General features: G+C 46.7%; 2 protein-coding genes across 4 annotated transcripts; both read right to left on the reverse strand.

Annotated features, from left to right (window-relative positions):
• Positions 1 to 7,438: 7,438 nt before the first annotated feature.
• Positions 7,439 to 17,468, reverse strand: nxpe3l.6 (Neurexophilin and PC-esterase domain family member 3 like gene 6). Of its 2 annotated transcripts, none has more exons than XM_002941869.5 (7): positions 17,004 to 17,468; positions 13,583 to 13,702; positions 12,426 to 12,977; positions 11,487 to 11,704; positions 10,462 to 10,532; positions 8,511 to 8,717; positions 7,439 to 8,293 (listed from the first exon to the last, which is right to left on the reverse strand). In XM_002941869.5, exons 1-7 carry the CDS (start codon positions 17,109 to 17,111, stop codon positions 7,755 to 7,757), a joined length of 1,815 nt encoding a protein of 604 aa, XP_002941915.3. In that variant the 5' UTR covers positions 17,112 to 17,468; the 3' UTR covers positions 7,439 to 7,754. The 2 variants fall into 2 exon arrangements, with proteins under 2 accessions (XP_002941915.3, XP_017950682.1); XM_018095193.2 differs by lacking the exon at positions 17,004 to 17,468 and adding an exon at positions 15,260 to 15,661.
• Positions 17,469 to 36,130: 18,662 nt separating this feature from the next.
• Positions 36,131 to 59,320, reverse strand: nxpe3l.5 (neurexophilin and PC-esterase domain family member 3 like gene 5). 2 transcript variants are annotated; one of them, XM_012953653.3, is made up of 8 exons: positions 59,233 to 59,320; positions 43,099 to 43,176; positions 42,093 to 42,212; positions 41,042 to 41,593; positions 39,945 to 40,159; positions 38,276 to 38,346; positions 37,277 to 37,483; positions 36,131 to 37,000 (listed from the first exon to the last, which is right to left on the reverse strand). In XM_012953653.3, exons 3-8 carry the CDS (start codon positions 42,210 to 42,212, stop codon positions 36,468 to 36,470), a joined length of 1,698 nt encoding a protein of 565 aa, XP_012809107.1. In that variant the 5' UTR covers positions 43,099 to 43,176; positions 59,233 to 59,320; the 3' UTR covers positions 36,131 to 36,467. The 2 variants fall into 2 exon arrangements, with proteins under 2 accessions (XP_012809107.1, XP_012809108.1); XM_012953654.1 differs by lacking the exons at positions 43,099 to 43,176; positions 59,233 to 59,320 and having other exon boundaries at positions 41,042 to 41,582; positions 42,093 to 42,178.
• Between the last annotated feature and the right edge of the window lie 319 nt (positions 59,321 to 59,639).

A 59,639-nucleotide genomic window follows, 5' to 3' on the forward strand; every position in this document is an offset into this window, starting at 1 on the left:
TATCCCGGCTTCTGCTTTAAAAACCCAGTGGGTGAGCTTTAGCCTAAAGAATAAACCCATGTAAATGGTATTTTTTTTAAGAGCCTTAAGGAATTTGTTCCCAGAATCCCTTTGATCTATTTGCGTACGTATGAGGCAGTCTCCTCAACCCATTGGACTTGTTTGTGAATCCCCACCCCTGACTCTCCCTAAGCTGATCAGAAAACCCTGCGCTACACTAATGAGCCCCAAGAAGGGCGAGACCAGTCTGTAGTTGGGAATCTGATCAGCTATTATCCCGGCTTCTGCTTTAAAAACCCAGTGGGTGAGCTTTAGCCTAAAGAATAAACCCATGTAAATGGTATTTTTTTTAAGAGCCTTAAGGAATTTGTTCCCAGAATCCCTTTGGTTCATTTTCTTACATATGAGGCAGTCTCCTCAACCCATTTGACTTGTTTGTGAATCCCCACTCCTGGCTCTCCCTAAGCTGATCAGAAAACCCTGCGCTACACTAATGAGCCCCAAGAAGGGTGAAATTGGTCTGTAGTTGGGAATCTGATCAGCTATTAGGCACCATGGAGCAGATTTTGGTTTTAATATATGACTATTTTTTACTACTGGAAAGCCAAATTGATACCTGAGGGTGTGTGGGGGCTGCTGGGGGGCTTAATTGAAAAAAAAGATGAGGCTTCAGCTGACCCGGCTTTTTAATTGTGATTCTTAAAACTCTTTCTCCTTAACATTTATCTTAACACTGTTTTCCCTCCATGCAAACAGGCACTTAGTGGGAAATAGCCTCCCCTGCTCTATTCCCATGTATGCACAGTATGCAAACAGGCGCTTAGTGGGAAATAGCCCCCCTGCTCTATTCCCATGTATGCACTGTATGCAAACAGGCGCTTAGTGGGAAATAGCCCCCCTGCTCTATTCCCATGTATGCACTGTATGCCAACAGGCGCTTAGTGGGAAATAGCCCCCCTGCTCTATTCCCATGTATGCACTGTATGCCAACAGGCACTTAGTGGGAAATAGCCCCCTGCTCTATTCCCATGTATGCACTGTATGCCAACAGGCGCTTAGTGGGAAATAGCCCCCTGCTCTATTCCCATGTATGCACTGTATGCAAACAGGCGCTTAGTGGGAAATAGCCCCCCTGCTCTATTCCCATGTATGCACTGTATGCAAACAGGCGCTTAGTGGGAAATAGCCCCCCTGCTCTATTCCCATGTATGCACTGTATGCCAACAGGCGCTTAGTGGGAAATAGCCCCCCTGCTCTATTCCCATGTATGCACTGTATGCCAACAGGCACTTAGTGGGAAATAGCCCCCCTGCTCTATTCCCATGTATGCACTGTATGCCAACAGGCGCTTAGTGGGAAATAGCCCCCCTGCTCTATTCCCATGTATGCACTGTATGCCAACAGGCGCTTAGTGGGAAATAGCCCCCCCTGCTCTATTCCCATGTATGCACTGTATGCCAACAGGCGCTTAGTGGGAAATAGCCCCCCTGCTCTATTCCCATGTATGCACTGTATGCAAACAGGCGCTTAGTGGGAAATAGCCCCCCTTGCTCTATTCCCATGTATGCACTGTATGCAAACAGGCGCTTAGTGGGAAATAGCCCCCCCTTGCTCTATTCCCATGTATGCACAGTATGCAAACAGGCGCTTAGTGGGAAATAGCCCCCCCCTGCTCTATTCCCATGTATGCACAGTATGCAAACAGGCGCTTAGTGGGAAATAGCCCCCCCTGCTCTATTCCCATGTATGCACTGTATGCCAACAGGCGCTTAGTGGGAAATAGCCCCCCCCTGCTCTATTCCCATGTATGCACAGTATGCAAACAGGCAACTTAGTGGGAAATAGCCCCCCTGCTCTATTCCCATGTATGCACTGTATGCCAACAGGCGCTTAGTGGGAAATAGCCCCCCCTGCTCTATTCCCATGTATGCACTGTATGCAAACAGGCGCTTAGTGGGAAATAGCCCCCCTGCTCTATTCCCATGTATGCACTGTATGCCAACAGGCGCTTAGTGGGAAATAGCCCCCCCTGCTCTATTCCCATGTATGCACTGTATGCAAACAGGCGCTTAGTGGGAAATAGCCCCCCTGCTCTATTCCCATGTATGCACTGTATGCCAACAGGCGCTTAGTGGGAAATAGCCCCCCTGCTCTATTCCCATGTATGCACTTATGCCAACAGGCACTTAGTGGGAAATAGCCCCCCTTCTCTATTCCCATGTATGCACTGTATGCAACAGGCGCTTAGTGGGAAATAGCCCCCCTGCTCTATTCCCATGTATGCACTGTAGAAAGGCAGTTTCCTATCAGACAGTAAATTGAGAGAACGTTTGCTCTTTTCACATGAATAGGAGTCCATCAAAATAGAAGTTCTTAGCTTTATAACCTGTAAGTAAGAAGTATAGCATTATAAAAAGCATTTGAGGCTAAAGGCTTCATTCATACCCAGTGGTTCAAGGGTTCCCATTATATGTATCCATTTTGCCTCATTTTGCAATAGTAGACGTGTTCTGTCTCCCCCTCTCTTTGGGGCGGCCACGTCTTCTAACCAACGTAATGAGGCCGGGCTGTGTTTGTGCAAATGAAAATGTTTTCCCACGGGTGTCTGTGTTTTCTTTTTCTCAGGATCATATGCCGTTATAGAGTATTTGTGTTCCCGTATTCGTGTTTTGACTGGTCTAGCAGTTTGACCTATATACATTTTCCCACATGGGCATTTTAATGCATATACCACAGAGTTGCAAGTATGGTAGCCCCTGATAGGTATTTTATGGCCCTTATAAGGATGTGTAATGGAATCCCCTTTAATAATAGAGTTGCAGTTACTGCCCCCTAAGCAGGAAAAGTCCCATATTTTGGAGGGCCAAGGAAACGGGTTCGTTTTCCAGTTCTCAGTAAGTCTGACTTAACCAATTTGTCTGCCAAATTACTGCCCCTTTTATACGAAAGCAATGGTGGTGACTTACAAAGTCTGCCCAGTGTTGGATCTTTTTGTAGAATAGACCAATGGTGTGTAATCATTTTTTCTAGTTGTTTGCTTAGAGGGCCAAATTGACTGATGAATGGGATTCTCGGTTCTACTTGGTACTTAGCAGTTTTTTTTCCCAGTAGACTCTTTCTGTCAATTTGCTGCACATCATCTCTCACTTTACATAGCATCCTCCTATCGTATCCTTTTTCAACAAATTTATTTATGAGTTTGTTAGCACTTTGTAAGTACCTTTGGTCATCAGATGCAATACGCCTAATGCATAAAAACTGACCCTTGGGTATACCTTTAATGGTGTTAGGAGTATGGTAACTGTCAGGTCTGAGGATGTTATTTCTTTCTGTGGGTTTAGAGAATAGGTCAGTCACAATGTGCCCTTCCTTATTAAACACCTGTACATCAAGGTAATGTATGGTGTTTTTACTGTGTTCTGCGGTGAATTTAATTGAACCGTGTTGGGAATTGATGTGCTAAAGAAATCCCTGCAGTTGCATTTCACTCGATTTCCAGATTATGAAGATATCATCGAGATATCTAAAATAGCAGTGTATATTCCGCATATAATGGATTCTGGAGTATAAGTTTACATTCCCGGTAATCCATAAAAATGTTGGCATAGCTAGGTGCCAAATTACTGCCCATCGCCGTGCCTTGTACTTGGACATAAAAGTCTTTTTCAAAGCGGAAGTAATTGTATTTCAAAACAAAAGTAAGTAATTCCATGAGGAAGAATACCATAGAGTGTGGAGTATTGGTATTAAGCAATGTTTCCTCAATGTAGTGCATGCCCTCCTCATGTGGTATTGATGTATATAACGACTGTACATCAATACTGCATAAAAACCAATCAGGGGAGATTTGTCCTATATTCTGCAATTTACAGAGAAAATCAGTTGTATAACGGCATATGATCCTGAGAAAAAGAAAACACAGACACCCGTGGGAAAACATTTTCATTTGCACAAACACAGCCCGGCCTCATTACGTTGGTTAGAAGACGTGGCCGCCCCAAAGAGAGGGGGAGACAGAACACGTCTACTATTGCAAAATGAGGCAAAATGGATACATATAATGGGAACCCTTGAAGCACTGGGTATGAATGAAGCCTTGAGCCTCAAATGCTTTTTATAATGCTATACTTCTTACTTACAGGTTATAAAGCTAAGAACTTCTATTTTGATGGACTCCTATTCATGTGAAAAGAGCAAACGTTCTCTCAATTTACTGTCTGGTAGGAAACTGCCTTTTCTACATTTGGAGCTAATCTGTATACAATGTATCTGTATATTGCTACTAAGGTGCCATTTAAAGGTAGGCCACTAGATGGCAGTACACTTTCTTTTCATGATAATCTATACACCTGGCCACACTATGGAGCTGGTGGAACTTGTTGGTGGGGTGTTAGGTATTTATTCTGTTTGCTAAAGTCACTCTTATATGCACCTGAGGAAGGCTGTTAGCCGAAACATGTAGTGCAGTGATATCTCAATAAATTACACTGTTGCACTGAAGAACATGTGTACTCTCCAGGTTATTTGGATTGAATTTGAAAGTTGTACAGCCAGCACGGGGCCTGTTACCTGTTGATGAGTACTTTCTTTGAATACTGGAACCTACGGTAGGACTCTGAATTTTCAATTGCGGATATGCACAGTATGCAAACAGGGAAATAGCCCCCCCCTGCTCTATTCCCATATATGAACTGGTTTGGCTGTAATAAGGGGTATATACCAAGCTAGTTGGACTTAGAGCATGAGTTACATGCAACCCCCTTTCCCAGGATGGGCCTCCGCTAAATGGGAGCTGAGTCTAAGGCTACATGGTGTAGTTGAACTACAACTCACACTGGTGTTGTGCAGTAGATTAAGGAATAGGACACCAGGAGCTCTTGCAGAATAACTGGATAAAGCTTTATTGTCCAAGACAAGATGTATCAATGCAGGGATCAGTAAATACTGACACAGAGCAATAGGTAGAATATGATACTTCCCTAGTAATCCCTTCTCACCAAGAGGTCGGGTAGGTACAACACCAACAGAAGGAAAGGTATAGGCAGCTCATCGGCGTAGTCCCTTCTCTTCAAGAGGTTGGGCAAGGCATGTTTGCTAACCTAATTCCCTAGCACTTCTGTGTCCCTACAATAAGGCAATAAAGGCCTAGTAGGAAGACTACCCCATTCCTAATATCCTGGATGGGGCTAAGGCTGCCCTTGCTAAATAAGTCTGACTGTTCTCACACCTCCTAGAGGGGCTATTACAAATACTGCTATGCTCTCTTTTCCTCATTCACGGGGCCCTGTCCCCGACAGATGAAATGCTACTGGGGCCTTAGTGCTCCAGGCTCAGTGACTGATGCCTGAAAGCAGTGGCAGCCAAAGAGGAAGCCACTCCCTCCTGCCAGACACTTTATCAGCCTGCAGGGGGAGTGGTCAACCTGTATAGACCTATAGGGCATAGTGTTAGAACTGTAACTTAAGTACAGGGGCTATTACCCAATAACACTAAAGGTGTGAAGAGGTAGGGGATAACACCATAGGGAGATTAACTCTATGGTTCCCTATAGAACCTTCAGTCTCACTGTGTGTATGAAATGCTCAGGGCACGGGGAAGCCTGCATACTAACAAGCTAATTATGTCCCTCAGCTGAAGGCTGTCTGGGTTCCTGTGGGAGTTGCCATGCTGCTGACTACTCACTGCTATTGGGTAAGGTGTATGTGCTCCTTTAGGGCACTTTGTTATTGATGATCTAAAGTGTTTTACTGTGAGCTTGAGTCCTCTGTACAGACACAGCAGGTATGGGTGCAGGTATGGGTGCAGGTATGGGTGCAGGAATGGGTGCAGGTATGGGAGCAGGTATGGGAGCAGGTATGGGTGCAGGTATGGGAGCAGGTATGGGAGCAGGTATGGGTGCAGGTATGGGTGCAGTTATGGGAGCAGGAATGGGAGCAGGAATGGGTACAGGTATGGCAGCAGGAATGGGAGCAGGTATGGGTGCAGGTATGGGAGCAGGTATGGGTGCAGGTATGGGAGCAGGAATGGGAGCAGGAATGGGTGCAGATATGGGTGCAGGTATGGGAGCAGGAATGGGAGCAGGAATGGGAGCAGGAATGGGAGCAGGTATGGGAGCAGGTATGGGAGCAGGAATGGGAGCTCATTATTACACCAGGTGCACCCAGACTGGCTGGGAGTTGCACTGCTGTAGCAGTATGGTATCTCCTTTTCTGCACCTTATAACCAGCCTTTCTCCAGGTTTCTGACTGGAGTTTGCTTTTTGCCTACAAGCCCATTTTATGTTGTTAGGTGCTTGTAGGGCTCATTGCTATTGCTGTTTCATATCTATAGATTTTCATTGTGAGCCAAATCTACCCTGCAGACTCGGCAGGTATCGGAGCTCATTATTTCACCAGGGGCTTCCTGGTTTAATTGGGGTTTCTGCTGTGGCAGTGTTGTACCTTTTCCTGCTTATTTTATTTGGAGAAGAGAATTTTGATGAATATTATAAATCTGTATACGTATCGAGGGGCAACAACATTTTGGGTTACTGCGAGCCACAAACACATTATAGTTAGTGATAAGCGAATCTGTCCTGTTTCGCTGCGCCGACAAGTTTGTGAAACTTCTGAAAAAATCCCGAAATGGCAGAAAATTCACCAAACTTTTGCAGCCATTTTGTGAAAAAATTCACTGATGGTGAAATGCGGGATTTCACTGCAAAGCCATGCCTGCCGGAAAAATATCTATTTACTAATTATAGTACAGGTACAGGATCTGTTATCCAGACTGCTCGGGACCTGGGGTTATCTGGGTAAGGGGTCTTTCCATAATTTGGATCTCCATGCCTTAAGTCTGCTAAAAATCATTTAAACATTAAATAAACCCAATAGGACTGTTCTGCCCCCAATAAGGGGTAATTATATCTTAGTTGGGATCAAGTACAGGTACTGTTTTATTATTACAGAGAAAAGGGAATCATTTAACCATTAAATAAACCCAATAGGACTGTTCTGCCCCAATAAGGGGTAATTATATCTTAGTTGGGATCAAGTACAGGTACTGTTTTATTATTACAGAGAAAAGGGAATCATTTAACCATGAAATAAACCCAATAGGGCTGTTCTGCCCCAATAAGGGGTAATTATATCTTAGTTGGGATCAAGTACAGGTACTGTTTTATTATTACAGAGAAAAGGGAATCATTTAACCATGAAATAAACCCAATAGGGCTGTTCTGCCCCAATAAGGGGTAATTATATCTTAGTTGGGATCAAGTACAGGTACTGTTTTATTATTACAGAGAAAAGGGAATCATTCTTAAAAATTTTAATTATTTGCTTATAATGGAGTCTATGGGTGATGACCTTCCCGTAATTTGGAACTTTCTGGATAATGGGTTTCTGGATAAGGGATCCCATGTGTGTGTTAAAACAAAAAAGTGTCGGCACTCACAGGATTTAAATTATTTGAAGAAAAAGGTAAATTTTATTACAAAATGTGAAAAAGGAACATTACAGACCTCAACATTTCAGTCCCCCAGAGGGACTTTCTTCAGGAGCAGAGAAAAGACAGTAAAAACATCTCTCACAACCTTTGAATATACTCACTGGGGGAACTTTTGGAACTCACATATTTGGAAATGTGTTTTATGATGGTCTTGGGCAACCCCGACCCACAGGTTGAGAATTGCTTCTTTAATGGAAGAATGAGATGGTCTTTAGTAGAATTCATGGATAATTCGATGGTGGCCAGATTGTGACTCGCCTTGTGTCTCACGTTGGGCAGATGAAGGACAACAATAAGTCAATCTCATTCTTGACAATAACTGGGCCAGGATGGAGGTCTTGGGGTAGGTAATGGCAGGAGGTCATTTGCCAGTTGTCCAGTATAGTAACAGGCAGCCCGGAGAACATGGCCCTCATTACCGTGTCCAACTGAAGGGACAGCCAATCACTGCCATAGGTGTACTTGTATCCAGTGTTACCAGACTTGATGAAGACCTTGGTTAACGGGCTGCGCTTCATTAGCCGGAGGACAGAGTCGCGAATGCTGCGGAGCCTGTGTACATAGCCTTTCACTGGGTTTAAGATAAAATGGGCCATGCAGTTTATAACAACCACCAGCCCTTCCCCACTCAACCGGTCCAATTCATTAGCTACAAAAGGGAGGGCTTGTTCATCACCAGTTGCCAAGGTTAGTGCCGTCTGGTGCCCTTGCCACTGCACCATAAACTTGTGCTCTGTGTCTACAGCCACACGTGGCCCCGCCAGGACCCCTGGGAGCTGCACAGAGAGGTTTATTTCCACAAGAGCTGAAATGACATCAAAAGAGGGAAAATTCAGTTGGGGGCCAAAATATTTGAGATACTGGAACTGGGGTGTAGGTGGGAGATACAGTAAAACACATGGGAAGGGGCCACACCCAGTGCAGTAATTATTACATGTTAATTTCCCATGATGTTTGTGGTGTCATTAATGCTTTAGAGCAAAGTGGGGTCTACTCCAACCAATAACATGATTAGCACTCACATGGTATGAACTCATTCAGATGTTTCCACCACTGATCAGTTGTTGAATCTCCAAACAAGTAGAGGGCCTTGCCTGCCAGGCACTGTGTAACCGCAGATGGACCGGGGAAAGCTCTGTTCTTGCAGGCGCGGGACTTCCAGAAGTCCTGGTAATAGAACCCAGAAGGGTCCGGGATCGGAAGGCCAGGAGAACAAACGCTTCTATTATCTGAAGGGGAAACAAGAACTTTATTAACCCATCAAAACCTTTCCAGCTGCAGGTCTGCATGGAACCCTATTAGCCTTGTAAGGGGCAGGTATACCTTCATAAATGGATTTAATGTAGTCACTGGGTGGGAAAATTGGGTGGCGCTCCCTGTAGATGGTGAGGGATAGATGTAGGCCAGTATCCCGGCAGTCAGGGAACCAAGGACTATGTAGGTTCTGTGGTTGAATAAAGGGCACCTTGTGCCAAAAACCTGGGAGCCGTAGAGCAGCGGGATAAGGCAAAGTGGCCTGGGAATCCTTATACTGTATGGGATCATATTATGATTGGTGGGAATTGTGAGAACTACTGATACTGGAGAAATTGTGCTCATGTAGGTTATTAAAGCTCTTACTGAAACCATCTGCAAATCCAAGGGGCTGTTTAGTCTAATTCACTTCCAGTTTTTCCATTAGAATTGTAGGGACCCATAGGGTTAAGCTCCCTATGGTGTTATCCCCTACCTCTTCACACCTTTATTGTTATTGGATAATAGCCCCTGTACTTAAGTTACAGTTCTAACACTATGCCCTATAGGTCTATACAGGTTGACCACTCCCCCCCGCAGGCTGATAAAGTGTCTGGCAGGAGGGAGTGGCTTCCTCTTTGGCTGCCACTGCTTTCAGGCATCAGTCACTGAGCCTGGAGCACTAAGGCCCCAGTAGCATTTCATCTGATAAGTCGGGGACAGGGCCCCGTGAATGAGGAAAAGAGAGCATAGCAGCATTTGTAATAGCCCCTCTAGGAGGTGTGAGATCAGTCAGACTTATTTAGCAAGGGCAGCCTTAGCCCCATCCAGGATACTAGGAAAGGAGTAGTCTTCCTACTAGGCCTTTATTGCCTTATTGTAGGGACACAGAAGTGCTAGGGAATTAGGTTAGCAAATATGCCTTGCCCAACCTCTTGAAGAGAAGGGACTATGCTGGTGAGCTGCCTATACCTTTCCTTCTGTTGGTGTTGTACCTACCCAACCTCTTGGTGAGAAGGGATTACTAGGGAAGTATCATATTCTACCTATTGCTCATCTGTATTATTGATTGTACTTCTGTATGCTGAACTACCTCAACGCCGTGTGAGTATTTGCTGATCTCTGCATTGATACATCTTTTCTTGGACAATAAAGCTTCATCTAGTTAATCTGCAAGAGCTCCTGGCATCCTATTCCTTTAATCTACTGCACAACACCAGTGTGAGTTGTAGTTCAACTACACCATATAGCCCTAGACTCAGCTCCCCTATAGTGGAAGCCCATCCTGGGAAAGGGGGTTGCATGTAACAAATGCTCTAAGTCCAACTAGCCTGGTATTTACCCCTTATTACAGCCAAACAAGTGTTACAGAATCAATAGTTTTTTTAATCTGACCCATTATCTAATAAATACCATTATCTGAAACCACTCACCCCATAAGGGAGAAGACACACGGAGCTACTAGTAGCAGCTACTTGTCACGGCTACTAAAACAGACAATGCTGATCATTTACTGATAATTGTCCCTACGTGTGTTTAGCAGAGGCAATTCTCAGTATTGTCTATGGCAGGGAATTTCTGGGGTTTAGTAGCCGTGACAAGTAGCTGCTACTAAGTAGCTCTGTGTGTCTTCACCCTTAGGATTCCAGTAAGAGAAAGCATTTCTGTTCTGTACACAGACAGCACCCTGGCATCCCCCATCCTGCACCTTGTCTGGGAGGAGGAGCAAAACCCACTTACCTGTTCTGTTGTTTGAAGGCAGGACTTGGAATGGGTTAACTTTGGATCTAATAAGTTTCTCCTTTACAGACCTGGGGATCCATAAAGGGACAGAATATAGAGTTAGGCACCATCAGGGCCACAAACGCACTCACACCCATAAACTTGCATTAGCACCGGGTATTCTACTGTGTCTGGGCAAGTTATTGCTTTCAGTGGCCCAGTCATGCAGTCTAATTTTTTTGCCAATGTGAGTGCTATGGGGCCCCGTGAGGAAGTGCAGCCATTTTAGGAGCATTGGCGCTCATTCTTGGAAAACACCAATGTGTTAAAGTTTCACTTCCCTTTAAAAACGTGTGGAATAGAAAACAATGAAGGGGTTAACTTCCCGTTGAAACTGGGTTAAACTGGAACAATGAGGGGGGATTAACTTTTCTGTAAAACTGAGTGAAACAGAAAACAATGAGGGGTATTGACTTCCCCTTGAAACTGGGTGAAAAAGGAAAACAATGAGGGGATTGACTTCCCCTCGAAACTGGGTGAAATGGAAAACAATGAGGGTATTGACTTCCCCTCGAAACTTGGTGAAATGGAAAACAATGAAGGTATTGACTTCCCCTCGAAACTGGGTGAAATGGAAAACAATGAAGGTATTGACTTCCCCTCGAAACTGGGTGAGCCAACACGGGACTCAGTGGTACTTGACCAATCAAACCTGTTGAATTTTTTTTACAAAAAAAAGTTAACCAAACATTATTTTCAAAAAATCCCAAAAATATCTAGAAGTAAAAAAAGAAATCGACATTTTCTCACAATGGCTAAGTAAATGTGCCCCTAGGTGTTACATAGGCATGTTGCTGCCCAGATACAGCTTTATACGGGTTATTGGTCCTTCCCCTAAATACGTCCCACAGAGGGGTTTCAATTTGGCTACTCTGGGGCCTGAGGGGCTGTAACCTGCTCTCTAGGTTGGGCCGGTGTGGAGCTGTTTGGGCCACTCATTGCCTGAATGTGATTCCAGACCCGGATGCAATGGGGAAACCTACGTATGTATGAGCCGTTGTTCCTCCGCCCTGAAGTTGTGGTTACTGGTCCCTTGTAACACCCCTTTGTATCCGCTGCAGGGATTATGGGTCTGACGCTTGCAGTACCATCTCTCCCCACTGTCTGGGTCATGGAATTTACACACATTGGGTCCAGGCTGGGGCCACTCGTGACACTCCATTGATTCTGTAGCTTCATCAATAGTCCCATAGAAGTAGATCTGTTTCGTTAAAAAAAAAAATCAAAAGTAAAAAACTTGAGATTTGAGCATAAAGCTTTAAACTATTCACATAAATAGGGGGATATGGTTTGTAAAAAAATATGTAGGTGGGGGGAGAATAGGGTAAGAATGCTAATTGGCTGGGGGTGAGTGGGAGGAACGGAGTTTGTGATTGGGGGAGAGATGGGACAGTGTGTGGGGGATGTGGGTAAGGACATTGATTAAAGGGTGGATTCACCTTTACATTGACTTTTAGTATGTTATAGAGTTCTATTCCTGGCAAGTTTGCAATTGGTCTTCATTTTTTTGTTATAGTTTTCACATTTTCTGCCGTCCACTTCTACATCTTCATTCAGCTTTCAAATGGGGGTCACTGACCCCGGCAGCCAAAATCTGTTGCTTTGTGATCTTCCAATTTTATTATTATTGTTACTTTTTATTACTTATCTTTCTATTCAGTTCCTCTCCTATTCATATTCCAGTCTCTCATTTAAACCACTGCCCGGTTGCTAAGGTAAACAAGATCCTAGCAACCAGATAGTGGCTGAAATTCCAAACTGGAAAGCCGATGAACAAAAAGCTAAATAACTGAAAAAGACCAATTTGCCAATTGTTTTCAGAATATCAATGTCTATGTCATACTAGAAGTTAATTTATTGGCAAATAACCCCCGTGTGTTTGGTTTTACAGACTGGAGATAAGTTGCAACTCTAGGATTAACCTTATCAAGACGTGTGTTCCTCAAGGTTTTATGGACGGCTATGGCCTCACAGGAATGGACAAGCCTTATGGAGATCTCCACTTGCCCCGGCCAGAGCAGCAGGAAGGAAGCCGTGTAGGTGCCGTTCCTATGGTCTGTGACTGAGCCGGTTACTCCTGCTTTCAGCGTTGGGGAGTGCAGTTTGGCCTGAAAGTAATCCCCTCCGTAGGCTTTTGGTCGGCCCCCGTGGTCCCGCGCTGTGATGAGAACTTCTACATATTCTCCAACATAATAGGCGCCACGTGGGAACAGCAGCTGGAACTCTGTGGTCAATGGACTGGTGGAGAAATTATACTCTGTGGGGCCCGGAGGCGCCGGCCACTCAATCACCTTCATCAGGGTCTGAAGTTCTTGCTCCGCTGCGGTGGGATAAGAAGACCCATTGCCTTGGGTGGTGTTTGGGGTCTGAGGTTCTTTCTCCAGTGCTAAAATCGAATTATTTTGTGGAGATATATGTAGCTTAAGAGGAGGATTTTCCCCCAATGGTTTCATCCACAGAAACCTATAGAGAAACTAGAGAAAATAATTCATTGATCACATGGTTTAGCAAAAGATTTAAACAAAAAATGCCCACAGGGATTGTAGTATCGCCCTGATATAATTATGGGAAATACATTATGGTGAGCTAGGCTTAGGGCTCCCCGGGCAGTCTTCAGTCAGACTTTTATGGCCTGTGTCTGCCATGACTTCCATAACTGTTGCTAGGGTCGGATTGGGGCAGAAGGACACCGGGAGAAAACCTGCTGGGCCCCGACCCTTGTGGGCCCCACTGGAACCGATCTCTGCTAGGGCCTGACCCTTGTGGGCCCCACTGGCCCAGAACCGATCCCTGCTGGCTGCTCTGGGGCCTGCAGGTTCCCCTCTGCCAACTCGGTATGTGCACTCGGGGGAGGAGGTTGGGTGGGCGGCCGTGGCCGGGGTGTGTGTGTGTTAATAACAGCAAAAAGACCAGAAAATATCCAAATACCAGAGAACTAAGAGTAATATATAGAGAATAATGTACCCCCTATGTTATTTTATAAGGATATTAAAAATTGCTGCAGAGTTATCATACCCCCATTATAGAATATAAAGATACTAAAAGCCACCAATGAGTAACATGAATATCATTCACTTACCCCAGAAATAAAAATCAGGCAGAAGAGAAATACAATGGAAACCTGATGTTTTCTTTGCCGGCCCAACATGGCGGAGTCCACTTTGCTGATCAGTTTCTTCTTTAGGGAGTTGTTATCCATCTGCAGAGTATTCAGCATGTCAGTCCCACACCGAGTAACCATTACTGCTCAGACACAGCGCTGGGTGGGGCCTCTGGCACGATACAGGGACTGTGTGGCCAGAAAGCGTTTGGGATGGTGATGCGGGGGGTGCAGGGGTGCATTTATGGCTGCAGGTAGGGGAGCGCCGAGGGGTAAGGTAGGGCAGCGCAGAGGGGTAAGGTAGGGGAGTGCCGAGGGGTAAGGTAGGGCAGCGCAGAGGGGTAAGGTAGGGGAGTGCCGAGGGGTAGGTAGGGGAGCGCCGAGGGGTAAGGTAGGGGAGTGCCGAGGGGTAGGTAGGGGAGCGCCGAGGGGTAAGGTAGGGGAGTGCCGAGGGGTAGGTAGGGGAGCGCCGAGGGGTAAGGTAGGGGAGCTCCGAGGGGTGAGGTAGGGGAGCGCCGAGGGGTAGGTAGGGGAACGCCGAGGGGTAAGGTAGGGGAGCTCCGAGGGGTAGGTAGGGGAGCGCCGAGGGGTAAGGTAGGGGAGCTCCGAGGGGTGAGGTAGGGGAGCTCCGAGGGGTAGGTAGGGGAGCGCCGAGGGGTAAGGTAGGGGAGCTCCGAGGGGTGAGGTAGGGGAGCTCCGAGGGGTAGGAAGGGGAGCGCCGAGGGGTAAGGTAGGGGAGCGCCGAGGGGTGAGGTAGGGGAGCGCCGAGGGGTGAGGTAGGGGAGCGCCGAGGGGTGAGGTAGGGGAGTGCCGAGGGGTAGGTAGGGGAGCGCCGAGGGGTAGGTAGGGGAGCGCCGAGGGGTAAGGTAGGGGAGCGCCGAGGGGTGAGGTAGGGGAGCGCCGAGGGGTGAGGTAGGGGAGCGCCGAGGGGTGAGGTAGGAGAGCTCCGAGGGGTGAGGTAGGGGAGCGCCGAGGGGTGAGGTAGGAGAGCTCCGAGGGGTGAGGTAGGGGAGCGCCGAGGGGTGAGGTAGGGGAGCGCCGAGGGGTGAGGTAGGGGAGCGCCGAGGGGTGAGGTAGGGGAGCGCCGAGGGGTGAGGTAGGGGAGCGCCGAGGGGTGAGGTAGGGGAGCGCCGAGGGGTGAGGTAGGGGAGCACCAAGGGGTAAGGGTAGGGGAGCACTCCAAGAAGTCATGCAACAAAAATCACTTTATTCCCTCATCTTGTTGGGAGTCACAGCATACAGGTCAAATCACATTGTTCAAACAGGCTTTCTTCAATCATGCAATAAACATATACCACGCCCGTGCACAGAAACTGTTGTTTTTACCAGGGGTAGCTACTTTTGGCTCTTCACCACTGTCCCCAGTCTCAGTGGGATCTCCTGTCCCCACCTGGCTCAGCAATCCGGCACTCCCTGCGGTGCCCCTTTGCTATTCCACCAGGTCTTTTACTGGCAGACTCCTAGCCTGAAGCTCAACAAGCCCTCTTCTAGCCTACCCCTATCCGCTTGGGTCCCTATTCTGTGGATGATCCACTGGAAACACTGTTTCCCTCTACTCTCCTGGTTGGGGCGATAGGCGGCCCATGCTACATAACCCTGACTCAGACACCTAGTGCCTGCTTCACTTTCAGCTGCCCTGTTCTATCCTTTCCTTACCCTATATGCGGTTCTTCTTTTCCTCCAGCTGGCCTCTTCATGTTCTCCCATAAAGACCCTTAATTCTGGGTGTGGTCCTCTTTTTATACATTCTGCCCCCACACTGCCTCTAGTGGTCAGGGTGTGAACTACACTCATACAATCCCAATAAACATTAACCAAATTATGCTGCCACCTAGTGGTCATACCCAGTAACGACACTTTCCCCTTTCCCACACACAAATTAACACACAATTCTTACCTTCTTACAACTTTACTTACAGAGAACACACAGAACACAATTTGGCAAGTCTACAAGCACTTTATCCATTGTAGTTCTGGGGTTTTTGGGGTTTTTTTTTGCATTTGGCCCTAAAATCTTGTACCCCCAGTGTCAGCAGTGATCCCAATAAGCATTTAGTAACAACATTTATTGCAGAGTGAGACCAGTTGGACTGGATTTCTGGCCAGTGATGTCACCGTGACATCATTTCTTTTATTGCTCTGATTGGGGTTTCAGTGATTTTATTGCTTTGTTCTGAGTGACTCGCTTTTGCATACTGTATGGGGGGGGGGGGGTTACTATTAAGATTAGGATGTACTAAATACTTTTATGTGCTTTTCCAACCCAAGGCAGATCATTAGGGAAGTTCAGCTTTAAATTAACTTTTAATATGTAATAGAATGGCCTATTCAGTCTTCATGATTATTTTTTAGTTTTTTTTTAATTATTTGCCTTCTTTTCAGCTTTCAAAAGGGGTCACTGACCCCGGCAGCCAAACCCTATTGCTCTGTGAGGCTCCAGTTTTATTGTTACTGTTACTTTTTATTACTTATCTTTCTATTCAGCCCCCTCTCCTATTCATATACCCGTCTCTCATTCAATCCACTCCCTGGTTGCTAACTTAATTTGGACCCTAGCAACCAGATAATTGCTGAAATTCAAAACTAGAGAGCTACTAAACAAAAAGTCAAATAACTAAAAAAAAAAAATGAAGACCAATTGCAAATTATCTCAGAATATCTCTCTACACCATTCTAAAAGTTAACTCCCCCTTTAAAGAGACAGTCCCACCAATCAGTAGTCTCTGTAGGACTGCATAGGGCTGTGTGTAATAGGAAGAGATGATTTGAGCCAGTCTAGCCACAGTCCTCTGACCCACACTTGTCTCTCCCAATCACAACATAACCAGGCAGTCGTGTTCCTAAATTGCTCTGGGCCCCCTGCAAAAAAAAATCTCCAGAGGGGCCCCCACCCCTGCTCCCTATCAGGCAGGTAGGCCTGGAAGGGGGGGTTCCCAGCTATAGAGGAAGCAGACCCCACAGTCCTCGCCCACAGCAACCACAGGGTCTACTTCTTCTATAGTTAGGCCACTGCAACCAGACCTCACTGAGATATTGATTGGCTGGCCAGGAGCCAAGGGCCACATTATTTCATGGGTGAGGTCTTCGGCTGCTGGGTTTCCATGGGCCACTCATCATCATTGGCTTTGGGACAAATCCTAGGATCAGCTACTGTGGGTGGCCATATTAGTCAAGGATCCACTCATTTGGTGACCTTGTCCAATGGGCAACTCTACTCTAGTGAAAACTCCCTGCCCCCCCAAGTTGTTCGTTGGCCCTGGATCTAAAGGGTAGAGTAGGGGAAAGTAAGTGCCTACGACTATCCTCCCCCCCGGGGTATGAAAGCATTGGTGCCCCAGGCAGATATACACAAAGATAGCAGGAAAAGGAGAGAGGCAAAAACATACAACTCCCCTCTCACCTGTCTCTGCCCCGGTTGCCGGGTCTGCTGTGTGGTAGTTACGCCACTCGTGCAGGTATCAAGGGTTTTATAGATTCCATACCAAAAAATATCAAATATGAATTCCATTTAATATCCACTCACCCAGGGATTGAATTGGCTCCGTCCATCAGAGGCTCTGCCCGACTCTATCCCGGCCCTTGCCTCCACGTTCAGTGCTAATTGGTACTTATTGCCCCGCCCACTGATGATGATGAAGGTGTTCCCTGTACTAATTATGGTTATTGATTATTGGATCTTCTCTCTTCCATTGTTAGATCCACTTTAGTGTTGTTTGTCCATAAACTCTGTAATGTCGCGGCCCATCGACCTGAACTCTTATTGTTCCCTTTATGTTCTGTTTCAGTAAAACCCACATATAAACCGAAAGAACTATATTGTCAAATATATCAAATATTCCCATCACATTTTACAATGATGTTTATACTTTTAGTGACAATTATTTGTAATCCATCACACTGAGACTCACTTATCCAGTTGTACAGTTCATTAGTCACAACGTTAATTTTAAATATTTATTAATAACAATTAATATTTTGCAATACATTTTATTGCCCTGATGGACTGGTTTGGCCGAGGATAATGATCTGCTCTAGTTGTTTCAATTAAATCTCTTTTATCTTGCATGTTATGACACTTAAAGGCTCATTTATCCTAAGGGATTAAGCTGTCAAATTATATTGGGATTTATTGGCCTGTGTGGAACTGTGTCTAATGAGCTTAGCATCTGCTTGAAAGGTGTGGTGCCCAAACTGAGCTTTATTCCAATGGTTTCACCCGGATAATACCATCTTATATCATCCAATGGTGGTTCAACTGTGTCATCAAAGTAAATTCAGTGAGGATCTGTTGTACAGAATGCTCTGTTATACAGATAGCTAGAATCTCAGCCATAAAGCAGGGCAGGACTGCTGCTTACAATGGGGGGGATCAGATAGGATCTGTGCCACTGTGACAGAATGCTCTGTTATACAGATAGCTAGAATCTCAGCCATAAAGCAGGGCAGGACTGCTGCTTACAATGGGGGGGATCAGATAGGATCTGTGCCACTGTGACAGAATGCTCTGTTATACAGATAGCTAGAATCTCAGCCATAAAGCAGGGCAGGACTGCTGCTTACAATGGGGGGGATCAGATAGGATCTGTGCCACTGTGACAGAATGCTCTGTTATACAGATAGCTAGAATCTCAGCCATAAAGCAGGGCAGGACTGCTGCTTACAATGGGGGGGGATCAGATAGGATCTGTGCCACTGTGACAGAATGCTCTGTTATACAGATAGCTAGAATCTCAGCCATAAAGCAGGGCAGGACTGCTGCTTACAATGGGGGGATCAGATAGGGTCTGTGCCACTGTGACAGAATGCTCTGTTATACAGATAGCTAGAATCTCAGCCATAAAGCAGGGCAGGACTGCTGCTTACAATGGGGGGGGATCAGATAGGATCTGTGCCACTGTGACAGAATGCTCTGTTATACAGATAGCTAGAATCTCAGCCATAAAGCAGGGCAGGACTGCTGCTTACAATGGGGGGATCAGATAGGATCTGTGCCACTGTGACAGAATGCTCTGTTATACAGATAGCTAGAATCTCAGCCATAAAGCAGGGCAGGACTGCTGCTTACAATGGGGGGATCAGATAGGATCTGTGCCACTGTGACAGAATGCTCTGTTATACAGATAGCTAGAATCTCAGCCATAAAGCAGGGCAGGACTGCTGCTTACAATGGGGGAATCAGATAGGATCTGTGCCACTATGACAGAATGCTCTGTTATACAGATAGCTAGAATCTCAGCCATAAAGCAGGGCAGGACTACTGCTTACAATGGGGGGGATCAGATAGGATCTGTGCCACTGTGACAGAATGCTCTGTTATACCGATAGCTAGAATCTCAGCCATAAAGCAGGGCAGGACTGCTGCTTACAATGGGGGGATCAGATAGGATCTGTGCCACTGTGACAGAATGCTCTGTTATACAGATAGCTAGAATCTCAGCCATAAAGCAGGGCAGGACTGCTGCTTACAATGGGGGGATCAGATAGGATCTGTGCCACTGTGACAGAATGCTCTGTTATACAGATAGCTAGAATCTCAGCCATAAAGCAGGGCAGGACTGCTGCTTACAATGGGGGGGATCAGATACAAAATTTTTATTAAAGAATTAAAACATTATCAAAATAAAACTTTCATTATTCCAAAAAACAAAAGTTGACAACTTACAACATTATCAAAAATTACATGTTAGAAATCACAAAGTTTCCAAACTCAGCAAAATCAATCCCCCTCCACAGTTTGGCATTGCCTTTATTGAAAGAAACTTCTTTAATGAAAAATAATTATCTCATGATTTTCCCAACAGTTTGTTCAATGGTTCCCTCCTCCCTTCCAAAAGATTTATCGCATCAACCACAAAAAAACCTCATCACCATAAAAATAATAAAAAGCGTTTCTCTGCCCAGCGGGCGATTCCTCCTGAGCAGCCCATAAGCTTCTGGGCTTCTGATACTGAGCACTCTAACAGGAAGTGGTCTCTTCCTTCCCACAATCCCATGGGCAGGACCTATTCCCCACACACCTGAGCACTCTAACAGGAAGTGGTCTCTTCCTTCCCACAATCCCATGGGCAGGACCTATTCCCCACACACCTGAGCACTCTAACAGGAAGTGGTCTCTTCCTTCCCACAATCCCATGGGCAGGACCTATTCCCCACACACCTGAGCACTCTAACAGGAAGTGGTCTCTTCCTTCCCACAATCCCATGGGCAGGACCTATTCCCCACACACCTGAGCACTCTAACAGGAAGTGGTCTCTTCCTTCCCACAATCCCATGGGCAGGACCTATTCCCCACACACCTGAGCACTCTAACAGGAAGTGGTCTCTTCCTTCCCACAATCCCATGGGCAGGACCTATTCCCCACACACCTGAGCACTCTAACAGGAAGTGGTCTCTTCCTTCCCACAATCCCATGGGCAGGACCTATTCCCCACACACCTGAGCACTCTAACAGGAAGTGGTCTCTTCCTTCCCACAATCCCATGGGCAGGACCTATTCCCCACACACCTGAGCACTCTAACAGGAAGTGGTCTCTTCCTTCCCACAATCCCATGGGCAGGACCTATTCCCCACACACCTGAGCACTCTAACAGGAAGTGGTCTCTTCCTTCCCACAATCCCATGGGCAGGACCTATTCCCCACACACCTGAGCACTCCAACAGGAAGTGGTCTCTTCCTTCCCACAATCCCATGGGCAGGACCTATTCCCCACACACCTGAGCACTCTAACAGGAAATGGTCTCTTCCTTCCCACAATCCCATGGGCAGGACCTATTCCCCACACACCTGAGCACTCTAACAGGAAGTGGTCTCTTCCTTCCCACAATCCCATGGGCAGGACCTATTCCCCACACACCTGAGCACTCTAACAGGAAGTGGTCTCTTCCTTCCCACAATCCCATGGGCAGGACCTATTCCCCACACACCTGAGCACTCTAACAGGAAGTGGTCTCTTCCTTCCCACAATCCCATGGGCAGGACCTATTCCCCACACACCTGAGCACTCTAACAGGAAGTGGTCTCTTCCTTCCCACAATCCCATGGGCAGGACCTATTCCCCACACACCTGAGCACTCTAACAGGAAGTGGTCTCTTCCTTCCCACAATCCCATGGGCAGGACCTATTCCCCACACACCTGAGCACTCTAACAGGAAGTGGTCTCTTCCTTCCCACAATCCCATGGGCAGGACCTATTCCTCACACTCAGGTAACTAAGGTTTCCCTTGGAAGGATAACCAGGCGTTATCTGCACATTTTCCAGGAGAAGTGAAAAAAGTCCTTCGCACCCTCTCATACAGCTGCCTCCCCTTGAGGTTCCCTAGATCTCCCAAGCTAAGGTGCCATTTCTTTATCAGCTTTAGTCTCAAAGCTATATGCTGCGGAAAGAACCCCCCTAATCCGGACCCCCTTCACTCTACCGCCCTCCATCCAGTCTCTGATAAAAGGCGAAACCCAGGACCTGACACAGTTCTCCCACAGAGAACACGTCCTTTGGCCCAGATTCCCAAATTACATTACAGGAAAATGGCGCCAAAGAAGGCGATTGGACAAACCATCCCTAACCCCCCCTCTTTTCTCTGCAGGGATGTCACCCCTTTTTTTACTGGGTTCAGTCTGCTCCCCCAGAGCATCTGAAAGAACAGACTACAAAGAACAGATGCTAACAAAACCTCATCTCCAGTTCCTCTTACTGTACTTAATGTGGGGTGCCCCAAGGGTCTGTACTTAATGTGGGGGTGCCCCAAGGGTCTGTACTTAATGTGGGGGTGCCCCAAGGGTCTGTACTTAATGTGGGGGTGCCCCAAGGCTCTGTACTTAATGTGGGGGTGCCCCAAGGCTCTGTACTTAATGTGGGGGTGCCCCAAGGCTCTGTACTTAATGTGGGGGTGCCCCAAGGCTCTGTACTTAATGTGGGGTGCCCCAAGGGTCTGTACTTAATGTGGGGGTGCCCCAAGGCTCTGTACTTAATGTGGGGGTGCCCCAAGGGTCTGTACTTAATGTGGGGGTGCCCCAAGGCTCTGTACTTAATGTGGGGGTACCCCAAGGCTCTGTACTTAATGTGGGGGTGCCCCAAGGGTCTGTACTTAATGTGGGGGTGCCCCAAGGCTCTGTACTTAATGTGGGGGTACCCCAAGGCTCTGTACTTAATGTGGGGGTGCCCCAAGGCTCTGTACTTAATGTGGGGGTACCCCAAGGCTCTGTACTTAATGTGGGGGTGCCCCAAGGCTCTGTACTTAATGTGGGGGTACCCCAAGGCTCTGTACTTAATGTGGGGGTGCCCCAAGGCTCTGTACTTAATGTGGGGGTGCCCCAAGGCTCTGTACTTAATGTGGGGGTGCCCCAAGGCTCTGTACTTAATGTGGGGGTGCCCCAAGGGTCTGTACTTAATGTGGGGGTGCCCCAAGGCTCTGTACTTAATGTGGGGGTACCCCAAGGCTCTGTTCTTAATGTGGGGGTACCCCAAGGCTCTGTTCTTAATGTGGGGGTACCCCAAGGCTCTGTACTTAATGTGGGGGTACCCCAAGGCTCTGTTCTTAATGTGGGGGTACCCCAAGGCTCTGTACTTAATGTGGGGGTACCCCAAGGCTCTGTACTTAATGTGGGAGTACCCCAAGGCTCTGCACTTGGGCCGTTGTTATTCTCACTTTACACGCCGTCCTTGGGAGATCTTATCCGTTCATTCGGCTTTAAATCCCATCTGTATGCTGATGATATCCAAATTTATCTGTCGACCCCTTCATTAACAGTAAAAAATGAGACTCAAATCTCTAACTGCCTCCTGGCCATCTCTAACTGCCTCCTAGCTATCTCTAAGGGCTCTGGCCCACGGGGAGATTAGTCACCCGCGACAAATCTCCCTGTTCACAGGCGACTAATCTCCCCGAGTTGCCATCCCACTGGCGACAATGTAAGTTGCCGGTGGGATGGCACACGCGGTGGCGCGATCTCGGCAAATCGCTGAAAATGCCTCGCGAGGCAACTACAGCAATTTGCCAAAATCGCCTACACAGCGTGGGCCATCCCACCGGCAACTTACATTGTCGCAGGTGGGATGGCAATTCGGGGAGATTAGTCGCCCACCAACAGGGAGATTTGTCGCTGGCGACTAATCTCCCCGTGTGCCAGACCCCTAACTGCCTCCTAGCTATCTCTGCCTCCTAGCTATCTCTAACTGCCTCCTAGCTATCTCTGCCTCCTAGCTATCTCTAACTGCCTCCTAGCTATCTCTGCCTCCTAGCTATCTCTAACTGCCTCCTAGCTATCTGCAATTGGATGAACCAACGCCACCTCAAACTGAACCTAACAAAAACTGAGATAATGATCTTTCCGCCTAAGCCTGGTCCTACCCCCCCCTTTTCTATCTCTATTGATGGCACCCTCATCAACCCTGTCGATTCGGCGCGTTGTTTGGGGGGGATCTCCCTTTCTGACCATATTAACACCACTGTCAAATCCTGTCACTTTCTTACGCAATATTGCCAAAATCCATCCCTTTCTCTCTACTGCAACAGTTAGGCTGCTCATGCACGCGCTCATCCTATCCCGACTGGGCTACTGTAACCTGCTACTAACCGGCCTCCCTAACTCCCATCTTTCCCCCCTACAGTCTATATTAAATACTGCTGCCAGAATTCTCCTCCTCTCACCCAGGAGAGTTCAGGCCCTTCCCCTGCTAAAGTCCTTATCGTTGCTTCCAATTAAACACAGAATATCCTACAAACTCCTTCTCTTAACCTTCCACCCATTCCTCTGCTCCTCACTACATCTCTTCCCTTGTGTCTCCGTACGTTCCTGGCCGACTCCTCTGCTCCTCACTCCATCTCTTCCCTTGTGTCTTCGTACGTTCCTGGCCGACTCCTCTGCTCCTCACTCCATCCCTTCCCTTGTGTCTCCGTACGTTCCTGGCCGACTCCTCTGCTCCTCACTCCATCTCTTCCCTTGTGTCTTCGTACGTTCCTGGCCGACTCCTCTGCTCCTCACTCCATCTCTTCCCTTGTGTCTTCATACGTTCCTGGCCGACTCCTCTGCTCCTCACTACATCTCTTCCCTTGTGTCTCCGTACGTTCCTGGCCGACTCCTCTGCTCCTCACTCCATCTCTTCCCTTGTGTCTTCGTACGTTCCTTGCCGACTCCTCTGCTCCTCACTCCATCCCTTCCCTTGTGTCTCCGTACGTTCCTGGCCGACTCCTCTGCTCCTCACTCCATCTCTTCCCTTGTGTCTTCGTACGTTCCTGGCCGACTCCTCTGCTCCTCACTCCATCTCTTCCCTTGTGTCTTCGTACGTTCCTGGCCGACTCCTCTGCTCCTCACTCCATCGCTTCCCTTGTGTCTCCGTACATTCCTGGCCGACTCCTTCATTCCTCACTACATCTCTTCCCTTGTGTCTCCGTACGTTCCTAGCCGACTCCTCTGCTCCTCACTCCATCTCTTCCCTTGTGTCTCCGTACGTTCCTGGCCGACTCCTTCATTCCTCACTACATCTCTTCCCTTGTGTCTCCGTACGTTCCTGGCCGACTCCTCTGCTCCTCACTCCATCTCTTCCCTTGTGTCTTCGTACGTTCCTGGCCGACTCCTCTGCTCCTCACTGCATCTCTTCCCTTGTGTCTTCGTACGTTCCTGGCCGACTCCTCTGCTCCTCACTACATCTCTTCCCTTGTGTCTCCATACGTTCCTGGCCGACTCCTCTGCTCCTCACTCCATCTCTTCCCTTGTGTCTCCTGGCCGACTCCTCTGCTCCTCACTCCATCTCTTCCCTTGTGTCTCCGTACATTCCTGGCCGACTCCTTCATTCCTCACTCCATCTCTTCCCTTGTGTCTCCGTACATTCCTGGCCGACTCCTTCATTCCTCACTCCATCTCTTCCCTTGTGTCTCCGTACGTTCCTGGCAGACTCCTCTGCTCCTCACTACATCTCTTCCCTTGTGTCTCCGTACGTTCCTGGCCAACTCCTTCATTCCTCACTACATCTCTTCCCTTGCAACGAGCCAGGGGGGCTGTCATGTCTGCCCTGCAATGCGATCGTCGCAGGGCCGCCCACAAACAGCAGATGCGATCACATCGCATCTGCTGCTTGCTTCCCGCTTTCTATTTCCCCCCCCAAGAGCTGTCCCACTCACCAGGACTGCAGCAGGACAACCAGCCATGCGATTCCTGCTTCTGGACAGGTAAGTGTGTTTATTTTTGCATTTACACACTTACACTCACTTTCATACATTTATTCCTACATACAGCACACAATTTAGCACTTTTTTTTGTTTTTTTTTTCATTTTGCACACTCATATACACTTATATACACTCATATACACACTTACATACTGTCATGCTACTTTTACATATGTACACATGTGTATACACAAACTTTTTTTTGTATTCATTTTTTTCCCCATTTTACCACTCGTTTTTAGTTTATTTTCCCTAAAAACTGTTTGTTTTGACAGCGTGACTATTGGATCAGGTATTCTGACCACTAATTACGCTGTTGTGTGACTTATTTTGTTGTTTCGCTGATTTGCACAATTTTTGTGGTTTTATTGCATTTTTATCCCTGTATTAGTGTTCCTGATCTGTTTTTAGCGTAGCTTTGCCAGGTGTAACATTGGTGTACAAAAATAACTTTACCTATTTTGAATTAATCAGAATATGCACTTTCCAAAAATATATGGTTTTCTGGGGGTCTCTGTATAGTTAGGGGGTCTTAAGGCAAATAATACACTGACAGGGGACTCTACTGTATGTGCAAAAGCTGAGTTGGCAGGCGAGAAATCCATATGCGCTATTTTCATTTTGGGGTCAGTACATACCGCAGACTTTGGTATATCTATGCATATTGGGCATCAAACTGTTCAGTAGGCCTTAGGTGTTCCTATTTGGGGTGACTTGCCTTTGTACGCAAGAAATTGTGAGAGATAAATGCGGCAAACTGCAACATTTTTAGGCGATTTTCTGAAATATCATAAAAATCAGCAAACTTAGGAAAGCTTTACAGCTTGGTACTTTGGAGTAAAAGGAAATGTTTACCCATTATAGATTCGGGGGAATGTGTACTTTCCAAAAATATATGGCTTTCTGGGGTGAATGTACTTTTTTGTAGCATTATCCCACATAAAGGATGTAAATGTGTTGATTTTCTGAAATGACAGATCATTTGGGAATATGATCCCACTGGGGCCCCTACATGCCACCTACTTAGCTTAACCTATACATATTGGGCATCAAACTGTTCAGGGGACCCCTGGCGTTCATATTTAGGGGGTTTATCTGGTTACTTTATGACCTGTAGGAGATAAGATTCTATAGACTGGAAGCTTTGAAGTGATTTTTTAAAAACTTCACAAATTTTGATAAAAACCTATAACTTTAGGAAAACATTGCGACTTAGTTTGGAGCAGACAGACAGTTGTGCCTATTCTGGATTCCCCAGAATCTGTTCTTTCCAAAAATTTACAATTTTCTGGGATAAACCTTCTGTTAGTGGAATTTTTGGGCTTGAAATCTAAAGTATGCAGCTTTCTGGAGCAGTGCTTTGGGAATTTGGTAATGTCCTGCTGGGAGTTTGTGACCTATACAAGTGAGAAATCTCCATAAAACTATATATATTTGGTATTGGCACGTTCAGGAGACATGGGACTTTCCAAATCAGTTGTATTTTTGTGCATAAAATAATTTTTGTTTCTGGTATGTGTGTTTATATTATGGAAAATATGATTTTTTTTATTTTGTAGACCTTTGGAAGCCTATATCTTGTTACAGAATTGGAATTACACCAAAATTCTACCAAATTTTGAAAGCTTAGTTTATCCTGAAAAAAACGATATATTGTTTTCCTGGATAAACTAAAAGTCCCCCCGAGGAAAAGCCCCTAAAGTGAAACAGTGCAAAATGTTCAAAAACTGTCTGGCAATAGAAGTTCCGCTTTGTCCAAAACGGCTGGCAGTGAAAGGGTTAAAAGTCTTATAGAATTCTGCTGTAAGCCCATCAGGCCCAGGAGCTTTCTTGTTGTTTATCAATCGCACCCTCCACCTCCTCTTCCCCAATATCTGCTGTCAAAGGGGAGAAATCCAAATTAGCTGTATCAGGTCCTGGGGTCGCCCTTAAGAAGCTCTCAGTCCTTTCCCTCTCCAAAGCCTTACGTCTGAACAAGCCGGCATAGTAGGACCCTACAACCCCGAGGATCCCTCCCTGGATTTCTGCAAACTTCCCTCAGAATCAATAAGGCCAGTCACCTGCTTTTCTTAAAGGTCTCTCTACAGTTCTGGAAAGGGTCCGGGGAGTTTTGTGCCCCAAAATCTGATGCCGCTTCATCAGACATTTCAGCCGGGCAATTTCCTCCCCCACCACCCCGGCCGAAATTAAGGTTTCCAACTTCTTCCTGAGAGACTGGTATGTTCTAGATCTTATACCCTCCCATCTAACAGAGAGCTTTGTGAAGAAAGTCTGGATTTCCCCCTTCACTTCCTCCCACCATTGCTGAATTGAGTCAAAAAAGTCTCGCTTTGACCACTGGGCTGCAAAAAAGTTCTTAAAGGAACCATTTCTTATTCCTTTAGTGACTCAATCCCCATTCGCCATAAGCCCCCCCCCTTGGGAACCTCAGATTTCAATTCGACTGCTGCAATTTGAGCAAAGGTAGGTGTGTGCGCTGCGCCTTCCATTCCACGTGGCCACATCAGTGAGACCTGCCTGCCTAAGGATTTCTGATAAATAGGCCCCCCTCGTATTTATTGTACCTCCCTATCCCCCAGGCCTTAGAGTCTGGTTAAAAACCCCTTAAAAAGGATACCCACTCCCCCAGCAGACTCTTCTGTGATAGACCAAAAAGAGGGTCCGACTTGCCAATCCCCTTTAGCTTGAAAAATGTCAGCTTTGTTAGGGAGTCGCGTTTCCTGTAAGAAAAAGATCTCTATATTGGATTTCTCTAGGAATCATAGACTTCTGCCCTGGTTTCCTTATTCTTTACACACATTTATAGTACAGAAGTTTATTACTTTGTCTGACATCTTGGGGATTTAGGGAGCCTTTCCTCAAGAGCCTCTCCGTACCTTTTAATCTGAGGCTTCCCTGCAGCACCTGGAGCCCCACCTTCCTCCATAAAAACCTCCTCCCCCAGCAATTCCCCTTCCTCCTCACTCCCTCTCCTGCCTTCCTCTTCTCCCCTTGCTCCTCAGCAATCTTTACCTGTGCAAGGGAGGAATCCTGCTCCTCAGAACCCAAAATAGCCCCTTCTGATGTATTTGGGGGCAAAATTGTTTTCTCTTTGGGTCTCTTTTTCCCTATCCCCTCCCTTTTCCCTACCAACTCCCCATCCTTCACCTTTTCTTCCATCTCCGTCCTCCTAAGTTCCTCCTCTTCCTCCTCTGCCAGCTCACCCCAAGATTTCCCATTAGGCAATTCAAACCTATTTGATGTGACAACACCCCCACCAACCATCACATTTCCCACTTTCCTCCCAGACCTCCTACCAGCAAATTTCCATTCTCACTCTCCATCCCTTGGGGCCCTTCTCCCCTTCCCATCCCCACTCCCTTCTGCATTTTAAGGAAATACAACCTCAGCCCCCCCACTTTCCCTATTTTGAGATGACACAACTTCCCCCCTCCACTTTCCCTATTTTGAGGAGACAAAACCTCAGCCCCCCTCTTTCCCTATTTTGAGATGACACAACTTCCCCCCTCCACTTTCCCTATTTTGAGGAGACAAAACCTCAGCCCCCCTCTTTCCCTATTTTGAGATGACACAACTTCCCCCCTCCACTTTCCCTATTTTGAGCAGACACAATCTCAGCCCCCCTCTTTCCCAATTTTGAGGAAAAACAACCTCAGCCCCCCACTTTCCTTTTTTTGAGGAAATACAACCTCCCCCCCACTTTCCCTGTTTTGAGAAGACACAACTTCCACCCTTCCCTGTTTTAAGAGACACAACCTCAGCCCCCCTCTTTTGATATTTTGAGGAGAAACAACCTCAGCCCCCCACTTTCCCTGTTTTGAGAAGACACAACCTCAGCCCTCCTCTTTTGATATTTTGAGGAGAAACAACCTCAGCCCCCCTCTTTTGATATTTTGAGGAGAAACAACCTCAGCCCCCCACTTTCCCTGTTTTGAGAAGACACAACCTCAGCCCCACTCTTTCTCTATTGTGAGGAAATACAACCTCAGCCCCCCCACTTTCCCTGCTTTGAGGAAATACAACCTCAGCCCCCCCACTTTCCCTGCTTTGAGGAAATACAACCTCAGCCCCCCCACTTTCCCTGCTTTGAGGAAATACAACCTCAGCCCCCCACTTTCAATGCTTTGAGGAAATACAACCTCAGCCCCCCCACTTTCCCTGCTTTGAGGAAATACAACCTCAGCCCCCCCACTTTCCCTGCTTTGAGGAAATACAACCTCAGCCCCCCCACTTTCCCTGCTTTGAGGAAATACAACCTCAGCCCCCCCACTTTCCCTGCTTTGAGGAAATACAACCTCAGCCCCCCACTTTCAATGCTTTGAGGAAATACAACCTCAGCCCCCCACTTTCAATGCTTTGAGGAAATACAAGCTCAGCCCCCCTCTTTCTCTATTTTGAGGAAATACAACCTCAGCCCCCCCCACTTTCCCTATTTTGAGGAGACACAACCCCAGCCCCCTGACTCTCTCCGTTCTGGGTGGCTAGAATACCCCCCTCAGCCCCGGGCCTATCTTCCTGAAACAACTCTGCCCTTGGGCAGCTCGTTACAATGTTATGCCCGGCCTCTCTGCACTCCCGGTGGGTACGGCCCAACTCAACACACAGAGTACATGGCACCGTTACACACTCCTTGCCCGTATGCCCCTGGGCCCCACACAAGACACACACCCTCAGGGTACAACCCCCTGCCAGGTGCCCCTTGGGGCCACGTTTAAAGCACCGGCGGGGCTGCCCTGGATAGAAACCAACTCCCCTTTCCCTCCCAATAAAGAAGGAATTGGGGAGATGTTGGGTGACATTATTGCAAGCATTCAGCCGTATTTGCCCCTTCCAGCCCCCCACCCACAAACCCTCCTCATTGTAGATTCTTGTCAGGGGGGTTAAGACTTTACACTGCCGCTTCAGCCAAACCAAAACATTCTCCGGGGGGGGGATAGACTCATTTTTAAAAATGACTGTTTGGTCCCTGGTCTAGAGCCCAGTATTGCCCTAAAGCCCCCCCACTCTGCGGACATTTTCTTCCCCTGTGACACGCTCCAGAATGTATCCAGACCCTGGGGCAGCGTAAAGCTCAAACTCACAGTCTGACACAGTGGTGAAAGCAGATATATCAGTGGCGGTAAAACCCAAAGAACCTTTATCTCCTTTTCTTCTTCTTTTAAATACAAAAAGCAGGTTCTTCCTGCCTCACAAAAAATCTCCTCCTTTCCCAGAAGCCTCTGCTGCCCTGTGCCCTGTGACTTGTGCTTGGTACCTCAGTGTCTGGCCCCCCACCTGCCCCCAGACTTGTGCTTGGTACCTCAGTGCCCGGCCCCCCCTCCCCCTCCCCCCGACTTGTGCTTGGTACCTCAGTGCCCGGCCCCCCCCTCCCCCCAGACTTGTGCTTGGTACCTCAGTGCCCGGCCCCCCCCCTCCCCCTCCCCCCGACTTGTGCTTGGTACCTCAGTGCCCGGCCCCCCCCTCCCCCCAGGACTTGTGCTTGGTACCTCAGTGCCCGGCCCCCCCTCCCCCAAGACTTGTGCTTGGTACCTCAGTGCCCGGCCCCCCCCTCCCCCCAGACTTGTGCTTGGTACCTCAGTGTCCGGCCCCCCCCTCCCCCCCAGACTTGTGCTTGGTATCTCAGTGCCCGGCCCCCCCTCCCCCCAGACTTGTGCTTGGTACCTCAGTGCCCGGCCCCCCCTCCCCCCAGACTTGTGCTTGGTACCTCAGTGCCCGGCCCCCCCCCTCCCCCCAGACTTGTGCTTGGTACCTCAGTGCCCGGCCCCCCCTCCCCCCCAGACTTGTGCTTGGTACCCCAGTGCCCGGCCCCCCCTCCCCCCAGACTTGTGCTTGGTACCTCAGTGCCCGGCCCCCCCCTCCCCCCAGACTTGTGCTTGGTACCCCAGTGCCCGGCCCCCCCTCCCCCCAGACTTGTGCTTGGTACCTCAGTGCCCGGCCCCCCCCTCCCCCCAGACTTGTGCTTGGTACCCCAGTGCCCGGCCCCCCCTCCCCCAGACTTGTGCTTGGTACCTCAGTGCCCGGCCCCCCCCTCCCCCCAGACTTGTGCTTGGTACCTCAGTGCCCGGCCCCCCCTCCCCCCCAGACTTGTGCTTGGTACCCCAGTGCCCGGCCCCCCCTCCCCCCAGACTTGTGCTTGGTACCTCAGTGCCCGGCCCCCCCCTCCCCCCAGACTTGTGCTTGGTACCTCAGTGCCCGGCCCCCCCTCCCCCCCAGACTTGTGCTTGGTACCTCAGTGCCCGGCCCCCCCTCCCCCCAGACTTGTGCTTGGTACCTCAGTGCCCGGCCCCCCCCCCTCCCCCCAGACTTGTGCTTGGTACCTCAGTGCCCGGCCCCCCACCTGCCCCCAGACTTCTGCTTGGTACCTCAGTGCCCGGCCCCCCTCCCCCCCAGACTTGTGCTTGGTACCTCAGTGCCCGGCCCCCCCTCCCCCCAGACTTGTGCTTGGTACCTCAGTGCCCGGCCCCCCCTGCATGGCTATCAGTAATATCACCGTACCTTAGGGAGGGATGTGTTGCCCGCGGAGGAAATCAGGGGATAATTAGCCTCACCTACACCTCCCACAGAGTAGAATAGGACTGACACAGTGTAGGAGGGGCAGGAATGCTGTAGGTAACTCGGGCGTTACAGCACAATCAGTCAGGCAAGGCGGTCGGTCCAGCCAGGAAACAGACAAAGAAATCAGGCAAGAAAACAAGGCTCAGTGTCAGTTCCAGGCAACAGAGATCATTTCGCAAAGTGACTAGGCCGCAGAGTCTTTTTATTTGCAATGCGCGGCATTAATTTGGACGCGTGCCCGTGCCGTCGCATTCGGTGCATCAGCATTGACATCCCTCTGAACAGACGCATGCGCCCTCACACCAATCAGCATGTAGAAATGCGAGCGAGTCTGATAATGGCTTCAAGCGGTCTCCTCCCAGGGCTGAATGATGGGCATTATACTGGCCATCTCCTCCACCTCCTCCTCCCAGGGCTGAATGATGGGCATTATACTGGCCATCTCCTGCTCCACCTCCTCCCAGGGCTGAATGATGGGCATTATACTGGCCATCTCCTGCTCCACCTCCTCCCAGGGCTGAATGATGGGCATTATACTGGCCATCTCCTCCTCCACCTCCTCCCAGGGCTGAATGATGGGCATTATACTGGCCATCTCCTCCTCCACCTCCTCCCAGGGCTGAATGACGGGCATTATACTGGCCATCTCCTGCTCCACCTCCTCCCAGGGCTGAATGACGGGCATTATACTGGCCATCTCCTGCTCCACCTCCTCCCAGGGCTGAATGACGGGCATTATACTGGCCATCTCCTCCTCCACCTCTTCCCAGGGCTGAATGACGGGCATTATACTGGCCATCTCTTGCTCCACCTCCTCCCAGGGCTGAATGACGGGCATTATACTGGCCATCTCCTGCTCCACCTCCTCCCAGGGCTGAATGACGGGCATTATACTGGCCATCTCCTGCTCCACCTCCTCCCAGGGCTGAATGATGGGCATTATACTGGCCATCTCCTGCTCCACCTCCTCCTCCCAAGGCTGAATGATGGGCATTATACTGGCCATCTCCTCCTCCACCTCCTCCCAGGGCTGAATGATGGGCATTATACTGGCCATCTCCTGCTCCACCTCCTCCCAGGGCTGAATCATGGGCATTATACTGGCCATCTCCTCCTCCACCTCCTCCCAGGGCTGAATCATGGGCATTTTACTGGCCAGCTCTTTATTCCTGCCCGCCAGTCTCCTTATGCCCACAGCCCTGGCTTCTCCCTTGGCAAACTTCACGTTAGCAAGGTCCCTCTCAATGTCTCTTTCCAAAGATTTTTTCCTTGCTCTTAAGAGTTCCATAGCATTTATTGCCTTGGCAATCAACAAGGGGTTAACATCCTCCGCTCCCCCCTTTCCCACAACACAGTCACTGGCCAGAGTCCCACAGTCCCTGCCCCGAGAGCAGTGTTGCCCCCTCCCTTGTCCTGTGCCAAATCCTGCAGGCCTCCCTCTGCCTTTGCCAGCCGGCCACAGTCCATCTCCATTTGCTTTCCAGCAGTATCAGCCTTGGTTTTTGGCCTTACAACAGGGTGTAGCTGCTCAGGGGGAACTTCAGTGTCAGTTTGTTTGGGGAGACTGTTCCCTCCACCTGCAGTGTCTTTCCACATGGCTGCCCCCCCACCCTTCCAGCAGTCTCACCGCATTCCATGTTAATTAGCAGCATCTGCTCCCCTGCAGCCTCCATTGCGCTATTGCCTGTAGTGTGTGGAACCCCCTCCTCCAACATACAGCTGCCTTCCCCCAGTGCTTTGTCACGAGTAGTGATGAGCGAAAATGTTGTACACCAAAATAAAAAATTGTCGCCCGTGACTATTCTTGCAACAATTTTTGGATGCATGACTATTCTTTTGACACAAATTACATGCCTGGCGAAACATTTCGCCCATCACTAGTCACGAGTCTCTGGTCTGTCCCACAGCTTGGTGTCACTTTCCTTCATGTCACCACCACTGCCGCTCTTTCCTCCCCTCTCCCCCAACATGGCACCACTCTCCTCTGCTCCCTTACTGACTGCTATGCCAGACCAGGGGCGAAGGCCCATCCTGTTGCATCAGAGTTGCATGTACCCCATGCTCTATTAACTAGCTGGACATATTTGACTTATACAGCCAAATAGGGGTTACATTTGGCGCCCAACGTGGGGCGTGGCTTAAGAATTCACTGTGTGTACTGTGTCTTTAAATTCTTCTGACAGGCACTGCTGAACTCAATAGGAAAAAGGGCATTAGCCTGCTTCATGAATTACCTAAACTAATTGGCCGTGGGTTCGGGAACTCTTTCCCAGTTCCCCATTGGCTGTCTGCATTGTCCACTGTTTCACGTGCCATAGCCCAGAGGTGATAACGAATCACAGAAAAAATAACAAAAACAGTCTCCCGATTAAACCGATTTTTCCTGTGAATAATCCCATAGGCTCTCTCCGCATAATCACTGGGGCATATGCTATAAATACCCAAGCACCCCCTCACACAAACTATTGGACACACCACAACCCACTAAAAGGTGCTCTTGACTCTCCTCCACCCCACACCCCCAGGGACACTCCCTATTTACATGGCTCAGGTACTTCATGTTGCCCCTTACGTATAACTTGCCCTGCTGAGACAGCCAGGCATTATCATACAGCTTTGCAGGGAGTCTTACACCATTTAGCTATTTCAGTACCTCTCCCAGGGCCTTATTGGTACAGTCCCTTATAGACAGCAGGACAGTAAAGATAGTAAAGAGTAAATACAGCCATAACACTCACAGAAATGCTGCACTGAGTCCTCAATCAAAGGAAACACGGGATTTCTTTTCTTCTTTTGTGTCACATGTTCTCCTGTGTCAGACTTCCTGCTCTCAGACAAATCCATGGGCTCAAGGCTGTGCTGCTTTCTCCTCTCTCCCCCTCCCTTCTCCTGCACCCCCCACCCCCACGTGACTTTCCTTTATTAAAACGGCCCCAGAACATCAGAGAAACTGAAAATTTCCTACAAAAAAAGACATTCCTGTGTTTTTCAAGCCAAGCAACTCCCTGAGACAGAGGCTGGGGTTGAACCTGCGCTCCCTGTGTGACTATTCTCCCTCTAGCCCAGGGATCTTCAACCTTTTTTTACTTTTGAGCCACACTCAGATGTAAGAAGTGTTGGGGAGCCACACAAGCATGAAAAAAGTTCTTTGGGGATGCCAAATAAGGGCTGTGATTGGCTATTTGGTAGCACCATGTGACCGCTGGCCTGCAGGAGGCTCTGCTTGGAGTAAAACGGTCTCTGGGCTTCCAATACTTGTCTCCAAGCCAGAAATGAAAAAAAAAATGGGCACCTACAGTGAGGCCACAGGGAGCAATATCGAAGGGGGGGTGAGTAACATGTGACCCCCGAGCCACTGGTTGGGGATCAGCACCACAACAACTTATCATACTGGCAAGAGAGACTCCCAAGTGCCACTGGGCAAGGAGACAGGAGCTGGGGCACCCAAAAGATCAAACATCAAAGCACATAAAAAGGAATGGGGTCTGTACTGTCGGCAACATGCAATGGCGCTTTGGCGTTGTTACCCCGGCGGGTTCACACCAATTCCCACTCCTACCCGTGTACAAGATTAACCTCTGCCTCACCAAGGTACCATTCTTCCAGATTCTCTTTCCGCACCGCTCGAGTTTGATACTGTTCTGCTATCCAGCAGGCAGCAAACACCAGTGCACTTTTCCCTTTTGACTTCGACATATATTTTTCTTGGATTGCCCTGATCACATAAGCCTGCGCCTTAGTCCATGGATCTGGAGATCCACTTTACAATCTCCCCGAGCATGTGACCTTGGCAAAGTTTTTAACTAAAACATCCATTATTTTAACAAAACAAGAACTAAAACAACACAAAACAATCGATTGGTTTGCTACACAATACTATACACCTATAAATATGAATTAAATGCCATGCATTGCTCTCCTGCCTGGCTTGCCAAATCTGTTTGATTTTTTGACTTTTATATATATATATAATTATAATACATTAATCACCCCTCTTACTAGGGTTCCGGTTCTTTTGAGAAGCAGACAAATAACCCACACCAATAAGTGTATATATAAATGAATATATTGAATAGCATCAATTGATTGTTACAATTAAAGGATTATTGAAAACAAAACAATATATATATACATTATTTACATTTACAGATTAATTACAAAGTCTACATCATTATAGCTACTGACAGACACAGAACATGGTGGTCTGGTTCCTTTTCTCTAGCCAGCTGATCATGGCTCCCTCTGCTCTGTAGCCTTCACATGCTCCCCAGTCACTTCTGATGCAGTTCCAAGATGCTCCCCCAGGTTCTCCTCTCTGACGCCTGTCCAGCCCACATTTATACAGCTTTTCAGCCACTGCCCCACATACCAACTGATCAGATGAGGTTGATAAGAACCACACCTTGCCCATTATTCAGTAACTGTTGAGAAGGCTTCTCGCAGACGTACTGTCCCACCACCATCCACAGAAAAACCCTTAGATATGGAGATTTGGCTTTAAGATGAGCAATTTCTTACAATTAGAACACCTTTCCCAGACCAGTACCTTTGTTTTTCAAATTAGGAAACTACTAGTGTTTGGACCAGACAACCAGGTGCTAAGCTAATTAGTTTCCTCTACTAGAGTCAAAGGTTTCATTATTAATTAAGAAAATATAGCGACCCACAATATGTGTATATTTTACAAGAATCTTACATACTTCTATATACATCTTCTGAGGATTCCCTGGTCCATATTCTGTCATACCTAGTTTCCTTCTGGGTCCTGCTGTACCTTATTGGAAGCAAATCTGTCTCACAAATATGTATTTATGCCACATAAATGGTTTATTAGTGACCTTTTGTTTTTTCCTCTTTCCTTTGCATCATCATCATATACTTTATCATCATCATCATCATCATCACCATCATCATATTCCAAAAGGTGGTTCTGTAGGGGCATTTGAAGAGATAGAGACTCAGATAGGCCAGGACAGGAAGTTCAGTGAAGGGAAGAAGCTCAGGAGAAGTCTCACATTTGGGAATGGGGAGAAGCGATGGAAGAAGAAATGGTCAGAGAAAAGAGGGCACAGAGCAGATTAAAAGTCATAATTCACCTGAATTTTTTTTTTGTGGCCCCACTGCTCTTTGGTACTAATAAATCTCACGTTGGGCAGATGAAAGACAATAATAAGTCAACCTCATTCTTGACAATAACTGGGCCCGGATGGATGTCTCGGGGTAGGTAATGGCAGGAGGTCATCTGCCAAGTGTCCAGTATAGTAACAGGCAGCCCGGAGAACATGGCCCTCATTACCAGGTCCAGCTGAAGGGACAGCCAATCACTGCTGTGGGTGTATACGTATCCAGTGTTAGCAGACTTGATGAAGACCTTGGCTAGTGGGTTGCGCTTCATTAGCCGCACTACAGAATCACGGATGCCCTGGAGCCGTCGGACATAAACCTTCACAGGGAAAGTAACAAAATGGGCCATGCAGTTTATAACAACCAGCAGCCCCTCTTTGTTGCTCCCGATCCTCTCCAGCTCGGTGGCAACATAATGGACTTCTTGTCTGTCGCCATACAGTATCAGCAGAGGCTTCTCGTGCATCTGCCACTGAATCGCAAACTTGTTGCTCATGTCTACGGCCAGTTGGGGGGCCGGGAACTGTGCATGGAGGTCTTGTCGCTGTAGAGCTGGAGACAACATCAAGGAGAAGGTGGGGATGAGATCAAGGCCACAATCACTCTACAAACGTGTTCTCTATTCTCTTTGGGACTAAATTCAAAGGCCAAATGCAAAATGGTCCAGAAGGACAGCTGGAAGCCTTTTGTGATTGGATATTCTAGAATAATCATGTTGGGGGATGTTACTATGAATTGCTGACATCGGCATCTCATTCAATGACAAGACTTGTAATATGTAAACTGGTTGGATCCAGCAAATATCGCACAATGGACTACAATACGTACATGGTACAAAACGCAACAGAAATTCAAACCACTGTTTAGTAGTTGAGTCCCCAAACATGTACATGATCTTCCCTGTCAGACACTTGGTAACATTGTCCGGATGAGGGAAAGCCCTGTTCTTGCACACACGCGAATACCAGATGTCTTGGTAGTAGAACCCTGATGGTTCTGGATTGGGAAGGCCGGAAGAACAATTGGCTCTAGAATCTGAGTAGAGAAGACTTGGTCATTCATTACAACTCATGGTGGGCACAGTCCCCCTTGTTGGCTTTTGTTGACTCTCAATATTGCACATTTATAACATTTTCCTTCTATGCTAGAGGACAAGATCTAAAACAGGTCCCTGACAGAACAAGATGTAGAACAGGTCTCTAAGCAGGACAGGATCTAGAACAGGTCCCTGAGCAACACCACTTGGTACCGTTCCTTCCTCTCAGATCACACCTTTAGCCAGTGGCATAACTATAGAGGAAGCAGACCTCACAGTTGAAGGAGGGCCCGGGGGGTCCATGGGGTCTGCTTCCTTTATAGAATTGAACCCCCCTGTCCACAGCCGCTTTCCTACCTGTGGCCAGGGAGGAGGAGACTCCAGTGGCAGTGGGCGGGGTTCCAAGTAAAGGAGGTGTGTGCCAGGCCCTTCCAAACATTTTTTTGAAGGGGGGTCCGGTAACATCACTGCCTTTGGCCTAAACTCTCTGGGGCTAATTTACAAGGGCAATATATGACACTGTTGCAGTTTCCCACTGCAGTTGATCAGCAAATACCCATGATCACCATTATCACCTTAGTACTAAATATGTTTGTGCCTTACTACTGTCATATATTGTATAAAACATAATTTATATCATCCCCAGTATTTACCTTACTATATTCCCCTCTTGCTACTTCCACCTTCATTTTCTCTATAATTAGAAGATGCCCCCGGGGCGCTTATAATACAGCGCACACACAACTCCCTCCCAAGTGAATGAGACAGACCTACCTGGATACATAACCCACCTACACTGATTGCTGGAGATAAGACGACAAATGGTTTAACTTTGGATGAAATGAGTTTCTCCTTCACAGACCTACAAATCCAAATACACAGCGATAAGTGAGACTTGGGTTTGGCCACTTGTTTCCAATCCCTAAATGTGCCCCCCAACATCACTGATCCTCATAAATTGTGGAACCCTATCTTGGCGGAAACAGGCTATGTCCATCTAGGTTGGTTAGAGCACAGGTTACATTAAACTCTACAGGATGGGCCTTCGCTAGTTGGAAGAGTGTATTGGGGGTGTAGTACAACTATGTGGGTCCCTGCTCCCCAACTTCACTAGAGATTGATGGTCACCTCTAGGGCAAAACCCTTCTGAACCTTGTTGATCCCAGGCTCCCTGGAACATCATCCAACCAGACTGAATGAGGCCAAATAGGAGCTAAACACTATAGTTCAGCAGGCAGGAAGTGGTCATCAAGCCTGGGGCCAATAATTACACATATGCTAATAGAAACAGATTTCTGACATAAGAAACTAAAAAGTTTACAGATTAAACCATAGGAGCTGTTAACCCTATGGGTCCCTACAGCTGAAACCAAGGCCATTACCAAATGTTACATAAATAAAAATATAAGACCCTGAAACAATCCACCTAATGGTAATAACTTCATAATAAATTTTGATTAATGACTAAAAGCAACATATTACAGCCTGAGTGATAATTAGGAAATATTAGCTTCATTCTTAACCATAAACTGAAAGTTATTTGAACAGAATAAAAACTAGTGTCACAGTACAGTATTTGTGAGGCAAATACATGGGGTAAGACAAAATGGCGGGCAGATGATTGTTCTCTCACGTTTATGCTCAGGGAGTTAGAGAAATTGCATAGAAGGTGCAGTCTCTCCAGCAGGGGGGGCACTAGAGCGCTGTAGGATCTCCTCCAGTGAAAGACTCTCAGGGATAAGTATAACCTAAGTCTCTTTGTGGTCCCTACACTAAGGCGAGTATCAACTGGGGGAAGAGTTATCCCTCACTGCTTATTCCTGTTCCCAGGGTCCCTGTATTGCCAAATTCTCTAAGGAGACCTTAGTCTAGAACTTGGTCTTGGCTACTGAGAGCTTCCACCACCTCAGGCTCACTAACACATCCACCTCCCCACTAATATGTAACATATGCAGAAATAGAGAGTGTTCCTTTAGTGGGAAACCATGAACTTTCCCTTCTAACTTCCAACAGGGCCAATAGGTTACTGACTGGGAACTTCCTGAACTGTAGGGGAAGAATATATTTGAACCCCAACATACCCTTATTGATTTACATGGTTAGGTCTCATCTCAAATATGGGTCTTATTTTGGGAAATGGTAAAACACCCACACAAACACCCCCACATATATATAAGGGGCCAAAAGCATCAGAACGTCCTTTAAACGGCATGTCCTCAACCAACCATTGAGTTCCAAACTATCTGCAGAAGCTACTGTCTCTCAGCATCAAGAACTATCCATAGGGAGGGTGGGGGGCAGACAAACCTCACATCACATTGTGAAGAAGGCTGCAGGGGTTACACATAAGAGATATATGAAATAAATTCCATGGAATGGGGGAACCTAGGAACCTTATTCCAGAAGTTCTTAGCCTGTAAGGACCTGAGCCACTAATGTCGCTTCCCCGCTGATACTTACTTGTCTAACAATCTCGCTTCTTCTGGAGTGTGGATTTCCCGGCTTCCTCCTGTGGCGGTACCCTTGTAAGCGCTGCAGGGAACTTGCTTTGGGTGAATGCAGAACCACGATTCTCCTGTATATGCGTCATGATACTCACAGACATTTCTTGCCGGGGGGTTCAAGTTACACTCCACCACTTCTCCAGTCCCATGAAAGTATCCATTGAAGTAGACCTGTTTCAGTACAGCATTTAGGTTCCTCAAACCTTGAAGAACAAATTCTGAGGTTTGAGCGAATCTGACACCTCCGAACATTTTGCATCATTTCTGCCGAGTGTCAGTCACTTTAAAGGAAAAATAAACCCTCAATATAAGGTAAAATTGCTCAGAGCGCTCTTCTAAGTACTTTTCCAATTGACATTAATTATCTTGCTTTTAGTTTTCAAGACATTAGCCGTTTTTAAGCTGCTTCTATAATGAATTCGAGACAACAGGGCCACCTGCTGGTCATTACACTTGGCTATTTATTAATTTAGTCAGAAAAGCAACGTCTTGTGATGATAGAGCTGACGAGAGAAATGTAAGATGACTCTTCTCTGTTCACTAACTTCATTTTCTAAGCAACATCACCTTTTCAATGTAAGATGACTCTTCTCTGTTCACTAACTTCATTTTCTAAGCAACATCACCTTTTCAATGTAAGATGATTCTTCTCTGTTCACTAACTTCATTTTCTAAGCAACATCACCTTTTCAATGTAAGATGACTCTTCTCTATTCACTAACTTTATTTTCTAAGCAACATCACCATGTCAATGTAAGATGACTCTTCTCTGTTCACTAACTTCATTTTCTAAGCAACATCACCTTTTCTATGTAAATTAATTAAAAGACCAGCGGGTGGCGCTGTTGTTTCAAATTACTTATAGTAGCAATTTAAAAACTGCTACTATTTTGAAAACTAGAAAACAAAATATGCAAAAGTGCTTAGCAGAGTGCCCTGAGCAAGTAGACTTTATTACATTTCCTTTAATGCAACTACCCCAAAAAGTGTGTGTATGGGCAGATCTTTTCTTTGTTTTTTGTTTATATGTACAATAAGGCATCAGGGTCTCACCTTGTCAGGACGCGTCTCCCTCTTGTCTTTGAGGACGGCTATGGCCTCACTTGAATGGACAAGAATTATGGAGATCTCCACTTGCCCCGGCCAGAGCAGCAGGAAGGAGGCCGTGTAGGTGCCGTTCCTATGGTCTGTGACTGAGCCGGTTACTCCTGCTTTCAGCGTTGGGGAGTGCAGTTTGGCCTGAAAGTAGTCCCCTCCGTAGGCTTTTGGTCGGCCCCCGTGGTCCCGCGCTGTGATGAGAACTTCTACATATTCTCCAACATAATAGGCGCCACGTGGGAACAGCAGCTGGAACTCTGTGGTCAATGGACTGGTGGAGAAATTATACTCTGTGGGGCCCGGAGGCGCCGGCCACTCAATCACCTTCATCAGGGTCTGAAGTTCTTGCTCCGCTGCGGTGGGATAGGAAGTCCCAGTGCCTTGGGTGGTGTTTGGGGTCTGAGGTTCTTTCTCCAGTGCTGAAATCGATTTATTTTGTGGAGATATATGTAGCTTAAGAGGAGGATTTTCCCCCAATGGTTTCATCCACAGAAACCTATAGAGAAACTAGAGAAAATAATTCATCGATCACATGGTTTAGCAAAAGATTTAAACAAAAAATGCCCACAGGGATTGTAGTATCGCCCTGATATAATTATGGGAAATACATTATGGTGAGCTAGGCTTAGGGTTCCATAACTGTTGCTAGGGTCGGACTGGGCCAGAAGGACACCGGGAGAAAACCTGCTGGGCCCTGACCCTTGTGGGCCCCACTGGCCCAGAACCAATCCCTGCTGGCTGCTCTGATTCCCCTCTGCCGACTGGCCTAAGTATGTGCACTCGGGGGAGGAGGCAGGGTGGGCAGCCGTGGCCGGGGTGTGTGTGTTAATAACAGCAAGAAGACCAGAAAATATCCAAATATCAGAGAACTAAGAGTAATATATAGAGAATAATGTACCCCCTATGTTATTTTATAAGGATATTAAAAATTGCTGCAGAGTTAACATACCCCCATCATAGAATATAAAGATACTAAAAGCCACCAACATGAATATCATTCACTTACCCCAGAAATAAAAATCAGGCAGAAGAGAAATACAATGGAAACCTGAGGTTTTCTTTGCCGGCCCAACATGGCGGAGTCCACTTTGCTGATCAGTTTCTTCTTTAGGGAGTTGTTATCCATCTGCAGAGTATTCAGCATGTCAGTCCCACCGAGTAACCATTACTGCTCAGACACAGCACTGGGTGGGGCCTCTGGCGCGATACAGGGACTGTGTGGCCAGAAAGTGTTTGGGACGGTGATGCGGGGGGTGCAGGGGTGCATTTATGGCTGCAGGTAGGGGAGCGCCGAGGGGTAAGGTAGGGGAGCGGTAAGGTAGGGGAGCAGTGAGGGGTAAGGTAGGGGAGCACCAAGGGGTAGGGGAGCGCCGAGGGGTAAGATAGGGGAGCCCTGAGGGGTAAGGTAGAGGAGCGCCGAGGGGTAAGGTAGGGGAGCGCCGAGGGGTAAGGTAGGGGAGCCCTGAGGGGTAAGGTAGAGGAGCGCCGAGGGGTAAGGTAGGGCAGCGCCGAGGGGTAAGGTAGGGGAGTGCCGAGGGGTAAGGTAGGGGAGCCCTGAGGGGTAAGGTAGAGGAGCGCCGAGGGGTAAGGTAGGGCAGCGCCGAGGGGTGAGGTAGGGGAGCGCTGAGGGGTAGGTAGGGGAGCCCTGAGGGGTAAGGTAGAAGAGCGCTGAGGGGTAAGGTAGGGGAGCGCCGAGGGGTAAGGTAGGGGAGCGCCGAGGGGTAAGGTAGGGGAGTGCCGACGGGTAAGGTAGAGGAGCACTGAGGGGTAAGGTAAGGGGAGTGCTGAGGAGATGCACCTTGGTGCTCTAAGGGCTTCCTGGGCTTCTAGGGGAAGGAGTTGTTGTGCCTCCCATGGCTCCCACTATGTTTTGACTGGACAGTCCAAAGTGAGATGAAGAAAGTTCTTTGGGTCCCCCCCGGGTATGAAAGCATTGGTGCCCCAGGCAGATATAGGCAAAGATAGCAGGAAAAGGAGAGAGGCAAAAAACATACAACAGACTCCCCTCTTACCTGTCTCTGCCCCGGTTGCCGGGTCTGCTGTGTGGTAGTTACGCCACTTGTGCAGGTATCAAGGGTTTTATAGATTTCCTACCAAAAAATATCAAATATGAATTCCATTTAATATCCACTCACCCAGGGATTGAATTGGCTGCGTCCATCAGCGTGTATGATTATAATTATTAGGGACAATAACATTAGCCTATAATAATATAACCATAGGTTCTAAAAAGGGAGGTTTGGCAAAGAAAGACAATCAATTAACTGTACTCATTAAAATATAATTTATGCACAAATCAATAACACACTAATACAAATAAGGAAAAGAATGAAAAATATTACCCACCCTTACAAAAGGGAAAAGCGTAAAAATAATTCTATACAAAAATAATAATCAGATTGTAAACCGTAAATACCCCAAACAACCAGCAAAACAAACCTAGATTATAATCACTAACGACATTTACAGTCTTCAACCAACAAATACAATCTGGCACAGACTATAATCAAAATAGTACAAACAGTAAACATAATACATAAATACAATACCAAATACAAAATACTAAAACCATCAGAGACAAAAGGACAAAAGAATATTTCCCAACCCTGGGACAGTAAGTCAGTCTCTCGGCGGCAGAGTTCCTGGTTAGAGAGAGACCCCGGCACAGAGACTGTTCCCCAAAACAGAACCCCAGACTGCATTTTGGTGTCACTTTTTAGACTGTTTAGAGCCTCAACCCCCACAATGCATCGGGTTAAACAGGTGAAACAGAAACCCGAGTGGATCCAAGTTTCTCTCTGCCCAAACAGGTCTTATTCATCTGTCTCTTGGTCAGTGATGTTATATTTTAACTTAGATTATTAAATACACATAAAAGTCATTTTTCTGATGGCTTACACATGATGGCTTATTTCTTACAAATCCCCCCCCTAGAGGGCGAACGAATCCATAGAGAGAGCCCTCTATATTATAACCGTTGATACACAATATTTTCAACCGTCCTGAGAGTGGTTCTCATTCTCCAAAACAAGAGTAGTCCAAAAACTAGGATCAAAGTCTGAATGAGAATCAATGTTTTGAAAGTTATGCGGAAAAATGGATGTTGAGGGGCATTATATACTTGATCCCACCAAGTGGTGTCAACAAGTTCTGCATGAGCATCCGTACATCCAGAGTCAAGGGAGGAACAGAAACTCCAAATTGTGGTATTGCCTGTTTGAATTTCTCTTCCATCATACTCTATTTGAAATATCCTGGTGCATTGGAACTGGTTGCAGGGTATGACCATTAATTTTCCAAATGTTGTTTACAATTACTATGTATTTGACACTCATTTTTCATCTTTTCACAGAACTGTGGAGTTTCATTTTTTTCTGTAAAAGATGAAGCATTATGTGCTTTTTAATTGGTTGATATGGTACCACTTCAAAATGGTTTTGCCTCTTGTTTGAGTCATTTTGAGAAGATAAACGGAGGGACTTGCTTTGTCTATAATGTTGAAAGGCCCTTTCCAAGATGGAGTAAAGGAATGCTCCCTTTTCCCGAAGTCACAAATCATTACCGAATCTCCAACATTATATTCAAAGGGTCTCACTCTTATCAAAGTATTTCTTTATCTGCATTTTAGAGCGACCAGCATTCTGTGCCACAAACAATTACCTGCTGAATATAATCAGCCATATTTCCAACCCATGACTCTGTGGCTGCACCTTGTAAAGGGGCAACAACAAATGACCTGGTGTACGCATTACCTGATAAGGGCTCACCCCAGTAGTAGAGTGAGGAGAGGACCTTATAGCCATTAAACACAATGGTAACATATCTTTCCAACCTGTGGGTTTTCCTGCACAAAACTTAGTTAACATGGTTTTTATAGTGCGATTTCCCCTCTCAACGGCTCCTGATGATTGTGGCCTATGCGCAATGTGTAGCTCATGCTTAATGTCCAACCATTTTTGTAACTGTTGAAACACTTTTCCTGTGAATGCTGAGCCTCTATTGCTGGCTACAACGTGAGGCAGTCCCCATCTCGAAAGTAATTCAAACAACAATATCTTCACTGCAGTCAGAGCATTCTGATTCTTAGTTGGGAAGGCTTCAACCCATTTACTAAAAACATCCACAACCACTAAACAATGAGAATATCCACCCGGCGTTTTTGGGAGGGGTCCAATGAAATCAATTTGAACTTGAGACCATGGCCCTTCAGGAGGAGGTGCCGATCTCAAAAATGCTCTATTAGTAGAGGCTGGGGGATTCACTTGCAAACAAGGAATACATTTTGAACATTTCAAATATACATCCTCTTTAATTGAAGGCCACCATACAGAACTCATTAACTTTTGAATAGTTCTGTCTGCTGAATAATGACCTCCGACTGGATGTGTATGAAACCTTTGAAAGAATTCCTCAGCACAATCTGGGAGAATACACACTATAGGAAAACTCATATCCTGTTGATACATTAGCAATGGTTCATTAGAATGATCTGAGGCCAAAATAGTACAATCAGCCCATGCAGTAGGCATAGAAGCTGGTTTGCCTGCTAAATGCCACTCTATCACAACCTCATAGGGTAAATAAGAACTTTGAAGTGATACCAAATCATTTGGGGTGGTCACTTTAAGCGCAGAAACCTCGGGAAGACTAGGGGGTTCCCATATGTTCAATTGCTTGGCAGCCTTTTTTGCACACTGATCTGCCTGACTGTTTCTCTCTGAATGTATTGATCCTTTTGAATGACCTTAATAATAGCACAAGGGGCATTCCTCTCCTGCAGCAAGTTCCATATGTAACTTAACAAACTGGCATGCACAAGAGGTTTGCCATCTGTGGATCTGAACCCATTTGTTACATACAAAGGCAGCATGGTTAATGTATTTACCACATATGCACATACGACATTGATCCCTGATTCAGGACACTTTTCCAAAATACAAGCAATTACGCCTAGCTCAACGTATTGAGCAGAATGCACTTTACAGGAATTCATTATTATCCCATCTGGAAACACTGCAGCAAAACCTGTGTATGCCTTACCTTGATCATGGTAAGAAGAACCATTGCAATACACCTCAATACCTGGCACTGAGGTATCAGAGATAGGATTAGGAGGAAGGGAAAGGTTAGGAGGGAGAGGACATTCATGGGGTTTGCCTTGGTACAATAGGAAGGCCGGAAGAAGTGTCGTTTGTTTGGCTGTGATGTGCAGATCTCGCTGCATTAACATAAGAGACCACCTTGACAGCCGTGCAGAAGAAATAAGAGTCTCTCCTGGTCGCAGTAGCAAATTTAGCGGTGTGTGTGGACTGTGTAATGTGACTCCCTGCAGTCCAGTTATATATGTGAAGTGTTGTCATGCCCAAAATGTAGCCAACAAATGTCTTTCACATGCTGTATATCTGGATTCAACTGGAGTAAGTACTCGAGAGCCATATGCAATCGGGCGTAGTTTCCCATGTTTTTCCTGACATATCACTGCTGCTAAAGCTTGATCCGTAGCTGCGACTTCCAAGTGGAAAGCCTTGGATGAGTCCGGTGTGATTAGAGCAGTTGCTTCCATTACAGCCTTCTTTAAAGTATTTACTGCTGCTGTATGGCCTTCAGTCCACTGTGCCCTAATATCATCGTCTGCCACCTCCTTCTTTAAAAGATCATATAGAGGCCTTGCAACATCAGCAAAGTAAGGGATAAAGTCTCTCTGATATTAAACTAGTCCCAAAAATGACCGTAACGCAGTCTTTGACACGGGTAAATTGAGTCTCTGTATTATCTTATTATCTCGACTTTGTGCTTGTCAGGAAGTTTGCCCTCTGGTAATGTTTACTCCTAGGAAAGTCAGTGAGGTTTGCAATAACTGGCATTTCTTTGGGTTTACCTTGAGTCCAGCCTCTCCCAGTAGATTCAATAGTTCCTGGAGAAGGGTCAAATGTTCCTCTTCCGTTTCCTTGGCGAGGAGAAGGACATCTACATACTGTAGAACGGTGTTTGGTTTGGAAAACCGTGACAAAATGGCAGCCATACGCTTGTGGAAAATAGTTGGGCTATTGTGCATGCCTTGGGCTAACCGATTCCACATGTACTGGCGATCTTTCCAAGTAAAGGCAAACTTATATTGAGACTCTGCTGCGACTGGAATCGACCAAAATCCATTGCAGATATCTAAAGAACTAAATACCTTGGCATTTGGAGGGGTTTGGGAAAGAAGGGTAGGGGTTTCTCTGACAACTGGTGCACAAGCAGGTGTGACAGAATTCAACTTACGATAATCCAGGCAAAGTCTCCATGAGCCATCTGGTTTCTGTATGGGATATATAGGAGAATTAGTTACTGATTCACATTCTCTCCATACACCCTGCTCTAACAAAGCCTCAATCGTTTGCTGTATATAAGGCTCCCTGTCTTTTGGAAGAGGGTACTGCTTTTGGGGTTCATGGGCCTTTCCAGGAATAATCGCATTTTACCACAGTCGTGCTTATGTTTATCAAACACATATTCAAACTCTTGTATTATCTGTGACACCCTTGGATCACTGTGCTCCGGAAGTGAAAAGCTTTCAGGCTTCTTTATGGCATATACTGCAAGGAAGTCAGAGATAATACAATGTTTTCCTTTACCATGAATAGTCATTAAGTATTGCATTTAAATCAAAATGTTCATTGGCAATCCACAACCCTGTTTTCTTGGCTTCTATGGCTACAGCATTAGACCCCTGAAATGCTTTTAGACTTAATGTTTTGCCTGATGACAATGAATGAATATGTGGTTGGTTGGTATGTAAAATGGATATAGAGGCTCCAGTATCAATCAGCATTTTCAGGTGTGGGCCTCCTTCCACAGCAGCAGTGATAATAGGGCGATTGCACCCATCTCTCCTGAACTCAACTACAGTAGAAATGGAGGCAACGCTTCCCTATGCAGAAACATTAGAGGAGTGACTGGAAACTGCGGAGCAATTCAAACTTTGGGACCAACAATATGACTTGCAACTTGTATTGCTCTCATTTTTTTCCATCTCCCTCTTCATCTCTGCTACTTCTTGTCTTAAATCCCTGTATGAGGGGGCAACTGGTGGTTCAGGTGCTTTTGCGTTAACATATGTACAATATGGTCGGGTATGACCCATCTGTCCACATGAAAAACATTTAAAGGCTTCTCCCTTGACAAAGGGTCCTTTGGATATATTTGAGGGCTTAACACTGGGACTCCTTATTACTGTGGCAGGTCCTTCTACAACTGCAACTCTACCTCTATTAGACTTATTTTGCGCCTTAATTATTGCTTCTGCCCTCTTGAAGCAATTCAGAATTTTAGTGAAGGAGTTTTGGGAAGACACTGATAAGCCAACTAATCTCCAGATATCACTGGCAGCCCTGTTGATTAACGCACGTTTATATATATCATCACTTTGACTGCTTTGGGCTCCATTTGGCAGGGATAATTTATAAAACTGAAACAGCCCATCCAAAAATCCTTGCACTGACTCTCCCCTTTTCTGAGTACAGTTCCCAAAAGCCACATGATGATCATATTCTTCAATCCCTAATGCTTTTAACAATTTATCGACTAAAGATTGCTTGCTTCTGGGTTCTGAGAACACAAAAGAAGGCAAGCTGTGCCTGAGGGCATTGTTTAAACACGCAACAATGATATCGAACACATCAGTGTTAGCATTCGAGTTCTTGTGCACTTTTTCAAATTGTTCAATCCTTATCATTACCTCCCCAGGATCATCACCAAGCTCTCTGTGCCCTAATTCCCTGCTAAATAGGGATGTAGCGAACCTAAAAAAAAAAGTTCGCGAACACGTTCGCGAACTTACGCCAAAACCCGTGAATATTTGCGAACTTTGCGAACCCCATAGACTTCAATGGGAAGGCGAACTTTAAAACCTAGAAAAGCCATTTCTGGCCAGAAAACTGATTTTAAATTTGTTTAAAGGGTGCCACGACCTGGACAGGGGCATGCAGGAGGGGGATCAAGGGCAAAAATTTCTCTAAAAAGTACTTTGTTGAAAAAGCGTTGCGTGAAAACGGGCAGACCTAGCGGAAATACGCTGTGTTTTTTGCTATTTCGCGCTATTGGCTTACACCAGTACTAGGCTGAAAAACGCCATGTGTGGTTGTGCGGCGTTTTTTAGGTTGAGAAAAAACGCAGCGAAAAAAAACTGCGGCGAACCCAAATTGCGAACATACGCAGAAAGTTTGCGAACTTGCGCGTTCGCGAACACCCGATGTTCGCGCGAATTAGTTCGCTGGCGAACAGTTTGCTACATCTCTACTGCTAAAGGCTTGTACCTCAGTACTGGATAAGGGTTTAGAAACAGTTGTCTCAGACACAGTAAACCCCATGGCACCTACCTGCCTCTCAGTAGAGATTGGAGCCATTTTAACCTCTTCCTCACAACACTCATGCTCATCATCAACATCTAATTCCTTAACATACACATGCTCAGCTTCAGAATCAGGCACCTCACACCTTGGCACATTAAATGCAGCAACCACAGCACTCTGCTTGCCTTACTGTATTTTTAACTTATTCATTTGAGCCTCACATTGAGAATGATCAGCCTTTGCCCTGCTGGAAGATACAGCAAGAGATCTAATTGCCCCCCTGCATCCTTCAGTTCTTTCATTTTCTTTACGCAACTCTTTATTTTCAGCCAAAGTTTGCTGATTGCCAACTCCAATAGCAGCAGCATTTTGGGCTGAAATTCTAAAAGATTCTATGAGGGTATTTAAATGGTTTACTTATTTCTTCTAAAACTTGTTTCTGCCCCATTATATTTTTGTGCTGTTCCGCTATCCAATGGGCAGCAAAAATAAGGGCATATTTACTTTTAGATTTGTTTAATTTCTTATCAGTGACAGCCTGATTGACATATTCTTGTGCCTGCAGCCATGGGATCTGTAGCTGTAGCAATCTTTTTCAACAACCCTTCCATTGTGACTGAGCTAGTAACAACACTTAAAACATGGGCGTCCACAGAAGGGGGCAAGAGGGGGCACTTGCCCCCCCCCCTGGAAAAGTAGCAAAAAAAAAAAAAACAAAAAAAAAACCTTACTCCGTTTCTGCACTGTCCCCTCAAGCCCGTTTTGCTGTGCTCTGATTGGATCTTTCTTCTTGTGAATTCTCCATTCAGAGCACAGCTTCCTTGACAGACAGTAAAATTGACCAATCAGAGCACAGATGCACACAGGGATCGGGAGATTTTGCAAACTGGAAACAGAAATGAAGACTGAAAAGAACAATCTGCAGCTGTAACTTTACCTCATAACCAACTCTCAGCTTTTGCTGCAGTTTTCATCCCACAGGTACTATACACAGGTACTATACCCAGGTACTATACACAGGTACTATACACAGGTACTATACCCAGGTACTATACCCAGGTACTATACACAGGTACTATACCCAGGTACTATACCCAGGTACTATACCCAGGCACTATACACAGGTACTATACACAGGCACTATACCCAGGTACTATACCCAGGTACTATACCCAGGCACTATACCCAGGTACTATACACAGGCACTATACCCAGGCACTATACGCAGGCACTATACGCAGGCACTATACCCAGGCACTATACCCAGGCACTATACACAGGTACTATACCCAGGTACTATACCCAGGCACTATACGCAGGTACTATACCCAGGTACTATACCCAGGAACTATACCCAGGTACTATACCCAGGTACTATACCCAGGCACTATACCCAGGCACTATACACAGGTACTATACCCAGGTACTATACCCAGGCACTATACCCAGGCACTATACCCAGGCACTATACCCAGGCACTATACACAGGCACTATACCCAGGTACTATACCCAGGTACTATACACAGGCACTATACCCAGGTACTATACCCAGGCACTATACACAGGTACTATACCCAGGTACTATACCCAGGCACTATACCCAGGCACTATACCCAGGCACTATACACAGGCACTATACCCAGGCACTATACCCAGGTACTATACCCAGGTACTATACACAGGCACTATACCCAGGTACTATACCCAGGTACTATACACAGGTACTATACCCAGGTACTATACCCAGGCACTATACACAGGTACTATACCCAGGTACTATACCCAGGCACTATACCCAGGCACTATACCCAGGCACTATACCCAGGCACTATACACAGGCACTATACCCAGGCACTATACCCAGGTACTATACCCAGGTACTATACACAGGCACTATACCCAGGCACTATACACAGGCACTATACCCAGGCACTATACCCCGGTACTATACCCAGGTACTATACACAGGCACTATACCCAGGCACTATACCCAGGCACTATACCCAGGCACTATACACAGGTACTATACCCAGGCACTATACCCAGGCACTATACACAGGTACTATACACAGGCACTATACCCAGGCACTATACCCAGGTACTATACACAGGTACTAAACACAGGTACTATACACAGGTACTATACCCAGGTACTATACACAGGTACTATACACAGGTACTATACACAGGTACTATACACAGGCACTATACACAGGTACTATACCCAGGTACTATACACAGGTACTATACCCAGGTACTATACCCAGGTACTATACACAGGTACTATACACAGGTACTATACACAGGTACTATACCCAGGTACTATACACAGGTACTATACACAGGCACTATACACAGGTACTATACCCAGGTACTATACACAGGTACTATACACAGGCACTATACCCAGGCACTATACCCAGGTACTATACACAGGTACTAAACACAGGTACTATACACAGGTACTATACCCAGGTACTATACCCAGGTACTATACACAGGTACTATACACAGGTACTATACACAGGCACTATACACAGGTACTATACCCAGGTACTATACACAGGTACTATACCCAGGTACTATACACAGGTACTATACACAGGTACTATACCCAGGCACTATACCCAGGCACTATACCCAGGCACTATACCCAGGTACTATACACAGGCACTATACACAGGCACTATACACAGGCACTATACACAGGCACTATACACAGGTACTATACCCAGGTACTATACACAGGTACTATACCCAGGCACTATACCCAGGTACTATACACAGGCACTATACACAGGCACTATACCCAGGCACTATACCCAGGCACTATACACAGGCACTATACACAGGCACTATACACAGGCACTATACACAGGTACTATACACAGGTACTATACACAGGTACTATACACAGGTACTATACCCAGGCACTATACCCAGGCACTATACCCAGGCACTATACCCAGGTACTATACACAGGCACTATACACAGGCACTATACACAGGCACTATACACAGGTACTATACACAGGTACTATACCCAGGCACTATACCCAGGCACTATACCCAGGCACTATACCCAGGTACTATACACAGGCACTATACACAGGCACTATACACAGGCACTATACACAGGCACTATACACAGGTACTATACCCAGGTACTATACACAGGTACTATACCCAGGCACTATACCCAGGTACTATACACAGGCACTATACACAGGCACTATACCCAGGCACTATACCCAGGCACTATACACAGGCACTATACACAGGCACTATACACAGGCACTATACACAGGCACTATACTCAGGCACTATACACAGGCACTATACCCAGGCACTATACACAGGCACTATACACAGGTACTATACTCAGGCACTATACACAGGTACTATACCCAGGCACTATACCCAGGCACTATACCCAGGTACTATACATAGGCACTATACCCAGGCACTATACCCAGGCACTATACACAGGCACTATACCCAGGCACTATACATAGGCACTATACTCAGGCACTATACCCAGGCACTATACCCAGGCACTATACACAGGTACTATACACAGACACTATACACAGGCACTATACACAGGTACTATACACAGGCACTATACACAGGCACTATACACAGGTACTATACCCAGGCACTATACCCAGGCACTATACACAGGTACTATGCACAGGCACTATACCCAGGCACTATACCCAGGCACTATACCCAGGCACTATACCCAGGCACTATACACAGGCACTATACACAGGTACTATACCCAGGCACTATACCCAGGCACTATACCCAGGCACTATACACAGGCACTATACACAGGTACTATACCCAGGCACTATACCCAGGCACTATACCCAGGCACTATACCCAGGCACTATACACAGGCACTATACACAGGTACTATACCCAGGCACTATACCCAGGCACTATACCCAGGTACTATACCCAGGTACTATACCCAGGCACTATACACAGGCACTATACACAGGTACTATACCCAGGCACTATACCCAGGCACTATACACAGGCACTATACCCAGGCACTATACACAGGTACTATACACAGGCACTATACCCAGGTACTATACACAGGTACTATACCCAGGTACTATACACAGGCACTATACACAGGTACTATACCCAGGTACTATACACAGGTACTATACCCAGGTACTATACACAGGTACTATACCCAGGCACTATACCCAGGCACTATACACAGGTACTATACCCAGGTACTATACACAGGCACTATACCCAGGCACTATACACAGGTACTATACCCAGGCACTATACACAGGTACTATACACAGGTACTATACCCAGGTACTATACCCAGGTACTATACACAGGTACTATACCCAGGTACTATACCCAGGCACTATACCCAGGCACTATACCCAGGTACTATACACAGGTACTATACACAGGCACTATACCCAGGTACTATACACAGGCACTATACCCAGGTACTATACCCAGGCACTATACCCAGGCACTATACACAGGCACTATACACAGGCACTATACCCAGGTACTATACCCAGGCACTATACACAGGTACTATACACAGGTACTATACACAGGCACTATACACAGGTACTATACACAGGTACTATACCCAGGAACTATACCCAGGTACTATACACAGGTACTATACACAGGTACTATACCCAGGCACTATACCCAGGTACTATACACAGGCACTATACCCAGGTACTATACCCAGGCACTATACTCAGGCACTATACCCAGGCACTATACACAGGCACTATACCCAGGCACTATACACAGGCACTATACACAGGCACTATACCCAGGCACTATACACAGGCACTATACTCAGGCACTATACCCAGGCACTATACACAGGCACTATACCCAGGCACTATACACAGGCACTATACCCAGGCACTATACACAGGCACTATACCCAGGCACTATACACAGGCACTATACCCAGGCACTATACCCAGGCACTATACACAGGCACTATACTCAGGCACTATACCCAGGCACTATACACAGGCACTATACCCAGGCACTATACACAGACACTATACACAGGCACTATACCCAGGCACTATACACAGGCACTATACCCAGGCACTATACCCAGGCACTATACCCAGGCACTATACCCAGGCACTATACCCAGGTACTATACACAGGTACTATACACAGGTACTATACACAGGTACTATACACAGGTACTATACACAGGTACTATACCCAGGCACTATACCCAGGTACTATACACAGGTACTATACACAGGTACTATACACAGGTACTATACCCAGGCACTATACCCAGGCACTATACCCAGGCACTATACCCTACCCAGGTACTATACACAGGTACTATACACAGGTACTATACACAGGTACTATACACAGGTACTATACACAGGTACTATACCCAGGCACTATACACAGGTACTATACCCAGGTACTATACACAGGTACTATACACAGGTACTATACACAGGTACTATACACAGGTACTATACCCAGGTACTATACACAGGTACTATACACAGGCACTATACACAGGTACTATACCCAGGTACTATACACAGGTACTATACACAGGTACTATACACAGGTACTATACACAGGTACTATACCCAGGTACTATACCCAGGTACTATACACAGGTACTATACACAGGCACTATACACAGGTACTATACACAGGCACTATACACAGGTACTATACAGTTCTAAAGAATCACTAGCTGACATTAAATTGTTTTTGCCTGACCTGACATCTATAATAATTTATAATCTATCCCCTACCCTAACAGATGGAGGGTAAGTTAACTCTTTCCCTCTGAAAAAGCTCATTGTGTGTTTATATATTTGTTGTTGTTTTTTGCACTTACTATTTTTTTTTTATTTTTGTCATTGTTTTGTTCATTTATAGTAAGTTACAGTGGGGCCAATGTTGTGTATCAGTGCCAGTGTTATAGTGCCAGGGCCTGAATATCTGCCATCAGTACCCACTGCGTCTCACTGTATATAATGGGGAGTCAGTACCCACTGCCTTTCTTGCTATCAAACTAACATAAACACATCTAAAGGGGTGGTTCACTTTTAAGTTAACCTTTAGTATGTTATAAAATGGCCTATTCCTAGCAACTTTGCAATTGGTCTTCCTAATTATTTTTTTTTTAATAATTTGCCTTTCTCTTCTGCCTCTATACAGATTTCAAATGGGGGCCAAAAAATATTGCTCTGCGAGGCTACAATTTTATTATTATTATAATTTTGTATTACTTATTTTTCCAAGTAGGCCCCTTAACTATTCATATTCCCATCTCTTGTTTAAACCACTACCTGGTTGCTAGGGTAAATAAGACCCTAGCAACCAGATAGCTGCTGAAATACCAAATGGAGAGCTGCTAAAAAAAAGCTAAATAACTGAAAAACCATTAAAAATAAAAGTGAATTCGAATGCGAACTACCCCTTTAAGCTAACTGATCACAAACACAAATGTTTGCAGATTGCCTAACAGAAGTGCACATATGAATACTTTTACATACTAAACATTTTAGGGTAAAAAAAAAAAGCACCCCCCCCCCCGCACTTTTGTACAGTATCCCTGGGAGTCAGTGGGAACGGCAAGAGGTAGTTGGGAGGTTAATTTTTTACACCAGCAGTGAATCCACTAAGTGTCACATTAGCTGTAGGTCAGTCTGTGTATGGGCCATCTTTAGCCTCCCCAAGTATCATCCTGCAAAAAAAAAAAATATATATATATATTTGTCTGTTGCAGGATGATGCTAGCTTACTTGCCCCCCCTTGGAAAATTTTCTGCGGACGCCCATGGGCAGGACTGCTGCTTACAATGGGGGGATCAGATAGGATCTGTGCCACTGTGACAGAATGCTCTGTTATACAGATAGCTAGAATCTCAGCCATAAAGCAGGGCAGGACTGCTGCTTACAATGGGGGGATCAGATAGGATCTGTGCCACTGTGACAGAATGCTCTGTTATACAGATAGCTAGAATCTCAGCCATAAAGCAGGGCAGGACTGCTGCTTACAATGGGGGGGATCAGATAGGATCTGTGCCACTGTGACAGAATGCTCTGTTATACAGATAGCTAGAATCTCAGCCATAAAGCAGGGCAGGACTGCTGCTTACAATGGGGGGATCAGATAGGATCTGTGCCACTGTGACAGAATGCTCTGTTATACAGATAGCTAGAATCTCAGCCATAAAGCAGGGCAGGACTGCTGCTTACAATGGGGGGATCAGATAGGATCTGTGCCACTGTGACAGAATGCTCTGTTATACAGATAGCTAGAATCTCAGCCATAAAGCAGGGCAGGACTGCTGCTTACAATGGGGGGGGGATCAGATAGGATCTGTGCCACTGTGACAGAATGCTCTGTTATACAGATAGCTAGAATCTCAGCCATAAAGCAGGGCAGGACTGCTGCTTACAATGGGGGGATCAGATAGGATCTGTGCCACTGTGACAGAATGCTCTGTTATACAGATAGCTAGAATCTCAGCCATAAAGCAGGGCAGGACTGCTGCTTACAATGGGGGGATCAGATAGGGATTTTTTTTTAAGAAATTAAAACATGACAAAACAGAAAATCAACTTTCAATTACATAACATCAAAATGACTTTAAATTAAATTACATCAGATCATTGCACCCATGCAAAATCCACTCCCCTCCGCAGCTTAGTATTTTCCTTGTTAATGCCAATCTCTTTGAAATGGATGAAATACAGTTCCCTCAAGATTATTTTAACTGTCAGATCAATAGTTCCATCCTCCCCCCCAAAAGATTTACTGCACCTCATTATCCACAAAAAGTATCTAATGACGGTGAAAATCACAAAAAAGGTCTCATTATCCAAAGGATGCTTTCCCCTTACCAGCCCATACGCCCTTTCCCCATACGTGTGCCGACAGAACCTTCCAATTTTCAAAACTGACAGGACTTCATTATACAGAGCCCGAGATACCGAGCACTCTAATAAAAAGTGATTTGTGGTCTCTTCCACTTGGCACCCCCAGGGGCAGAGCCTGTTTCCCACACTCAGATAGTTACATAGTTACATAGTTACATAGTTACATAGGGTTGAAAAAAGACCAGTGTCCATCAAGTTCAACCCATCCGAGTAAACCCAGCACACAACCTATACTAACCAATCTATACACTCTCATACATAAACTATATATATACAACCAGTAATACTAACTGTAGATATTAGTATCACAATAGCCTTGGATATTCTGCTTGTTCAAAAACTCATCCAGGCCCCTCTTATAGGCATTAACAGAGTCTGCCATTACCCCATCACTAGGAAGGGCATTCCACAGCCTCACTGCCCTCACCGTGAGGAACCCCCTACCCAACATCCCCCGGCAGGGCATTCCCCAACCCCCTCACTGCCCTCACCGTGAGGAACCCCCTACCCAACATCCCCCGGCAGGGCATTCCCCAACCCCCTCACTGCCCTCACCGTGAGGAACCCCCTACCCAACATCCCCCGGCAGGGCATTCCCCAACCCCCTCACTGCCCTCACCGTGAAAAACCACCTACCCAACATCCCCCGGCAGGGCATTCCCCAACCCCCTCACTGCCCTCACCGTGAGGAACCCCCTACGCTGCTTCAAATGGAAGCTCTGTTCCTCTAATCTATAGGGGTGACCTCTGGTGCGCTGATTGTTTTTATGGGAAAAAAGAACATCCCCCAACTGCCTATAATCCCCTCTAATGTACTTGTACAGAGTAATCATGATTGTACAGATAGCTCAGATTGCCCCTAAGGAAGAGTTTCCCCTGGAAAGCCAGCCAGGCGTTATCCAGGAACTTGCCCGGGAGCCTATGGCCATTCAGGAACTTCAGGCAGCAGGTTATTTCGGCACTAGTACAGTCCCGCAGCGCTAAGGGTAAAGTGAAAAAGTCCTTAGCACCCTCTCATACAGCTGCCTCCGCGTGAGGTTCCCTAGATCTCCCAAGCTAAGGTGCCATTTCTTTATCAGCTTCAGACCCAAAGCTATATGCTGCGGAACATACCCCCAGGGTCGGACTGGGCTGTGAAGGGCCCACCGGGACTCCCGCCCCGGGGGCCCTTCAGGTGCACTCATCCGGGCGCGTCCCCCCCCTGTAGGGGCCCCCTTAACCCCCCTCGCAGGGCCCCCACCCGACGTCCTCCCCGGGCGCATAAATTTGACGCGTCAGGGGAGGAGCTTTTGGGAGGGGGAGCGCTGGCAAGGGTCAGGTCTGGGCCGCCGGGGCCCACCGGGATTTTTCCCGGTGTCCCGGCGGCCCAGTCCGACCCTGCATACCCCCCCTAATCTGGACCCCCTTCACTTTACCGCCCTCCATCCAGTCTCTGATAAAAGGCGAAACCCAGGACCTGACACAGTTTTCCCACAGAGATCACGTTGTAAAAAGCCCCCCTAAATACCGGGTTATTGACTATAACTTGTCAGGCTTTCCTTGACTCTGAACAACTATATATGTGTATATAAGCCCCCCTAAGTACCGGGTTAGTTTAATAACACATATATTGTATCAACCTATGATAACGTATCAATGACTGAGATCTATCTTATGAACATAGAAGTTTAATTACAACAATTAGTACAATCAAACAATATTATCACAGTTACTTTGAATTCTATAATAAGAGAGTCATCCAGCATACAAGGCTTCAATAAATATATAAAACTATACTGCGCTACTGCCTGTGTGTGCATGTATAAGGTGTGATGTCTGTGCAGCTATTCTTAAAGGTGTTTCTTCCAGATACATCACCTGTTCCTTGTTCCTTTCTTTCTTTTTCTGCTGCTCCACCAAGTGGAAGGGCTTCAAGTTATATCCACTTGCCCTCTGTGACAGCCAGGCCCCAGCCCCTCAGTGTTTCAATGTAAACATCCCGTAACTGGGATGAAACACTGCCCAGTAGTAGTTGCTGTAGCCCAAGGGATATTTCCCTTGCCATAGGTCTCCATTCATTTCCAATCACCTGTTATACTGAATGCCACACATAGGTGTCACTGTCCCATGGGATTTCCAAGCTTCCCATATTCTCGTTAAACCAGTTTTCTGGGAGATGGTCAGTAAGGGGACTCTCTTCTTTGTTTGTTTAGTGACACCAACTGTCTTCCCAAACATTTCTTTGTTTATTGTTTGTGATAACGACAGTTGGAAGCTGATTTTCC

Source organism: Xenopus tropicalis, chromosome 6 (assembly GCF_000004195.4).
Source record: "Xenopus tropicalis strain Nigerian chromosome 6, UCB_Xtro_10.0, whole genome shotgun sequence".
Lineage (NCBI taxonomy): Eukaryota > Metazoa > Chordata > Amphibia > Anura > Pipidae > Xenopus > Xenopus tropicalis.

Bases quoted from the DNA above. Each gene is read 5' to 3' on its own strand.
- nxpe3l.5 (XM_012953653.3), bottom strand. From the start codon at position 42,212: ATGGATAACAACTCCCTAAAGAAGAAACTGATCAGCAAAGTGGACTCC. The intron at 37,484-38,275 runs GTGGGTTATGTA...TTCTCTACTCAG, and splicing joins ATCTCCAGCAATCAGTGTAG to ATTCTAGAGCCAATTGTTCT. The intron at 37,001-37,276 runs GTACGTATTGTA...TGTTGTCTCCAG, and splicing joins TCTGTTGCGTTTTGTACCAT to CTCTACAGCGACAAGACCTC.
- nxpe3l.6 (XM_018095193.2), bottom strand. From the start codon at position 15,445: ATGACCACTAGGTGGCAGCATAATTTGGTTAATGTTTATTGGGATTGT. The intron at 11,705-12,425 runs GTTAATCCTAGA...TTAACGAAACAG, and splicing joins GGAACACACGTCTTGATAAG to ATCTACTTCTATGGGACTAT. The intron at 8,718-10,461 runs GTAAGTGGGTTT...TTTCCCCTTCAG, and splicing joins GCCTTCAAACAACAGAACAG to ATAATAGAAGCGTTTGTTCT.